This window comes from Pelecanus crispus, chromosome 1 (genome assembly GCF_030463565.1).
Source record: "Pelecanus crispus isolate bPelCri1 chromosome 1, bPelCri1.pri, whole genome shotgun sequence".
NCBI classification, from domain to species: domain Eukaryota; kingdom Metazoa; phylum Chordata; class Aves; order Pelecaniformes; family Pelecanidae; genus Pelecanus; species Pelecanus crispus.
The window spans coordinates 7,835,348-7,906,810 of record NC_134643.1 but is presented as its reverse complement, the minus strand read 5'-3'; the positions used below and the strand labels follow the sequence as shown (position 1 = coordinate 7,906,810).

Sequence of the window (71,463 nt, the reverse complement as noted above, 5' to 3'; positions counted from 1 at the left end):
AGCCAATTGACATGTTTTTCATCCGCAGAGACTTTGATTTGGGTTTTCAACTGGTAATTAAATTAAAGCACCTGTTACTTGCAAGGCCAGTTGACATTGGGCATCTAGCTCATCTCTCTTCGGTACGTGTGTGCATGGTGAATTCCCCCTGTGCGGAAATAAATTGTCTTAATTTAGGGTTCATGTATGACAACGTGGCTGTAATTCCATAATCTGGAATTCCAATCTCATTTCAGCATTTCCAATGAGATAAAAAATGGCTTTTGCAACACATAAGTTCTTTACGGCACAGCCAGGCAACACAGTAACCATCTGTTTTCTCCACAGAAGGATGTACCTGGGTATTAAAGGGAGAGACATTGGTGTATGCAGAAATCAGGTCCAGATTCCTGAGGAGGTGCAGATGATATCCAGATGTCAAACCCTTTGTTGAATCCTGTTTCTGCCTGTCAGCTCTGCTGGGGGTGATTCAGACTGGGTTTCTCAAGGGATAGCCTGTGGATGTCCCCAGTAGCAAGTGATCTCTCTCAGGTATCTCTGCTCAATATATTGTCTATCTTTGTCCTCCAGGTGCCTTAGGCGACATTGCAACTGTCAGATCCAGAGGGCTGTCTGAAGGGCATCCATTTCTGTGCAGTTCAGTATCTCACAAGTGTGACCCATGAGGACCACGGGATGCTAGAATACAAGATAGAGGCATTTCTTCCCCTCTGCCACCCTTTCTGACTCCCACCACAACTTCGGTATTCTCTTTTCAGCTAGGACTGGATCCAGGTGGGGTTAATGGCTGGAGGGTCTGTAACCAGACATCCTCAGCCACTCCATGAGAGCCAGACTGCACTTCCCGAACCAGGCAGAGTTAATGGCAAGCCAGGGAGGGGATGGGTGCTGTAGACAGCCACCACTGTAAATCCTTGCTGCTTTCAAAAGCAAGAGCCAGCTAAGGAACAGAGCAGATGAGGGAGCAGACTTTATAATCAGGTTTACAATTTGATCAATTATTATCATAGCTGCAATAAACTAGTTACAGAGATGAGAACAAGCTGATGTTACAGAAAGCCAGCTATAAAAAATGTGTTTCTAGACATGCTCAGTTCTGTGAGGACAGGGAAACATCCTATTAAAAGATCTTGTTAACCCATAGGTTGTAGCCTCAAAGCTGATGCTTGCTTTATACGTGTTTTATTTTTTCGCCCTTCTTCACTTACTTGTTCCCTTGCTTTCTTGTCTAAAGAAATATTGTTTTCTTTGGGTAGATTATTGGAGAATATGGTGTACAGGAGGTAAACACATGTGGTCACTTCTGTTTGCTAAGGTCCCCCCAAGGTGAACAGAGTTGCACAGGACTTGATGGAGTCTCAAATAGGACCCCCGGCAGCTTCTTTGCAGTCATTCCTATGACACTCCCTGTTTCACTTGCAATCATCTCTTTCAATCTCTTTCCTTTCTCCCTGGCTGCCTGATTCTTCTGGCTGGCCACTGGGTTAGAGGGTACAAAGCAGAAGGGGTACCTGGCCTCAACTGTGTGCACTGCAGAGAAAGAAAAGTCAGGCTTGTGTTTGATTGAATTATATCATAGCTTCTGTCTATTAAAAGGGGGTTATTTATGCAAGAGACACTGAAAAGGGAAGGAAATGTAATGATTTTTATGGATCTACTCTCGCTGAAGGTTTTGGATACTCATTTAAGATATTATTAGTTTGACATATTATATTTGTCTTATGCATTTATTAGCATTACGACGTCAGAGTAGGGCCCAAATGACAGAGTTCCTATTCGGGTCTCATTGCTTTGGTTTAGCCTCTTCCCCAGGAAAGGGACCTGTGACAAAATGTGAATCAAGCCCAGGGTCAAATATCACTAAGACCTGGCACCATTCCCAACAGGGTTTCCTTTTGAGGGATTGCTTCTACTTGCAGTTTTTTCTGTAGTGCGTCACTATAGGATCTGGGTTCCCCCAGATACCACAGTAAAACCCTGTTGATCTGTACATGGCCAGTTCTGACTTGTGCAAAGATTTTTCCTTGACCTGATAACTTTCCCTCTGAAACCACCCCCTCTGTATATGGGCTGTGCTCTGGGTGGGGATTTAGTACAAATCTCTTTGAAAGCCCCAGTAGTTCCTCCTTGAGGCCAAAGCTGGGCTCTAACACAGCTGCTGCTGGAGTCCCAGCTGGGCACAGTGGGTTTTGGCAGCAGTAGTGTGTCCCAGAGCAGAGAGACCATGTTGGAGGGTGCTTTAGGGTCCTGGAGGATTTTTGTGTAGGATGGGTAGGCTATGGGGTAGCTTAGGGCTGGGGCGGGGAGAGCTCATGAAGGTAAACTTAAGAGGCATTTTCTCTGCTTTATTCTTTGAAAGCAAGGGGTCATCTAAGATTTTGGGCTGCCTGAGACTGTAGCCAGTAAAGTGCATTTTGGGATTGAGGCCGGGGGAGATCATGTTGGAGAGTGAAAGCGGGGATAATATATTATTTTGGGTTTGTAACTCATTTTCCCTGTAAGTGCTTCAGTGTGATATCTACATACCAAATCTCAAAGAGCTTCCTAGATTGCAGCCAGCTCACGTGAAGGTGTCATTTGCTCAGAGCCGTTACGCCAAAACACCTCATCCTTGAACCTAGGAAATGAAGGATATGTTGAGTGAAAGTAACTAGAGGAACTTGAGAAGGAAAAAAATACCTTCTGTGGGAATGCCTTTTCACAGGTTAACGTGATTCATGGGCCACTTGGATTTCAGATGACTGAACTGCACTGGAAGCAGATGATGTTTTTTCCTAGTTCCTTTGCTTGCCACTTCCATTTTTCAGGACTTGTTTGCCACTAAGCTCAAGGAGGCAAAATCAATAGTTCTCCAACACTAATAATTGAGCAAAGCAGGCAGCCAGCTGAGTAAACCCCATCTCACTTGAAATCAGAGCAGTTACTTCCTAGCTTGAGCTAAAATGTCTGAGAATTAGGTGCAGACTGAGGTAGAAAATGGGATAAAAACACCAAAATAAAAAAAAGCACCAGACTGTTCCCCCCTGTGCTATGCTGTCATGGTTCTCACCAAAAGAGCGGCAGAAGTGAATAAGGGTTGCTCTCTTGAATCATTTGCTATCAGGATGCAATCAGGCAGAATGGTCTGAAAGCATCTTTAGTTTGTAGGAATGAACTCTCCAGGGGTCTGAGTGCTATTTCCAGGTTTCATCCTAAAGCTTAAATGATGCACTTATTGAGAGCTGATCATATAAAGTACATGAAGAAGAAAAGACCCTGACAAAGAATAGCTTTTAACTTGGGGAGCGGGAAAAAAAAAGGCAATAAACACATGTGGCAAATGATAGGCACACTGCTGGAGCGTTTCTGAAGGGTGTTTGGATACTCTTGCAATGCAGGGTGAGAACCCCACTAGAATATGATGCTCCATAGCATCCCCTTGCTGAAATGCTGTCATCTCTGGAAAATACTGCAATAAACTTCTAACACCCCTGGTAGAATTACACAATGGTTAAGGGACAGGGTCTCTTAATCCCAGTAAGTCATTGGGAAGGGGAGCAGTAGGACGGCACATCAGGTTGTCACACCACCCCAGTGACTTGTGCAGTTTATGGATGGAAGTTGCCTGCATGGTGTGTTCTCTGAAAGTACTGGGTTTGGGAATCTCTAGATCAAACCCACTTATAAATATTGAGAACAGGGGGCTTCTCTGAGGGGTAGTCTTGTTTTAATGGGGTAGACTGTCTATTGATGGACTTGTCAGTAGAGACATAAATCATATCTGAGACATCAGGATATAGCCAGCAAAGAAATCCAATGAGAATGATTGCCAAGATGTCAGCAATCCAGGAGATACATGATAGCAGCACGATGGAGCCAACAGACTCAAAATACAATGTAAAGATTTCCTTTCTTTCATGGAATCTCCAGGGATCCTTCTGCAGAGCATCCAGGAAAAGTGCTCTGAATCCTAAGTAGGGTGAGGAGGCAGACAGCTGGATTTAGAGGTGTTTAGTTATCACCGAGGGATGGGAGGATACACCATGACAATGCTCTGGGATGATTCTCACACTAACCACGTCAGGGCTTTTGGGTGCCATGTTGAGGACAAGCCATGTGATGCACCAAAGCAATTATTCCACAGAGAATTGCATGCCATTTCTATGAGGAATAAGAATCAAGAAAACCTTCTGTACTGGTGTGTGCGAGAATCCCACTGCTGTGTATCAAAGCTTCCTTTAAAGGGACAACACAAGCTGCAGTTGCGGACCCAGTTTGTAGTTCGGATGAAGCCTGTGAGTTTCCGAGAAGCTCAGCTAATGCTGCCTTTCAGCAGGGTGGTGTTTGCAGCATTTCTCCTGAACAGCAGAGCAAGATCAAAGCCTTTCATTTTCATGGCTTGCAATGTGGTTTTTTATTATTTCTTTTCAATGGCCTGCAGCACACCAAGAGCTGCAGCACGGAGAGATCGTGATGATCAGAAGCCAACAAAACTGTAGCTTTGCTAGACAGGGCCCATCTGTATTCCTCTCCCAGCCCTATCTTTCCCCGCTGGCTTTCTGTGCAGCAGCTGGCAGTATGTGTGAATCCAGGAAAAGCCTTACAGAGCCAGGGGAAACCCAGGAGGCAATTAATTCATCTTGAAACAGCACAGCCTTAAACAGTCACCAGTGACCTGGAGTTTCTATACAGAGTTTAGGTAATTGTGCTGCCAACTTGCCATCAGGGCTGGGTTTTTATGAATATTTTTTTGGAATGAGCAGCAGTTTGTCAAACGTTCCCCTTAAATATGTCAGTGAAGGAGCAATCACATGGCTCTGCGCTGCAGCAAGCACTTCTGGTCTTGTGGGCTCTGCCCACCGCCCTTTGAGACCAGTGTGGCTCTGGCAGAGGCCACTATGTTGGAAAAGAAGCTCCAACCATGAACATGAGGGCTGGAGGAAAGAAAGGAAGAGTAGAGGCTTGTTTGTCCCTGTTAATCCACTCGGATGTGTGCAGACTGGAGGTGTATGGCTGGAGGGAAAAATAAGACCATATAACATGATTCAGCTGATCCCAAAAAAAGGTTAGCGGCGAGGAATTCCTACCTGAGCAGAGGGAAGTTTCTCGGGGAATTTCCCCTGGCTGCCTTTCAAAGCTGTGGCTGCTGCATCGTGACCTGTGAGGTATTTGTTTGGTTTGGCTCTTATTTTCTTTTTCTTCCTCCCCTCCTTCCCTGCCCCCCCCTTTCAGTTCTTGTCTGTTTTATTTCTGAAAGAATGACATCCCGGCCCCTAACATTTCTGGAGGCAACACACACATTTGTTGCAGCTCTGTGTTACCAAGAAGACAGAAAATGTTCCTCATAATTACACGTGATTTGATCATTCCAGCATTTCCACCTCTTCCCAGAAGTTTTATTTTCATAATTAATTTCTCTGGCACCTACTTGCAGCTCTAGGCATCTTCCCAAACCTTAAACACACAGTTAGCAATTCTGAACATTTCACTGCGGTATTTCTTCGGTATTTCTTTTCCTCGATTTGCTAGTTATAAATTCTTTGTTAGCAGTCTTTCCTACAACATGAGCTTTGTTCATGTAGTCCCCATTACTTTAGCATCGTGATACTCCAGAATCTCTGCTTCACCACACCACTGTGATCAAAGAAAATGGTGTTATCCCTAGTTACAAATGGGAATCTGGGATACAATGGGACTAAGACTCATATTGTTAAGGATTTGGCCTTCAGTGACTTGCCCAAAGTGTCACAGAAAGCCAGTGGCAGAAAAGGGAATTACACTCTGGTGTCCTGAGTCCAAGTCCCTACCTGCTGGGCCAGCTTGGTTTTGCTGTCTTTTAGTGCATTTCTGTTGCCTTTCAGAAAACGTTCTGCAATTTCCAATCCATTCTCAAATGCCATGAAGAAAAGATGAACCAAGAGGGAAGTGATTTCAAGAACCAAGGACTCCTCTCGGGGAGTTGTCTTCTGGCACTTCTGGATACTGGATAGAAAAAGATCTTTTGCTTAAGAGAGATCTGAACTCTGATCTGAACTGTGGAGTATAATCATATCATATGTTCATTATATCTACGTGTGATAGCACTTGTCCGTAGTAAATTTCTTGGATCTCAGAGGGAGAAAGTAAGAGAGATATTCCTAAATGATGTTGGGTTTCAACGGCCAACCCAACTCACATTAAAAACACCAGTTTCAGCCTCCCATTGATCTCATTAAGGGTTTGTAGATGATTTAAATAAGAAACTCCAAGCACAATGCAGCACAACTCTTGGTATGATTGAGTGTGATCCATCAGTCGCCACGCAACGGACAGAGCTGTACATTAGCTTGAGCGTCTTCCTGTCCCCAGGCGCAGCCATGTACTGCAGTGGTGGAATTCATGCTAGCTCTGTTGTTACGAATTAATTGCACAGGCTGCAAAAATCTCACAGATTCTGACTTTTCATCTATTTAAACCCAACCCCATGTAACCTTCCTGCCACAACTCACAAGACCCATAGGTATCCTCAATCTGAAGGCAAGCCACCCATGGCTTCTTTGCTGGAATGGGAATGACAGCCCCAGTAGCAAAGCTGCTGATGGGGATGCCGAAATCTTGCTCTTTGTTAGACAGAAGCTGAGCCAAAAGTCAGGTTTCAACCTATGCAGAACTTGGCCAAACCTTATTATTAATTTGGCTTCCAACACAAGCAGTGCAGCACTGAAATGCAAAACTACCTCAGCGAGTAAACCATTTTCCATATACTCTCAGATTATAGCTGAGTAGGATTAGAGCTGTCCTGGTGTGGGCAGCTTCCACCGACGTCAGAGCGAGAGCTGGATCTCCTGGCTCAGCACCGTGAGTCCTGGGGTGGTTCAGTGCGAGAAAGCGGTGAGCAATCTGGTGGGTTCCCCAGGCCCCTCAGGTTGTGGTCCCGAGACAGTCACAGGAGAGAAACAGTCACCAAGTCCATCACACCTGGAGAGAGCAGCTTGCCAGGCTTAGACACTGTGGCTAGTGGTACCCAACACAGTCCTCAAAATTTTCACTTCATTTACTGCAAATATAGTTTCACCAGTGAACTCGGCAAGGACTTAAAACAAACAAACAAACAAACAAAACCCCAGCCCCAAAACAAGAAAGAAAAGGACTTGAAAGCATTTCACTTACATTATTTAAGCTATAGATCTGTGTCAGTCTGTGTCAGCCAACACATATTCAGCAAACCTTATCTCTGCAGCATAGAGCCTGATAAAAGTCTAATTGCCTGAGAAATATTCAGCCCTTGGGACTGCAGTGGCAGAAGCAATTTCCTTCTTTACGACGGAGCCTTAACGAAAACCCCTCCTGCTTAATGAGAGCAGGAAAGATCAAGGGACAAAGGTAGGGGTGTGGAGCTGGGCTGCAGCCAGCCGGGGTCTGCGTGGGGTGGCTGGGGGCGAGAGGAGCCCCAGGCAGGGCAAGGGGTGCCTGTGCCATCCCTGCCGGCGTGGGGGGCCCCGCCGCACGCCCCTGGTGCGGGTGGTTCGCCTGCCTTCCACCCATCTCGGGGCAGCCCCTGCCTCCAGGCTTCCTCCGCGCTGTCAGTCCTCCTGGGGTGCCACCAGGGCATCGCTGTGCTGGGCCCCAGCAAAGATGAACTTTTGGGGCCTCACGGCCGCCTCCGCTCGCCGGAGCGAAATCTGGCCACTTGTTGCTGAAGCGTTTGGGGATGGAAGTGCCCGGACTGAGGAGAGAAGAAGTGTTTGTAACAACAGTGTTTCTTTGTTTCAAGTAAAAGAGCCAAATTTAATGCAGGATACAAAGCTGACCCTGGGGTGAAAGACATCACTGAGCCTCCTCAGAGGCTGCCCTCCCACCCCTGAGCCAAACCCAGCAAATCTTTGATGCATTAGCATTTAAAAGTGAGAGAGCGAGCACACCCCCCCACCCCCACCCCTCCACATCCCCCCGAAATTGTTCCAGGGAGAGAATAAAACAACAGAAGCAGCAAAGGATGGTTAACGTGGATTTTGCAGCAGATATTGATACAGGACAATTTCCCCATTTCCTTTCTGGTTTAGAAATAAGATTCTTATCAACACAGAGATAGTCCTGGAAGAGCTGACGAAGCCTAAAGCTGAGTGAAAGAAATCATGTTCTGGGGGCTGTTCGCAGCAACTTTTTCTCCCTGTTTGGGTTTTGTTTTTTTTTTTTTTTTTACCAATTAAAAAAAGAGGAGTTAACACCTGTGCCTGCTTCACTTATGCCATTTTTCAAGCTTGCAGTTGTTCTCAGGGGAATCAAAGTGACAGATTTATGCAAAGCTGCAGTTTGGATCTTTTCTTGCCCTGGAGCAAGGCTTTTATCCGACGCTGTTCTTTCCCCCCTTCACGAGGGGATGGTGAAGAGGAGGAATGCATCACACTTGAAAAAGGCAAAGACAAAAAATCTTTCACAGCTGTTCCTAGCAGCTGGGATATGTTTAATCAGAACTGGAGATTAACATACATCTATGTGAAAGAGATATTTTCCTTCCCCTTATGGTTATCTTATCACCTGTGCAGCAGACAAGGCTCGGAGCTGAAGCTCAGCAGCGAACTCACAGCAAGAGGATGGAGGGGCTGCAAGTGACTTTGTACTCTTATTCCCAGTAACTCCTGGAATGGGATGGCCCTCCAAGTAGTGAGGACAATTTCTTTGGGCCATCTACATTTGAAAGCCCCTCCTAAGTGTTTCAGACTCCTGCAAGACCTTAGGCTGTGCCTGTGCCCGGCTCCAGCGAGCCTCTGCACGGCAGGATTTTTAGCAGGGTGTCTGCGGAAGACAGCTCTTCTCTACTGCATTGGAGATGAGAACAGCAGAGAAGGTCTTTCCTGGTGTTTCAACAAGTGCTACATGCACACGGACACAAATATGTAATGGTAAACCTTCAGTAGCACAAGAATGTCTGCTGTCTCCTAAGCCTTCATTCAGGGCGGTGAGCCCTGAGCAGCATTTTGGACTGTGGCCTTCTAGAGGGTAGTTATGTTTTATCTTCACTGTTTGGTGTGCAAACATCCTGAAATCCCCTGTCCTTGAATCAGTAAGGATTTGAGAGGTAGAACTTGAGAGGCAGAAGTATTAACACCTATTTGAGCTTGTCTGTGATGCTAGTCTCCACATTATCTGAGGGCTACAAACACTTAATGGCTGTGAATTCACAGTCCCTTTATGTAGTAAGAAGCTGGTACCTCTGTGACCGACCAGGCTTGGCTTTTTGGTCCCCAAATCTTATCCTTCCAGTTAATCTCCTTCTCCATCCCCACCTTTCAGCCAGATATGAAGATCTTGCCTCTGCTCATAGGAACACAATCTTCAACATGAGCAAAACAAGACATTGCTTTTTAGCCTTCCCTGGTGAAAAGACCACTGAAATATTTTCCACAAAAATCTAGCCAAGTTAAACATGCAAAATGTGATGTTTCAGCCCAAACAGTTAATGCAATCCAAGGAGGAGCCAGGCAGCTTTGCTGACAGGCAATATAATCCAGCAAATCATTTGCTTAGGCTGCCACTGCTGCTGGATTTTGTAGCCTTTACTGGCTCCAACACCACCTGCCTTGTACATGTGTCATCAACCCCTGAAGTGGTGGCCAGGGGACAGCTGTCCTGGCCTTGACATAGGACCTTATGCTGGCTGCTGTGTGCGTGCAAATGCACTGATCTACTGCATGGTAGCATAGCAGTCAGCCTCTCTCAATGGGTTATCGACAAGTTGCATGGATGCATTTCACTTAGCAAAGGCAGGTTCAGAGGTAGAGGTGTTTCCTCCTTGGCAATGCTGATGGCGTGTGGGGGCATCTCGTTGCCAAGGAAGTCAGGAGAAGGACTAAATGACCAACAGTTACCCATCAGCAGCATGGCCCTCATCACTGGCATCCAAGTGAATCCCTCATTAATGTCGGGGGCATTGCTAACCCAGCTCCTAGGGGAAGAAATCCCCCTGAGTCAGGAGGACAGTTTTGCTCAGCAACAGGCCAGCTGATTGCCATGAGAGGAGGGAGCAATCTCTGGTGAGGGAGCTGGATCAGAGCCCATTTCACTATGTTGCCATAAGTTTGGGTTAACTCCCTGGGTTAAGTGTAGTTTTTTTATCCTTTGCTGAGGGCAATTTCTAAAATCCAAATAAACCTCCTGTACAATGGCAGGGGAGATATGCTTTCATGTCAGCTGCTCTGTGAACCCAGTGACTGTGTCAAAGACCTGGAAAGCCCTATTCAAAAGCATACCAGAGAACAAGACCTACTCAAGACAGAAAAATACAGAACCTATATGCGAATAGAGCAGGTCCTTGAGCCATTTTGTGAGGTTTGTCTAGATGGTTTGATGACCTCTCAGTAGCAGTTAAAGAGAAACTCACTGCCTGGTGGTTGGGAATAGGTGGTTGGTCAGGAGTGGGCACATCTTATGTGAGTGTTGATGAACATTGGTAGGAAGGCTATAAGCCCTCACTGTCCGGGACACAGCTTATAAAGCCACCTCAGACAAGAAATCCTACCTCTCTCCTTCTCTTGGTACTTCATTTAAATGGCCCAGAAATGGAAGTAGATGTGGGGATGCTCATAAGACAAAAGGGGGAGTGATGACACGCTGTGGTGGGGAAGGCAGGCAGAGGAAGGAGGGCAGCTCTCCAGCTGCAGGCAGGTCAGGGGCATGGGGACCAGCAGAGAGGCACAGTGTGACACTCAATTTAAGCCCAGCTTTCTGCAGGACAAGAGGCGATGCAAACTGGCCAGTGTGAGACTGCTGGGCAAAAGCTGGTTTCACAGAAGGGCTGACAGCTCCTGTGGGGAAAAGCAGGTGGCTCTGATGGTCTTTATATTGGACACTTCCAATCAGTGACCACGTAAAAAAAAAGGCTTAGAGTTCTAGTTGCTCCTTTTTTTTCTCCTTTCTCGTCCCTATTTCAGTAGTTTTACCATATAAAATTAAGTAAATTAAATTCCAAACTTAATTCCTTCATTCATTCCTTCTTTGCCTAAAATTTTCCTTGACCAGTTACTTCCCTCAGTGCCCCTTCTCTCCTGTCCTGAGTCTTGCCTTTCCTCCCAGTTCCTCTGCCTTTCCCCCCTCTGTCTCTGGTTTTCTCTTGGGCTCTGCATCTCTGTGTCTGCCTCACCCCTCATGTTATTTCCTATTCCCTTCATCTGTGGGACTTCATGGGGTGCAGGGGCATTTCTCACCCCTATAGTAGTCTACAGTAATCTACCACTCAGTAATCTGTGCTGCCTTGCCCCCCTTTCCCACAGATCTGACCCTCCAGATGTGCACACACATCTGTACAGAAGGTACACATACTCTAATAGCCAGGAGGCTGGAGTCAAACCCAGTTCAGGGAACTGCCAGCTTCAGTGGGATTCCCCCCTCCAATTCCAGAACTCCTCAGGTGTTGGATGAGACATGGATGGCAGGCAGTTGTGTTCCTTACCACATCCCTGGAAAAAAGTCAGGTACTCCACTGATTAGTGCAGTTTAAGAGAAGAGAAATGTGCTGAAAATTAAGCATATGTTGTCTTACAATGGAAAATACTTAAGTAAAACTGCTTTAAATTGCATAAAGGTGTTTTGTAAGAGAACTGTCATATACCATGAGACAACTTTACTGGAAAGAACATCTGTAATGAGAAACAAATCACACTGACCTTTGCTATAGGGCTTGAAAGCAGGTTTCTTTGGGGTTGTGGAGACTCATCTGCCCTCCAGCAGTGGAAGAATTAAGATGCTATGTTTAACATAAACAACAGAGGTTTAATCCGAAATCCTCATGTGAGAGCACTTTGTGTTCTCTTAAAAGTTCAGTAATTCCATAAGCAAGATGGACAGTTGGGTTATTTTAGACTCCACGAAAGCAGGGGAAGGACAGAAGGGATGTCAAAGGGAATTAACACATCAGAGTAAGAACCCAGTTGTGAAAACTGAATAGAGTGTGAGTTCAATTGCATTAACTATACGTGGTGCCAAGGTCTTTCATTATAAGATGTCTTTCTCCCCTTTTTATTTTATCCAGGCAAACTGCAGGAAGAAAGGTTGGTCTGCATGGGACTATCCCAAGTCAGGGCCATGCAACCTTCTGGACATGCATGCCTATTCCTGCTCAGTCAGTAATAGCAGGAGAGTCATGATTCTCACTACCATATGGGCTCTACACAAGATTGCCTGAGGTCAGATGCTGGTTTCTGAGTGATGAAGGAAAGTTAAGGTGGTTCCTGCAGACTGGAAGGCTGCACAGGGAGAGATGTTGTCTCTGATGGCCTGCCTCTGCGGGATCTACTTGCACATCATCTCTGCATTCAGCAAAGACAGGGCGGGCTTTGGTTTGGGAACGTCTTGGCCCTTTTGAAAAGCAACCCCTTCCCCAGCTCAGGTTTGTCCTGCTGCTCTTCTGCCAGGGGCACAGAGAGAAGTCAGCCCTGGAAATCTGGTACCATTTAGCAACACTAAATTCTTTTTAGAAAAAGAAAGTGTCAAACATGTTACCTCCAGCTGTGATTCAAAAATTAAAACAGATTCAACTCTTTGAAAACATAGGAGGGACAGGATATAAATCCAGAAAACTTGAGCTATTAAAGCAAAGGCAAAACATTTTACATCTCTGTCTTTCCAGACAAGAAGCCAAAGTCCTACAATATCACTGCTGCATTAGGACTCAGACATGTACAGCATCACTTTCTTCATCACTCCCCTGTGATCCTGCAGCTGAAGAGACCCAGTGTGAGTGACGGGGTGCAGGAGGGATGACTTCTCTGACCCAAAATCAGGCCAGAATTGCCTTCATTTGACTGAGCTAGGACTGAAATGCAAACTGTACTTTGCAAACACAATTTTTCTTCAGGAGTGACCAATGGAAATTGCTCCATACTTGTGTAATGCTGGCTAGCAGAATAAAGGTCGTTCTTGGATGAAAGAGCAGAAAACTAAATAGGAGTAGTAGTGCTACCCTCTTCCTGGCTTTTTGGAGACCAGTCTCTACAGTCCAGTGTTCATCTCTGGTCTCTGCAGGAGAAAAGGATGTTGAAAATCTGGGGCAATCAAGCTACAGCAATGAGTGATAGTCTGGTCATCCTGCCACTAAGTAAAAGAAACTGTATTCAGTTTATTCGAGGGATTGCTTGATTAGTAGATTATAAATGCTAAAACTGGGTGAGGATTTCTAATAAGAGGGTTTTTTTTTCAAGTAGCAAACAAGAGCACAACATGATCCCATGTTGTGGGATGTGGCTGGAAGCGGAAGCTGGGCAAAGCTAGAATGGGAAAAAGCACAAGATTTTAGCATTGGAACAACTCACCAAGGGATGAGCTTGCTTCTCCACCATCTGAGATTTTAAAGTGAGGGTTGGATGTCTTTCTTCTGCTTTCCTCTTTTAAATTCAGTTACGATCTTGACACAGGCGTCCCTGGCTGACATCTTCTAGCTAGTGGGCTCAGATTAGACTTTCCTAATGGTCCCTCTGCCTTTAAAACATCTGATTTATAAGAAGTGTGTTTACCTGGACCAGGGGTCCCCCCAGGGACAGGGGAATTAGACATCTTTGTTCATTCCTCCACAGCTGCTGGAATGATATGTTTAGATATTTTTCCCACTGCCAGTTGTGTCAGTGGTATGTGTTATGCAGATGTGTGTCTACTGGGAGCTACGCTCAGACAGCGCATTTCATGTTGATTTATGAACTGACTTCTGAGCACGGCAACTTCTGGCCTCCACTGACTTGGGCTGGAATCAGCTTGCACGTTGTTGCTATTCTTATTCTTGGACCTGCAGTCATGGTTCACAAACCAGATGCTGCAGAAACGCAGAGGAGGAGGTCCTTGCCTCAGAACTCTTCTGTAAGAACTTGGCATGAAGCAAGGGCTGGATGCGGGTAGCCAAGGGAGCCCAGGGAAAAGATGGGTGGTGAACGTGATCAGTAGTGATGGGCTAGCAAAACAGTGTGTGTAGCAACAAGTTGGGTGGACAATGGTAGGCCAAGGCTGGGACTGCCCAGGAAAAGATGCTGCAGGACTTAAAATGTGGGAGGAAAGAACCTGCACAGCATCTTGGCTGTGTAAATGGTAGGAAAGACCATGTCCAGGAGAAACTATGAGGAAAGTGTCTACACAACCTTGAGACTAGAGAGGAAAGTCTACGGTGAGGACAACATCCAGGTTGTAAGCCCAAGTGATGGGTAAGAGGAAGTGATAGTGCCAGTGATTGAAAAAGGGAGAAAGGGTCACTTGGAATGAGAGTAACACTTCCCCTTCAGCCACGGTGGATCTGAGATGAGGGCCAGATGTCTCCAGGTGTTAGGGAGCCAGGCTGAGACAGGAGTTTGGGTAGGAGGACACAGCTAACAGGGCAGAGGTCCATATCCAAAGGAAACTCTGTTTAAATTGGTGAGATTTGTCAGAGATCGGGGCAGAGGGAGAGGAGAACAGAACCCTGTGGGCACAGTGAGGGCAGGATGGGGAAGATGGACAGTGGGAAAGGGTAAAGGCCAAAGGGGCCAAGAAAGGGCAGAAAGATACAATGAAGGTATAGGCAAAGATCTCCATCTATACCAACTCTTTGATCCTTCTACTCACTTTTCCATTCAAATTCTACGTGGTGTTACAGAAAGTCTTTTTACTGCTGTGCATAAAGTAAATGTTTGCAAACTCTTTGAGACAGCAGTGTATTCCCAGCAGATCCCCAAAGACAGATCCTGTTTCTTCATGGTCATGATTACTCTTCAAAAGAAAGAAACGTAAAGAAGTACAGGGAACTTTGGCCATGGAATATGTTTGGGTTTGGGTTTTGGGGTTTGTTTTTTTTTTTTAATAGGGATCACCCAGCCTGGACGTTGGTACAAAAATAGTTAAATATGATGGACCAAATGTCAAACTATGAGAAGAATTACTCAAATTAGAGAACCACAGGGAGAAGAAGGTAACGAAAACCTCTCTTCCTTTGGGGACACCAGCACAGCCAAATATTCATCTTTGTAAGTCACCCAGTTTAAAGAGGGGCGGGCAGGGGGAAAGAAATCTGGATTTGATGTTTTGTACCCTGGACTACAAAGGAATCACTGCAGATATATAAATAAAAGACAGCTGGGCTGAGGTTTCAGATCACCTACACCTATCAGAAAGGCAGCCAGACTCTGAGCACCGTGCTCCCTTGTTTGATACCTGGACTAACACTCAACTCTGTCAGTACTTTAAAGGCAAAGAGAGAGACAGAGCAGAGCTGTTTTATTAAAAGGCTTAAATCAGCCACATCACCACAGAAGCAGCAAAGAAAATGACACAGCCTGGAGGGAGAAACCTTTGGTTTAAATACCTGTAAAGATGTGTGGAAGAAAAAAGAAGAGCTCCTGCCTGGGAAAACACAAGCCTGTCTCAAAGTCTACAAGACTGTCTAAGCAGAGGAAGTGAATGAATAACTGTGGCACATGCATGAGTGGCTGAAAGCACAGCCTGAGTGGTAATTGGCTCTATTGATGCTCCTCTGATTAGCTGGTTTTGGCTACAGCACTCGTCAGACCCACGCTCAGTTCACAGCACAAAAGTATTCACGCTACACTGAAGAACATCTCAGATCAGCTGGTGGCTCCCTGCAGAGAAACAGCAAACACAGATCTGAAGGATGCGGTCTCCAGGGAGGGTTTCTAAATCCTTACTTCATGTCACTAATTCCTTGTTATCCAGAGCTGGAAGAGAAGGGACTCCTGGAACAGATTCAGATGCTCCTGCTAATTTTCACTACCTCAGAAATGAAGGAAGAGAGAAGAAAATTGACGATGCTTCTGTGGAGAGAAATTTAAAAGCAAAATCACATTAATCACTGTGATCTGAATGTAGACAGTTCTAATTCTTTACTAAAACACTGATCTGAAAGTTGCTAATGAACTCAAACATCAAATAGCCCAAGGGACCAGCTTGTTGGGATGGGAAGGAAAGGTTACACACTGATGAATCTCTGGAAGGCCTTCTGACAGGGAGAGGTCTCAGCTGGAGACATCTTACAGAGGGCACAGGAGAAGATGAGCCACTCTGAGCCCTTCCAACGGCACTGGGCACAGCACCAGCAAACATAAAGGGAGAAGAACAAGGAAATCAGGCACTTTCAAGTGAGAGCTATTATTATTTTTATGTGAAGACTTGCATACCTACTGTGTCTGCTCCAGAGCTATGACCAAGACCTCCTTTCAGCTCTGAAGTCAGCTCCATGGACTCCCACTGTATCCTCAAAACACCAACACGACCACTCTGCAGGATGCTAGAGAAATTCCAAACATTAATTACTTGCTTCCACACTCTGGTAATCACCATCAAAAAGAGAGTTGGAGAGTATCACCCAGAGCCAGTGTACACCAGCAAATGCTGTTATGTTTTCTGAGATGGCTCACTAATTCAAACACTCTCACCAAATATAAGCAGCTTAATTTACACTATTAATGGTAGCATTAAGGAAAAACACATCCGTATTTTGGGTGTGAGCTGCCTGTGTGCCTCCCTTTCTCACCCTGTCCTCCTTCCCAGCTGCTATACGTGGTGGCTAACTGAAATGTGAGAAATAGCAAAACAGATCACAGCTTAGAGATATTTCCAAAGTGATTTGAGGACAGTCGACCATTACTCACTTGCAACACACAGTAAACAGAGATGAAGCTTAAACATGAGGCTCTTCTACCCAGATGATATAAATCTCATATGTATACACAAAAGAAATAACAATTGCGTTTCACACAAGCTAAGAATTTGGTTTCCAGGGCAAAACCAACCAAAAACCATCTCATCAACCTCTTGGGGCTCTACCTCCTCAGCAGCAGTGCCGGAGTAATAACATATCTGTATGTTGCTGCCCACACCCAACATGAGATCCATGTTGCTGAAGCCGCCAGGCCCTGACGCCAGTCGTACCACTTGGAGAGACCATGGAGAGACCATGGAGAGACCACCTTGGATGGGCCAAACATCTCTCCCATCACTTGCAGCACTTTTCTCCTTCTTCACATGACCTTCATGTCTTTGCCTATGTCTTGAAGCACTGTTTCTCAACAGAAACCTATCTATGAAGTTCATACCAAGGCCTCCGTGTACACTGGATTGCACAAAATGCCTCCAGGACTGCCCCAGCAGTCTGAAATCAACAACAGCCTCAGTTCTTTGTTTTCCTCCTTAGTTCTTATTTATGTATCTAAAAACTACTGAATGAGGCTCTGAAACCTTCCCTACTACAGTTTAGTCCCTTCAGTTTCCAAAGCAAAAGCAGTTTTTCCTGATGATTAACATTAAAACAATATTGAGCTTCTTGGTCTGTTGGGATTTCCTGATATCCTGAGGATATTTTCTTCAAAAAATTCTTTTCAGGATTGTCCTTTAAGCTTTTTTCCTGAAAGTTGTGAAGCAAGTTGTTGATCTTCAAGAAATAGATTATTTTAAAAAGTTAGAAAAGCTTTATCTGTCATTCTGGAGCTTTTGTTAGGAAAAAAAAATCAAAGTCTGTTTCTGTTTTAGCAAGAACGAACTTTGCTGTTCTTGAGTAAAGCTATGCTGAAATACATTGTGGGACCATGCCATCATGAAATACGACTATTACCTTTGTTAAAGTCTTCAGCCCATTTTCTGCACACAGCTGAGTCTGATGAAACTATTCCAGAGGGAGGCACTTGTCACAGAAGAAGTCTTGTCTCACTGTCATGAACTTGGCTCAGCATTATTCAGCTGATGATTCATTATTTTGCACATTATTTCGGACACCAGTCATGCACGAGGACCCCCCCTATACCGGGCACAGCACGAACATGGAACAAAAAGGCACCTCCTGCTCCCAAGAGCTCCTAGTCCTTGTAGAGGATGGGAGAGGCAGATGGAGACAGACAGACATACAGACAGACGGAGGATGAGATTGAAAGAGCCAGCCAGGACATGCTGTCAAACTTCTAAGAACCATCGCAGCTAGGGAGACATTTAAGTGGGACCATGTCTCCATGATGTTCATATTCTAACAAAAGTTTTTAAGGGTCCCATGCCCATTCCTGACTCTATTATCCCCACTGAGATCAGATGTGGGAAAAAGAGAATACTGGAATAGAAAGAGGCTATTTTGGGCTGTGAGTGGTGCGGGGCCCCCGGGGATCCTCGGGAGAAGCTCCACAGCAGTTTGCATGCAGGGAGAGGGTCAATCTCTGAGCCATCTGCCAAAAAGCTGGAGAAGCCCGAAGCTGCCTCAGCCAGTTCTAGGAGGAAACGATGGGAAGCGAAAATATATTGAGAGCTGGCTTTTTATTTTTACCTTGCTCACCAGATGCATTTTGAAAAATGATTGCAGGCTGCTAGGAAGAGCTGCTCTCCTCCACTTGCAAGTTTTTCTCCATCTTCATCTGAAGTGGGAGAAGTGAGTGACCAGGGTGACAAGCTTCCCCCCCCACAAATCTTCGGTTCCCCAAGCTCTTCTTTCCCAGCAGGAGCTGTGCACAGCCCCCTGCTCCACGGGGACCCTCACACTTCCAGCGCCCTACGAGCCACCCTGCTGCCTCCCAAAGCCCGGGGTGCTGCCAGTGCCCACCCCGGGGCCAGGGGACGCCTGGCAGCAGCTGCCCCCGCCCCGGGGTGTGCTTGCCCTTCGCATCTCTGCTCTGTTACATCTCGCCTCTCTGCAGTGTCTGTCCTGTCCACCTCTTCCCTTTGCATTCCTCCTCTTTGCAACTCTGCCTTCGCATCCCTCCCCTTCGTATCCCTCCCTTTTCACCTCCCCCTTTGCACCTCTCTCATTTACATCCCTCCCCTTTGCCTCTCTGCCCCCTTCGCATCTCTGCCTTTTCCCATCCCTCCCCTTTGCCTCTCTGCTCCTCGCATCTCTGCCCCTCTGCACCCCCTGCCCCTCGACCCTTTGCATCTTTGCCCCTTTGCACCCCCGCCTGCTCGGCTCGCAGCCCTTCGGGTGTCTGTCTCCCGGCACCCTCCCCCCCCACCCCACCCCCCCGCCCCTTTGCACCCCCGCCCTCTCGCTTCCCTGCCCCTTCGCATCTCCGCCTCGCTGCCTCCCTGCCTTCTCCACCCCGGCCCTCTTGCACCTCTCCCCCAGCCCCCCCCGCCCCGTCCCCCGCAGCCTCCGGGGCAGCCCGCAGCGGCTCCGGGCCGGTGTCCCGTGTGTTCCCCCCCCTCCCCCCGCCTCCAACCCCCCGAGCCCCCCCCCCACCCCCGCCCGCCCCGCGCCCCCGGCCCGGCCGCGGAGCCTCCCGCGATGCCGCCCCCGCCGCGGCTGCTGCCGCTGCTGGTGCTGGGGCTGGGGCTGGGGCTGGGGGCGCAGGCGGGCGGCGGGGGGGGCTGCCAGCTGCCGGCCGAGTGGCGGCCGCTCAGCGAGGGCTGCCGCGCCGAGCTGGCCGCGATCATCGTCTACGCGCGGGTGCTGGCGCTGCACCCCGACCCCTACGGCGCCTACAACTACCTGCCCTGGCAGAGGGGTCCCCCCGCCGGCCCCCAGCAGGGAGCGGGGGGGCTCTTTTATTCGGCCGAGATCGAGCTGCTGTGCGACCAGGCGTGGGGCAGCATGCTGGAGGTGCCCGCCGGCTCCCGCCTCAACCTCACCGGCCTCGGCTACTTCTCCTGCCACTCGCACACCGTCATGCAGGGCTACGCTTACTTCTTCTTCCTCCGGTGAGTCCCGGGGGGCGGGCCGGGGAAGGGGGGGGGTGTCCGGGGCACCTCCGCGGGCGGGGGGATGCGCTCCGCTCCTGCCCGGGGCGTTCGCTCCGTCCCGCTGCCGCTCTCCCCGCAGCGCCTTCTCCTTCCCCGTCCACCCGCAGAGTCATCGGGAAGAAAAAGGAAAAAAAAAAAACAAACCACCCAAACCCATAATATTGCGGCATTGCCGGGCAGCAGATGCACGGGGAGCTGCTGTTGAGTAGCTCCTGGGTGCTGCTGCTTTTGTTTTTACGGCGGGACGGTCGCGGTGCTGGAGAGGGGCCAGCGCCCGTCCGACGAAGTTTGGCATGGGAGTTTAAAACCCATCCCCAAATACTCACCCGATAGCTCGGCTCTCCCGAGTCCCAGCCAAATCCTGACTTTGGGCTCATTGAAAGAATGAAAAAATAAAACCACAATGTGGGAACAGAGCCATCGCCATGACCTTTCAATCCAAGAGCGTTTGCAAAATACTACTCAGTGGCTTGTTTTGAAATAGTTGGTATATTCTTACACTGGGCATGTAACGAAAGACAGTTTTATGCTGTCTAGTGCTTAGTCTGTAGCCATCTCTTTAAACGTGTTTTACACAAGTTATTTATTGACTGTTTGAAGGAGTACTTAAACTCTGGGATCAAGGGCAAAGTGATGCAAATTCAGTAGGAACCATGGGCCAAAATATAGATTTAGCTCATTCATGGGGGTTCATTGATGTCTGCAGGGTGGTAGGAGCCTGTTAGGTCCTTACTGCTGTTGCCTGGTCCAGTCCTCCATGGTGGAAATTGCCCTCTTGGCAACTAAGTGCCAGGAGCACTGAGCGCCAGGTGCCGGATAAAAGTCCGTGCAACTTTGGTGGCACTTGTTGAGCCAGGCTGAAGTACGACGGGTGAATTCTGCAGGAGAGAAAGCGCCCTTCAGCCTCACAGCGGGCTGCCCGTGCAATTTGTGTTTCAGAATGGATGAGAACTACATCCTCCTGCCACACGGAGTCAACTTCCAGGAGGCAATTTTCCCAGACACCCAGGAGAACAGAAGGATGTTTGCCAGCCTTTTCCAGTTTTCTAACTGCTCACAGGCGCAGCATGTGTTGAGCTTCTCCAGCGACTGGGAGATTCAAGAGGACAACCGGGTAAGGGATTTATTTGCTCTCCAGTGCTTGTTTTCTAAGTGGGCACAGGCATTCCCATGTCGTTTGCAGATGTATATGTGTGAATGCAGAGCAGCAGGTCCCTGTTTTTCCTGGTTCTTCGGTGGTATCACTGGCAAAGTAACACACTGGTGGGGAGAGGTTAAAGTCTGTTTTCAAAGCTGACCTCTGTATTAGCTCTTCAGCTTCCCGTGGACCTGAGCAAAGCTTGGTATCAACCTGTTCACAAGCAACAGGTTGGAAACCAGTATTGCTTGCGATCCTGTCCTACTCCACCCAGGTCGTTCTGGGGTTTGCTCTCTCTAGACCCCATACTTTAACTTCAGCTGAAATATTCAGGAGCAGAGCTTTGCTTTTTTACTTCTGTGTTCATCTCATGTAGTGAGAGCAGTGCCTGGACCATGGCAGACTGTAAGGATTTATTCTTGCCTAATTCCACACAACAGCAAAAAACATCTGCTTCTGAACTAATCACCCTAAGCTGTCTTTGTAGCAGCCAGGGAAAAATAGACTCTTGAGGGCACGGTTTGTCTGAGCAATGAGGGCATGGTTCATCTGAGCGACGCCAGCACCTACTTCTGAACAAGCTGAATGAAATGCCTCTTTCTCCTCTCAAGGGAGGCCACAGCAAGTAGTTCACCTGCTAGGCAATTGTCCCTTAAGAAAGTACATTTTTAGTATGGAAAGTCCAACGATGCCGGTTGTTAGTGGCTTCTGAGCCCCTTTACAGGGCTGTAATAGGTGTAATAAATGCAGGATTTTAATAAATACTTCCTTGGCAGCGAGGAGCAACCTGCAGTTGTGTGCATGTTCTGGATGTGCATATACATTTGCAAAGGTGGAACTTGAAGAGCTGTGTTAGTGCCAAACCTTGTTTTGTGAGGCTAGTGGTTTCCACTGGTAGCTGAGAACATTTTAAGCGTCTCTTTAGGTCAGGATGGACAGGACTCGTGTCATCACTTGCGTCTTCTGTGGATTCATCCAAGGCACAATGTTTATGTACGGCAGCAGATGCACTAGTGGCTTGTTTGGAGATGGAGGGAGGGAGCTCGGTAGCTGGCTGAGCCCTTTCCCTTCACCAGCTGGCCGACCACCGGCATACAACGTTTGAGTTGCTGCGTGGCCATCTGACACAACACCACTCCTTGGGATGCCCTGTGAGCGAGCGTTTTCCCATTGCTGATATTTTGGGGAGGGATTGGGGAACGGTGACATTCAAATATGTATTTAGTGATAGCAACAGAAATTGATATTTAAGAAAAAATTAATTATCTTACAACTAGATCGCAGAGCTGTAACCCTGGCTGGGCAAGAAGGGGGAGGTGTAGAGCCCCAGTCCCAGCCCTGCCTCCTCCCTGCCAGCCCGCAGGCTCCCCAGTGCTCCAAGCAATGTATTTGGCAAGTAAAGGCACTGCTACTGCCAAATCCACAGATTTTGCTCTGGGGGAGCAAAGTGGCATTGGGGGACCACCAGATTCAACTCCCAGTGTCTGCTTGTGATGCTTCTGCACTGTTTATTTATCTGTGCTGAGCTAAATGTAGGGGATCTTGATGGGTTGGTGGTCGTTTATGCCAGCAGTGGATCTCACCGGTTAGCTCTAATGGAAATCGCAAGGCAGAAACAGGCAGGGTAAGTTGGGGCAACCGAAGGCGTATGTATCAAAAGTGCATTTCAGCTGTTGTGCTCTTTGACCCCATGCAGCTGTGAGCAGATTAGGGGCGGATTAGAGCTGCTGGTTGCACAGACTGGGGCTGGGGGCTTTACATACTTCAACACCCACCCATCGAGTGAATAAATTCAGCGCAACTGATGGACACTTTGTCTCCCCTTTGTAATGAAAAGTAAAAGCTTCCTCTGCACCAGTTAAAAATAGTTCAGGCTGACTGTGCTCCTATTCAGATCCTGCATCTGTGTTTGCCCAGCCGAGTGCCGGCTCCTGGCGCCTGTGTGCCTCAGCCTGGGAAGGGGATGGTGTTTCTGGCTGCCACGGTGTTAGGAATTTGTTTCCCAGCTCTTCCCAATGCAAGTGCCCATGTCCAGGGTGCGGCTCTCTTTAGTGTTTTGCTCCTTTCTTTGCCTTGTCACATCTGATGGTGACTTTCCCAGTTGCCACCATGTCTGCTCGCATCCCATCACAGTGCAAACAATTTTCATTTCCAACTGCACTCGTTTGAGCTGTCCCATGCTGGCTCCTGAGCTGAAACCCGTGGTATGTGCTGGCTTTGTGGCACAGAAAGTGAGCATTACTTGGTGCATTATTCTGGAAGCTTTTTGGAAAAAAGGCTCTTAGGGAGCCTGGGGACAACTGCAATGATGTCAAGCTGTAAAGAACCTAGACAAAGAGTAAAGGGTCTTCTGATGAGGCTCACACTGCAGTGAGGAGTCAGGGGGTCTCACTAGCTGCTGCATACTGACAGAAATTGCTAGTTAAAATCCATCATGGAAGTTTTGTGCAGTCAGAGGGAAGAGATGGAGACGCTGAGATCCTCAGAGCAGAAGGCATCTGGGGCAAAGGTCTGGTGCTAGGAGGTAGTAGCTAAGGTTCTGCCTCTGATTCTTGGGACAGCTGTGTGCAGGGACATCTTAAAAAGCGGCTCTTTCAAAAACCAGCATGCTCAAGTGGGTTTGGAATAAAGGAGTGATGGACTCTCCTGTTTACAGCTGGATCCTGTACTCCGAAAGACTTTTTGAATCCCTGTATTTGCTTATGGCCCTTTGCCCTACTCTTGATGGGGTGGACATTTTAAGGGAGAATTAGGTGCTGGAAGCATGTGCAGTTGCAATGAATAATTCGTCTTTGTAGCTCTGGGGTGCTCGGCCAGAAGGTGAGAGAGCCCTGCGATGGGTGAAAGTCTTTTGCCTCATGTAATGCTGCTCCCAGTGAGAGGTCCCTTCTGTGGGGTGTGCCTGAGCTGGCTGCGGAGCAGGGGTCCCAAAGGTGACCACTGACATGCCGTCCTCCTGCTCACCCTCTTCTCTCTGCAGTGCTCCTTGCATGCAGGCAGCCTTGTCTGGGCTGTCCCAGTGGGTGAAACAAGGAAAACCCTGACAGCTCCTTCTCCTCCTCCCAGCAAATGTGTCTGATGATGCAAAAGAGAGCAGAGAGGTGTGCAGGAACTTCTCGATGCACTGGGATGCCACAGCCTATCTTTTCTGTCGCAGGAAAACCCTTTTAATTTTCGGAAAGCCCCGTGGTGCATGGTGAAAGGAGGCCAGACCCAAGGCACATCTCATTGGGGATAATGCATTCCTCATCCTGGGCCTGCTGCTGTCGCTGGAAGGTAATTCCAGCTGTGTTTTTAAGCCCCTTGCCATCCGGGCTGAGGGCCAGACACTGCTTTCCATAGTTTTCCAATAGCCCCACAGTCTCATAAATTCACTCAGGTGCTTGTTCTGGCCACTCTGGAGAGCAACGGTAGCTCTGGCTGGTGTTTCTTTAGGCATTTGCATTTGGGCTTCCAGGTTTGCAGAGGCAGTAATTAATCGGGCTTCATCCTGACTTTTCTCACAGCCCCTTAGTGATATTTGCAGACCTCCTGCTTCACTCTGGCTCGCTGTCACAGCGTTTTCTGCAAGGTTGTTGCTAAAACCCCGAGTTCCCACCAGGCTTGGGGTTGGAGCTGGGTTTGTAATGAGTGGCTGCAACTTCTTGCAGAGCAAGGGGCCCCTTCTTGCAGCATGTTGCAGGTACCTGGGTCCCAGGCTTGGCCCAGCCCCAGAGCTGATGTTGATGGAGATAATAACACAGGAATGCTCCTTTTTCCGCTTTGGAGTTACAGTTTTAGTCGATTCTTCCCACCCTCCACCCCTGGGAGAAATGCAGTATTCGCCTATCCAAGGAATCTTGCAGTCACAGCAGTTTCTTTTAATAAGGTGCTTTTATTAAAGAAAGGAACAATTAAGAAGTAATAAAAACCTAATTAAAATTCTTAAAAGCTCCATGTTTTTACCCAAGTCTCATGCTGACCCCCCAAGGGAAGACCCGCAGACATATCAGAGTTTGCAAAGTCTGACAGCCTCCTACGTGGGCATGCCAGGCTGTCCTGCAGCCTCTGGGTCACCCCTGCCTCGGGAAACCACCCCAGACACCTCTTTTCCTTTAGCCCTGCTTCCCTCAGTGCCCCTAAAATTGCTCACAACCCCCTGCATGCCACCCAGTTATTCTCCAGTGCAGCTGGTGTTTCATTACTGATGCTTTTAGGGAGCAGCCTTGCCACCTTTTCTTGCTTAAAAGGAGTCTGAGGGGTAAGACTTTTTTTTTGGCAGATGGGGATGAGCATTCAGCGGTGCAGCCAGCATCCTCCTCCAGGGATGGAGAGGGGGAACAGGAAAATCCTGAAGGCCTGGAGAGCATCTGTATGTGCCAGTGCCTCTTTCTCAAGACAAATTTTTCTTATGGCTAAGTGCTAAATGGCACTTTTCTACACTCAGGGGGTTGATTTCTGCTGGCTGAAGCTGGGAGGTGGGAATCGTCACTGCGGTTTCCTCCCTTTCGCAGTGCCTGCTGCTAAGCCTGGGGGTGATGCAGTGGGTTGGGATTAAAATCTTGCTCCCCTGCAGAGTTTTACCATTTTAGTGCAAATCTAGAGGCTGTAATTTCTTCTCCCAACTTGGCCTTCTGCAGGGTGGTGCAATCTTGTAAATAAGACCTTGTTGCCTTGTCTGCACATGAGAGATTACACTGAAGTTACTCGAAGTCTGGTGCTAATAAGGTCTGTAGAAGTATCTAACAGTGCTTGTTGTTATTTATTATTCAGACAGGTTTTAATTCCTGGTTTTCTCAACTGGTTGATAGGGAAATGTGGTCTTTTGGCCTCCGTTCCAGCTTGCTGTGAGCTGCGGAGGTGCTCATGACCTGGTGCCATGTTGGTGCTTCTTTTACAGGGCTTCCCCTTTTTTTCACATGGGATGGTTGCAAGATGGTCCCGTGTGCATCATGAGGGAGTTAACAGCAGCATTTCAAAACAATCGTGAGCAACTGTGAGAGCACTAGCACTGTGATAAAACCCATGGAAATTAAGGAGCCCAATAACTTCGAGATTGCAGGGGGAGATGGTATCTTTTAGTCAGCCTCTCCCCCTGCATTGCCTCTCCTCCTCTCAAGCATCAGAGCCACAACCACACTGTTACTTCAATTGATTTAGATGAACTGACTTGCCTTCTGAGAGACCTCCAGAGATTTGTCTGGGTACTAATAAAGCTTTTATGAGAGTAGTCAGTGTCCCAAATAAAAAGCAAGGTAATTAGTGGGTTAGCAGGTCAATCTACAAATGTCTTCTTAGCATCTTTGGGCCTGGGTCCTCTTCTCCAGTGGCACTTTGGCTGCTGTAGCAACCTGATGACCTGATTAGGTCACCTGCAAGGCTTTGGAGCAGCTGGAAAGGGAACCGGATAAGAAAAGCAATGTAATTGCATAAATGGCCTTCCCATTAATATGGAAAGCAAAAATTAAATTAAATGGCATTCTTCCTCTGCAGAAGTAGAGGAAATAGTTTCAGAGCTATTTGAATTTTAGCAACGGCTATGTGCACGAACTGGGAGCCACTGGGTCAGATCATTCCCTGAACCCATCTGTGGGCAGCAGCACATTTGCTCAGCAGTGGCCCCAGCCTGTCTCTTCCCTGATGCTCTCACCTGGGCGGATGGTAGCGGGTCTCATTCAGCAACACTTCACAGGACCACGAGGGCTTAAATCATGGAGCAATAGCTGCTTACACAAAAGCTCTTTGGGCTACCAGACAAGGGCTTGCTCATGTGATGTTTGCCATGGGGACCTGTTCTGATCCATCTCCCCAGGCAACCTGCCCCTGGAGAGGGGAAAAGAAGAAGGAAAGTTGGGGAAGTCCCCATAATTTTTCTGACCACCCTGATTTTGAGTCTGGACAGTGAATAAATAGTATCATGGCTAGATACCTGCTGAAGAGATGCTTCTGGCATCTCTGGAGAGAGCCCAAGCTGCCTTGGATGCAGGGACCAGACGGCTTCCTGCTGTGGCTGAGATGGACATCGGTGATGCTGAAGGTGACTCCACTCATGAATCATACAAAGCCTGGCCACTAGAAAAAATAGCTGATAACTGGAATGGATTTCAGCTGAAATTTCATCCATGGTATCCACCGAGATAAAATGAAAAAGCAGTTTGGTTTTTATCTTTCAAAAGTTAAGCGCTTCTCTTGAGGAGTTCCCTCTCTGCTCTGAGTCCTGGGAGAGGAATCACAGGACTGGAAAACGCCGGTCGTGGAGTCCAGAGCCAGTAGTTTTAGGGGAAGGACTGGTCTGGAAAAGAGCAGGCAGCAGCCTAGCTTGGTTAAGACAGTTTTCTTTAATTCCCATCTACTGGCCTTTTGTGTTTGCTTGTGGCATGAGCCACATAAAGGATCCTCCCTTCTCTGGTCCTAAGGCACAAGGGAAATAGAAAATATTCTCAGTTCAGAACACTGCTATGTGGCAAGGGCAGGCCGAAAAGACCCTGAAATAGATGAAAGTAAGGTCCAATATCTAGAGGTTTGAAAATCTTGTTTTACATTCGGTTTCTTGCTCTGCCATTTGTTAGAAAAGCTGTTGCTCCATTAGCCTAATAGCATGATAGAAAGTGTAGATCGCTTCTGGGTTGTTTTAATAGTGATTTACAGTGCTTTTGTTTTTCTCCCAGAAACCCACCCAGGGCGTACCCCCTCCCTACGATCTGTGTTTAATTTGAATACATGTAAGCAATATTAGATGAAATGGAGAACTGCTGACAAGTGTCTGGGATGAGGGGAGACCACGAGACAGTCAATATGTTTGGGTAACATCCCCAAGAGTCTTTTGGCATAGAAATAACATTGATTCATTTCCAAATCTTCCCACCCAGGCTGTGGTAGGGGACTCTTAGAGGTCTGATTGGCATCTCCCTATCAGTTTTCTGTCTTCCCACATGCACACAAGCTGCTAAAATACAGAATAAAAGATCATGGAGAAGTCCAAAATAGTCTTATCCATGGGATGTTTCCATTGCATATGGTCTTATATTTATAGCACCCAGAAGGAGTTCTGATCACTTCCCAGCAGGGAAATGGGGAAATTTCTCTATTTTTAGGGTGTATCTTAGAGGCACCTTATTTCTGTATCAGGAGGCAGGTTGGCTAACTGCCATATACAATGCAGGATAGTTGACCTGAGGTAGCATGGAAGCCTTGAATTTGATGTCAGTTGTGAACAGTCTGAATTTGGGGTTGAATAAGGAGTTTTTCCCCACCCACCTGAACTCTTCTCCCCACTGGCAACTGTGACCAGTAGGGAGCTGCCAAAATGAGGCCCCCAGTTTGTGCCCTCCTGGTACCAGTGCGGGTGCAGGATGAGGTGAGGAGAGGCCCAAACTGGTGTCCCAGCTCCTGGTGAATGAGTCTGGACGAACTTGCTCCCTATCAAGCGATGCAGATTACTCCAGAGCACAGCTCTCTCTGACTGTATCTAAGGCACATCCATGTACATGATATCCTTAAAAATATCCAGTTTCCAGCCTGCCGAGCAAGAAAATGCCTAGACAGCCATGGGTATGTGTGTGTACGTACATGTCTGCCTCTTCCGAAGGGCGAAATGGCAGGCCTTCCAGGAATTGGCAACAAATGAAGACCCACATGGCTCCAGGCTGCTTTTAATTATCCAGAGCCACACTTTAAAGAAGTTCTGCCAAATGCACTAAATCATTCTGGATTTCATGGCATGAGGCTACCTGCTGCTGTACATGAACTCGGTGGCGAGCAGGCATGTGACCCTGGCCCCAGGACACCTTTTTGGCTCTCCATCTGGCTGCTTCTACCACCACAGGGGTGGGAAGCTGCTGGTGGCCACAGAGGCAGTTGGTGGTTGTGGGCTGAGCTCTGCACATTGAGAGACACAAAGATGTGGCTGAAGGGACCCCGTTGTCCCTCCTGTGTTTCAGATCCAAGGCTGCCTGGAGGGGTGCTGTACCCTTGGGGTTTCCAGCCCAGAGGTGGTTGAAAGACCTGCAGTGGTGCTGCTGAGCACAAATCCTGCCACAGTGCTTGCTTAGCTGGACAAAAATTTTTTGCAAGCCCCCAGCTGCTGACTCTTAGCCAAGGGCTGAAGCAATGTGTTTCCCAGTCATATTAGAAAGATTCAGCTACTTGGCCAGGGCTAACTCCATAGTGTGCAGCACAGGTAGCATGTTGCTGTTGTTGTCTCAGGGTAGATAGGAGAGACGGGACTTTCATTGAGCCGGTCACATTCCCTCTGTGTTAGCACAGAAGTGGCCGAGGTGGGAGATACCTCCCTCTGGGGAGGGCAATGGAAAGTTTGAAGCTACCCCCGTGAACATCTGCACGTAAAGGTGGGCCGGAAATTGCAGCACTGTAACAAGAGGTGGACCTCTTGTTCATACCCTCTGGAGATGACACTGTCATGGGAAAAGCAGCAATCAGAGGACATGAGGAGGCCATGGCTTGCTTTGGTCCCTTGTCTCCTTCCCTGTGTGTGAGCATTTCAGTGATTCCTCTGCTTTTCTGCCCTGCTCGCCCATTCATGGCCTTCCCAGCATGGGAAAGTGAGGGAGGATGTCCCACTGCACGTAGACTGGGGAGGGTGAAAGCACTGGTCAGTGAGGGAGGCAGCTGGTGGGGACCTGGGTGGTTACTGAGCTGGGAACTGAAGTGGTACAGAGGAACATGTGCTTGAAAGTGCTTGTGTCCATGGCCAAATCACCTTCCTTGACACAGGTTCCTGTACTCAGGGTGCTCCCCCAGGTATCTGGGACCTGGCCTCCAATGAGGAGGGTTGAGGCTGGTGTTCCTGTAAGACATATCGTACTAACCCAAGGCAAAACAAAATATGCAGTCCAAAGAAGCAGATCATGGGTGGTTTTTTATCCAGTCATGCTTATTATTCATACTTGTCCCATGATTTTTCCAACTTAGAAAGTGGAGGTACTGACTTAGCCTGAGAGCTACTGGAAGATGCTCAGATATGTCTCCTGGCACCCTGTTCACAGTAACCCACTGGGACTATTTCAGTGCTTTTGTTTGGGTTGGGAACAGGAGGGAGAAGCAAACGTCTGAGCTACGTGTACCCGGCTCTTCATCTGCTTGAATTCTCCTAGACCTTGGTCTGGGCTGGTCATTTTGGGGAATACATTCCGAGTAAGTCTCAGGCAAGTCTGCTGGGCCAGGACCAGCCAAAATGAATGAGGGAGGTCCCCAAATTCTGTATTGTTCAGACCAATTATAGAAGCCATCCAACCCCCTCTCTAAATCTGCAAGTCTGCAGATGTGTTAGGTGTTTTTGTGTGTGTAAATCCATGCTTCGTGTTGTTCAGCAGTTGGGAAGAGTGATTCATGTGGATGAAGAGTCCTGGGCCAGGGTCTGTCCTTAATGCACAAGCTGCTCCTACAGGACTGCGGGCAGAGCTGGTCTTTGGTTTAGCTGCTGGCCTCAGTCAACCTTGAATCCAGGGAAAAGTTTTTTCTTTCCACTTCCTTCTCTCTCTTGACCCACCTGTGAGATAGATACAGAAAAATATGGAGCAAAACATGTATTAAAATCAACAGCCACTAAAATCCAGCTGGCAGTTGGCAGACAGGACACCTGTAATGCTGCCCGTAACCAGATCAGCCATTGCGGCTTGAAGGGAGATGAGATCTTTCAATTTGGGACATATTTTCTCCCAGCCCATGCATTTTGATGTTTATTTTTGCAAACGGCAAGCCAAATTGGCTCTGAGGTAGCAGTAGTTCGAATGCCTAATGGAAGCTGCAGACGGAGCCTTTTAAAGCCTGTCCTGCCTCCGCCAGCCAAGTGCCTTTCCAAAATCCCCCGGAGAAGTGTCCTTGCCCCATTGCGCTCAGCCAGAAGCGGCCATGCGGTGCCAGGCTTGGCTTCGCCGCTGGCCCTGGAAGCACACAGCCCCTTGCAGCAGCTAATGCGAAGTGACAAACCAGAGCGGCTGGTTTCGAGGGACTGGGCGTATGAGGTTTCAGTGTGACCAGTTACAGCTGGTTGCTGCTCAGATCATTGCAGGTGTTTCTGGCAGCTGACACAGTGACTACCTCCTTTTGCTGCCCCAGTTTGCGGGTTTTTTTTTTTGGAAGAACGCTGCTACAACTGTTAGTCTAGTTATCTGTAAAGTGAATGACAGTAGGGAAAAATATACTGAGGGGGAAGCAAGTTTCCATGACATTGTAAAATGCAAAGGGGAAATAATACAGCTAGAAAGCCAGCTCTGAATTTCTGCCCAAAAAACTTAAGAGCAAGCAAGCAAAAAAATATTTCCTGAGATCTGAAAACACTTAATGGACTTGTTCTGCAGTATTTTTGCATTTCCTAGATCAGTGGGGAACCAGCAGAAGTAGCTACTGCAAAGGGGGATGTCAGTGCAGTGTTTTGTATTGAGACAAGATGTGGGACTAAAATGCAAGCTAGTACTTATGTACTGTCATCCTCAAACCGACTCATCTTCATCACCATGCAGGGTTACAGGAGAACTATTCCTATTCTGTGCATGGTAAAAGCAAGGCTCTGTATCCTAGTCTAGTGGAGACAATTCTCTTTGACCCAGGATTTATCTAAATGGGATTAGAAACAACTGTCTGAACACTTTTTCTGTCTGTAAACTTATTTCTATAAATCCTGTACCCTTCCCCCTCTGTGTTTTCCAGCCTTGTTGCACAGGCAATGCTGTACGTTGAGTAAGGAGATATGTTCAGATGGGTGACACATGAGCAGCTGGGGTTTGGTTGTTTGTTCAAACCAAAGCATGTTGGTGGCACAAAGCCTGGCTTCCTTCTTCAGATAGGCAGTGACATGTGTCCTCTTCATTGCCTCAAAACACACTGACTTTATCACCTCCATTTGTCTTCACTGTAAACCCGTTTCAGAGCACGTTCAGTTGTTTGGCTTGCTTTTTGTCATTCCAGCGCCTTTAGACAGGGTCTGAACACAATGATGTTATTCTGAATGTTTTTGATTATATTTTTTATTGTGGAAAAAAATCAGTTAGTTGCATAACTGGATGGTAGTCGAGGAGAGAAAGGAAGGTCAAAATGGAGGAACAACTTGTACTGATGTTGGCTGAGGATAGGAATAGAAATTCAGATGCTGTAAGTCCCCATTTCCATTACATGGGTAAAGAAGTCCTGTCTCAGATCCTTTGAAGAGTGAACATAGCAGCCACGTCCACTCGAAATCCTCCATTTTGTTGCAGAGCAGGAAAGCTCTTTTCCACCTTAAAAGCATCATCTTGGGCTGTGGAAGAGGAAGGATAATGGGGAAGGGGCTTAGCCAGAGTGGCCATGGGGGAACTCTGCCAGATGCCAGCCCATGCTTTCAAAGAGCTCTGAGGTCTCAGATGGGTGGGTGAGAGTTTATTCATGGTCTGTAAAAGATGCCTTAAAGTGAGAATCTCTGTGTATGTGGCTTACCTGTGGGAAGGAAAGAGGCAGCTTATTCTTGGTCTATAAGTACCTCTGTTGGGGAGGTATCTGTAAGTATAGACAAATTAAAAATAACAGATGTAAATGAGAGAAAACTAAAATAACATGGAAATAGGAAATGAGGAAATAATCCACCAAAATATGTAGCCAACTGATGAGGTGAAATCTCCATCATTTACATGGCTTGGCTCAAGCTGGGACATCACAGTGGGTCTCTTAGCAGACGACACTCTCCTTTTGCTGTCTGCCTCTGGAGGAAGATCCATTGCACGGGTCATGACATGGGTCTGGGAGGGACTATAGACAGACAATAGAGGGTTGCAGAGTGCTCTGTCCCTGTCCACTTTTTATTCCTCAAACTGGATGCCTGTGGCAACAGTAGTGCCTTGCTCCCTCTGGAGAGGGTGTGGCTGTGGCTGAGTGGCTCCAGGAGGTACCAGATGGCATCCACAGCCCATCTCCATCAGCTGGATTTGAAAAGACAACCTGGAGGTAAATTTTTCTAAAAATCACTTGTAAGTTCCCTGGGCCCTTCAGACAGCTACAGCCATGAATGCTGATGTTGGAAAGAGCCCGTGGATTGGAAACAAACAGTTTTAAGAAGACCCCAGGGAAAGGTTGTTACTACTATCGGTGATTTGGTTTCTGCCCTTTTACATGGTTTAGGCTCAGGCATGTTTTGTCTGAGTTCAATGAACACTTCATGATCTGTCCCTTGAAATCCTAATTGAGCCTGTGTTTTCTTAAGTCTTGATTTCAATGGGCAGGGGAACAAATGTGATTCTTGGTTCTTTTCCCAAAGGTGTGAAACTCTAGATTAAATGTATCCTGGAAATAATATTTTACGCTCAAATCTTTCCCACTGCAATAAAAATGGCTCAAAACCACATCCAGTGACAAAATCCTCCTATATTTAACCCCTGTCTAGAAGCAGCTGAAATACTGATGGGAAAAGTCCTGGTGCTTCCAAGTCAGTGGCACTCTGGAGCTGCTGGAACACATCCCGCTCCTTATGGACGGTCGTTGCTCCAGAAACACATTACAGATGTTGAGGATGTGAAGGAGCATGCTCCTTCCATCACAGCATTAGGACAGAGAAGCTAAAAACAAAATCCCAGACTGGAGGCATCCCTGAGGCATTTGCCTGCCTGTTCTGTGTCCGGACTTCAGGATTGACCTCTGGTTCCCGCTCATTGTCAGAAATGTCTGAAATGGGAGAAGCCTCCTGTGGTCCCTGCTAACAAAGTGGTGTTTATCATGCTCTGGTAATTGCATTTGCTATGGTATTAATAGCATTTCCCATGTTTTGAAATAGAGAGATCTCAGGCTTGCCCAGGGCTAATTGTGTACTCTAACCTGCTCCTAAGCCCACATGTATCTTTAAACATTAACATACACGTTGGCAGTGTCCAGGGTTGATCTCAACCCCACAATTACCAAGTTGGGAATGTGACTACTGCAGTGTTAATGTTTGCTCTCAGTATTTATCAGGGTCAGTATCTTGTCCCTTCCTCTACAGATCCTAGGGAATTCTCTTTTCTTTTTTTATATCTTGGAAATATGCAGGTCAGTCCTTGCAGGCAGTGGTGCAGGCAGACAACGGACAGAAGGATGGAAGGCAGATTCTCAATCTAACTAATTGAGGATTCAGAGCAATTTGGGACTCCAAGAGCAGAATAGAGGTTGTTGCAGACTTGTCCTGTGCCTTCAGCAGGAGGTCACCAGTACCAAGCAGATGTGGTATTCTCTTGTTCAGCATCTTCAAAATGTGCTTTCAGTTAGTGTAATATGCCCTTCTCTAATAAGGGAAACCACTAAAAGAAAAAAAAAACCACTAAGTTTTTTCTTTTTTCTACCCTCAAGCCCAGAAAGTTAAGAGATGAAGCTGGCTGGGTGTCACTTGCAGTTCCACCCCTGGGTGGGAATCAGCAGTCAGACTGGGATACCTGCCTTATGGGAGCAATTCAGTTGCCTGAAGTAGGTGCCTGTTACCATTTGAGATGCCGAAGGGGATCTGAGAGATAGGGCACAAGACCAGGAACAGCAGGAAACCTGCTGTTCATCATCACCTTCTCCAACGGCAGCTGGAGACCATGCAGGCATTTCAGGTGGCAGTAGGTGTCACAGGGCAGGCAGCTGAATCACACATCTAGGCAGTGCAAACAAAAGAGGATAGAGAGTGATTCAGCTGACCAAACAAAGGTGTTTGCTTTAGGACAAGGTGAGCAGTCATCCATGGTCCTCTGCAGACATCTTAGACACACTAAGGTGTCTAAGAAGGAGCTAGACACCTTTTTTGGGCTCTAGATCTCCACTGACTTATGAAAACTCAAGACACTGATCTTTATAGACAACTACTTGTTGACATCTGAATTAAAGTGTCTTAGTCTGTGAGCTGAAATCTATCCCATGTTTTACTTAGCTTTTTACTTGTGAGAATTGCCAACAGAAATACTACTTATAGAAATGCTTGGGAAAAGAGAGCTACGTGATACCAGCGTTGTGTCCTCTGCTTTGCAGCACTAATGCTTTCTCTGTGCATAAATTGATACTGAAGTGACAGGTTAATGAATGTGCATCTTGTGGCACATAAAACATGGTATGGGCTCCTATGAGTCTTAAGTGAAAAGGCTCCACTGGAAACCCACATAAGAAGCAATTGGTGGTTTTCTCCTAGAGGTAAAGGCTATTTCTGGTGCTGAGCTCCAGGTCTTCAGTGCCATAGTTGGAAGGCCTTCCTGTGTAGTCAGGGGAGTATCCTCTGTCATATCGGAGTATGGTGAGAAGGCAGATGTTTGAGTGCTAAAGTCTTTAGCTCTTTTGAGCTCACGTTGTGGTCTGGCCTTGGCCCCATATGGACTTACTGGGGACTAAAAGGCACTGAAGTGGTCCTGGAGCATTTATGCTACAACACCCTGACAATGACCGTGGCTCTGTCTCACTGTCTGCTTTTCCTGGATATAGCAGTTCTGGGCTTAGATTCAGTGGATTCTGGACAAGTTGAGAATTTGAAACAAGCACTGCAGCCTGCCTGGGGTCTTCCTTCCGTATCTATTGTTGTGTGGAGCAGGTGGCTTGAATCTGGCTAGCGCTTATGATGCATTTTGGAGCCTTTATCTCCTAGCTTATAAAGCCTTTCAGATAAGATTTGTTGAATTCATGTAAGATGCTGAGTTTTATTTTGTGGATTTAAATCCAATCTTCTAAATTACTTTAAAGTAATCCCTTGTGTTTTGAAATTCCAAAGCCCCTGTCCCCCTTTTTTTAAATGCTTGTGGTCAATTACAGACTGATTTAGGAAATGGTGCAAAATGTGTAAATAAAACTAAAAGCATTTTTCAAAATGGTCTTAGGAAAAGAAAAAAAAGAGGACACATTATCAATACTTTATCAAAAGGGAACAATGTCTCTGACCATAGAAAACCTTAGACTCCAAAGCTTGCAGTAACAACCAGAATAAGTTTTCTAATCCAGGCAACATTGTTGGAACCATGATGTAAGATGACCTTTTTACATGGGGGTCTCTGAATTACTTCAACATTGATTTTAGGGCTTTTTCTATTTGGTCTCCAAGTATATACTCTAGATGGGACTCTGAGCTTATTTTTTCCATGCATTTTATGTATAAATATTCTGTTTTGGAATTAGTTTCTTGGTTTAAGTAGTAGTTGAAAGGAGTTAGGGAGCTTGTCTTCTTCAGTGTTGCTCCCAAAATGTGAGTAAAGACTGAATTTCATTGCATACAGGGCTCTAAAGCTCTGCAGCCAACAGCAGAGTGGAGTATAGGAGTCCTTTTGACAGGTGGTCCAGTATTGGAAGCACTGAATTGATGCAAAATAGTGTCTTCTGAGGAAAAAGTGGAGAATACAAGTTGGGGCTACAAAAGAAGCACAAGATATGTACTGGTTTGATTTTAAAAGTTTGAAATGGAAATCAAATTATATTCAAGTGAAGCAATCCACTGAGTAGCCAAATATACTGTGCTTTGTACTGTCTACTTGGTGGAATCAGTTTGGGACCTTGTCCCATATCCACTGAAACTCACGCTGACTTTAAAGGAAGAGGAATCATGTGTTAAGAAATATAGTCCACTTTCTCCTCCTAGTGAGCCTGCACCTGTAACTTGAGTGTGTAATCCGTGGTTGTGATGGATGAAGTTGGTGTGAGGCACTTTGGGCACTTGTGGGCTGGAGGAAACTAAAGATGCTGTGCAGAAGAACCAGCCAAGCCAGCCACAATGTTGCTTCTGTTCGTGGGGTTTGAATAGAGAATTGCCCCATGCCAGACAGAGGAGACATGTTTTTGTTTAAAACTCGCCATTTCTGGAAAAGGAAAAGGGCAGGACACAGGGTTGTCTCTTGCCACAACCATGCAAGCAGTAGCATGGTGCCTGAAAGATACCAATGATCCTGGGAAGATTTGATCTTGTCAGGAACTAAAACACCTTATCAGTTTATATTGCCTTAAAGCATTATTTAGAATTTGTCGTTCCTTACATGGCCCCATTTCTGGGGAGAGCTGGACTTGGAAGTAGAAGATCCAACCAGATCTAGGAAGCTTGATTATCATATTTCTAAATTAAAGGATCAATTAGCCTAATAGCTGCAGTAGTTTCAAGGCATGGTCGACCTCTTGAAGGGAACAGTGAGTCAGAGAATCATAGAATCGTTTAGGTTGGAAAAAACCTTTAAGATCATCCAGTCCAACCATTAAGTTGGAGTCATGCCGTATTTAACACGAATGCCTAGCAATACAGTAAACTTAAACTTTTCAAGGACATGCAGTTAAGAAAAACTCATGTGATTTGTTCTAGGCATGGGTTTGCTTAGCTGGGCTGACCTCAGGCTTTCAGCTGCAGGCTCCTCAGGTGTTGGGTTGCTGGGATGGTGGACGCTGCAGGGGTCAGGTCTTGTTAGATAAAGGATTTCTTAGACAACCTTGCTCATACATTAATACCTACAATGTAGACACCTAGAGCAGGATTTGGTTACCTAACCATAGGATCCTTATGCCATCTGAAGTGCCCTAGGCTGGCCAAGACTTTTGTGCAGGGCTGGCAGATACATCACAGGACTTGTGGAAAACTCTAAACCATCTGCAGTGGCAGATGGCAGGTAGGAACCCGCCTGCAAATGCACACTACCCAAAATAACACACCACCTGAAATGAGGGTAGACACCTCCACCTGGGCAACTAGATCATCTCCTTAGAGTCAGGTGTCTAACATAGAGATGGATCCAGACATGGAGGACATGAAGTGGAACAAAGGTCTGTAAAAAGTATTTTTTTTCTGCTCATCTCAAAAAGGTTCTGAATGGACTTGACTTGAAGAATCAAAGTATCCATGCAAAAAAAATCACAATACTCCTGAAGAGTTTTGGTTTTGTATGGGTTTAAGTGCTGTTCTGGTGAAGAGGAACTTGGGCCTGGAGTGCCAGTGAGGTGGAGAAAGCACATTTTTACCTGGCGTGGCATCATGCATATTAAGTGATGACCTCAACTTTCAGAAACTTCACAAAGTGAAATCCAAAGTGAACTGGAGGCACTGCATAAGGGAACTTTCTGAGACACCACCAAGACAGTGCCCAGAATTACCAGGTGCTTCAGCATCACTTTTCCTCTGCCGAGGGCTACAAAGGAAAGCTGTGATACCAAATCCAGGGGCTGGAGTCCTGTGTAGGCACTTGCTTGTGGACCTCCGTGTGCAGCAGTGGAGCAGGTTCCCCCATGCCCTCAACCAGGCATCTCTTCTCAGTACTTTTCTGGAGGGGCTTCTCTGCTTGCCAACAATAATGCGATCCAGAGGACACCAGCTGCATCCACCAAAAGTCAGCTTTTATCATTACCCCTCCCCAGCACAGTACTGGCCTTCAGAAATTCCCAGGACTTCAGGTAAATCTTTAACCACTGTTAACCTGGACAGAGTGACATGGAGAGGTGAAGTGTCTTTCCCCAAGAGATGCCAGAAAAAACTGATGAGCAGTTTAATGGTTAAGAGCTCAGGGCTGGGAAATCAGCAGAGGTTCATCAGCACAGAGGTCTCACCCCACCTCTGGTCCTGGAGTTTCTCCTCTCTTGTTTTGGAAACCAAATCACCTGCTTGGGAGGCCATCCTCTCGTTTGACATGGGAACAGTGATACAGTTTACTGATAAAAAAAATACTGCAAATTGTGGCAATAAGAGAAAAATACTAGAGCAATGCAGTTTGGAGCTGTAGGTGTGTTGGGGGTGCTTTTGATAACTGTTTCTTCATGACCACTCCTCCTTCATCTGCCTAATTTCCAGGGGCAACCAAGCAGGACCTTCTGGAGATGACAGTCTCTGTTTGGGACCTCATTTATGGCTGTTTCAATTTTCTGGGATGACACGTCCAGAAATAGTTGCAAGCAGCAAACTGGTGTGCCATTAATAAATCAAGATTACTTGTGTTTCCTGGTGTCTCATACACAAATGTTTAGAAGTGGAAATACAACAGAAGATAAGAGTAGGAAACCAATTTTCTTAAAATCATTTTCAAAAGCTTCCATCAAGGTGAAACGTGCACGAGTTTAGTTAGTATCCTTGAGCCAAGCAAAGCCAGCTTCCAAGCAGTGCACAGGATTAGTTTGTTAGGAAAGCAGAGGGATGAGTTTTGCTCTGGTGCTAATGACAGGTGACTTTAGTGACCTGTAAGGGATTTTCACAGGCCCTCTCAGGTCATGCAAGTAGTTGCCCCCACCGCATCTCCCAGGAGGTGGGAGCTCCATTCCAGCACCTATTCCCAGCCCTGCCTTCTAAAATTGGCAATAAACTATTTCCCATTGATGGCAAAGAAGAAGGAAGCAAGGAGGAAGGACACAAAGTCCATGGATGAAGAAGAACAAGCATGATGTGAAAATCAGGTTGCCTACATCTGGCGCCCGTACCTGGTCAGCGGTGACCCAGGGGAGTACCAGGCAAAGGTGAGCTTCAGCACTGAAATGGTCCTTGCCACCTGCTTGGCTGTGGAAGAGCTGAAATGAACCGGCTGCACTGTATTTTCTTCACATACGGTAAAAGACTGCCAGCATTGCCCCCTCCCTCCCCAAGACCCACAGCATACCAACAGATATCTAAATCAGGAATCCAGGGAAGAGTGTAAGAAGAGGGTAGTGATATACAGTGGTTCCTGCTGCTGCTCTCCCAGCCTCCAGTGTTTTCAGGTGAAGGACTCGCTGTGGTAGTTTCCATATATTTAGTTATTTCTGTATATTCTATATATTCATATTATCTTCCATGAAGCTGTCTAGCCTCCCCTTGAGAATCACCACTTTTTGATTGCCTTGAACCTGATTCCTGCTATATCATCTGATATCCCCAGTTCTTCTGCTGGAAGACGCTGTCAGTCTCTATTTACTCCCTCCACGGCACTCATGATTGTGTAGACCTCTATCCTATATCCTCTCATAGAACAAGAATCAAGGTTACAGCCTGCACTTGATGTCTGAGCCTCAAAGGAGGTTGTTTCTGTCCTATCCTGGATGGGAATCAACTACCACAAATGCTCTGCGATGCAAGTCCATGAGAAAAGAGGGAGTAAAGCCTCTTCCCTGACTGTCTGGGACCTCCCACTGCTACTGCCACAGGGAAATTTCAAAGTTTTGCCTAGACTGCTGGAAGTGCCAACAGGGAAAGCAAATATTTGTGTGTAAGACTTAACCCCAAAAAGATTAAGTGCAGATGGATGTCAATGGTGCCAGCAACCTGTGAGAGAAAGTGAAAACTGAGAAGGATGTAAAAACAGAACGTGGTGTGGGAAAAAATAAAGAAAGAATAAAATGCGAAACAGATTAGAAGCAAATCAGGGAGAAGGAAAATTTCAATGGAGCTTTTTACTTTCCCAAAGAAGGGCAGCATGAAGACCAGCAAGAGGAGCACTGCAGCAGGGGCTCATCAGCTTGAGAAGCTCTGAGAGTGAGCACGAAGTAGGGAGGGGGTAGGAATATCAGCATGAGGGATGCAGCTTGGTGGGATGCTGCATGGACAGTAGATGCCTTTTGAAATTGGGAAGGGTCCTGGAGGTGTTGAATATCTTACATGGCCTTCAGTTCCCACTTCTTCAGCTCTGGAAGTCAATTGCTAGCTGGGGAAATGGTGATCCGTGGGAAGAGGTTTGGTTTTGTGAAGCTTGGTCCATTTTCTGTGGGACGAGAGCCGTGCAGTTAAGAAAGCATCTGTCTTGGGAAAATTATAAGTGGTAGGGCTGCCTAGACTAGTCAGGAAGGCATGAACAAATAACCAGGGGAAAACAGAAGAAGAAGAAAAGAAAGCGTGATTCCTCACCTAGAATTAAATTAAGATATCAGGAAAAAAATTAATCAAAGCTTCAAAGGATGCAAACAGAAGACGTTCTTAACTGACTTTATTCTAATGCTGTGAACCAGGTTAACAAGGAGGGGAAATCAGACATGCCCATCATTGGACTTACATGCCATTGTTAGAAGTGGGTGGGGAGGAGATGTGTGATTGGAATGTTACAATTAATTATTATAAATCTCTTCATAACGACCGTGTGGGCAGCATGCAGGTGTGTCTGAGGACCTTGGCAGCCTGACAAAAATGTAATTACCGGTTACGGAGTTAGCGGCGAAACAGAAGCAAATACTCTTCGGTGCTTTGTCGATCAGCAAAGTGCTAATTAACAATTGCTAGAGGCCACTGTGTTTCTCTGGAGAGGAAAGTAGCACCTCCTTAAACACCTGGATGTGGCATGGGTGGGAGTGCAGGCGGAAGCGTGACTGCAGTTACAGCGAGGATTTCCTGACTCGGAAATCAAACCAGAACAGTTCTGCCTTAAATCTTTTTTTTTTTTTTTTTTTCCTTTTCCCCTGACCTGCAACTCGTAATTGGTAGCGATATACATCCATATAACCCAATTTAAATATGAAATTTTTTTAAACTGAAGTAGATCATTAATCTTTCCTTTTGTTTGCCAGGGGTCATGATGAACTCCCCATCACTGAAAAAGGGGTTGGATCTTTTTTCCTAGGAAAAAGATGCACCTGCTGAGGTAATTTGGTGAACGTAAGATAGGTTTTTCAACAATTTTGTACAGGAAGTCAGATCTAGTCTGGTTTAAGCAGAACCAATTCTTGTTGCCCTCATTGCCCCACACTGGACCCGAGCTTTCAGCATATTATTTTCCAGTTTGGCTGACAGAAAGTGTGGATTCTGGGGCCATGTGCCATGTAGCGGAGAATTCAAAGTCCTTGCCCCAAAGCCCATCCTTAGGGATTTTTCTCCCTGTGGGCCATGGGAAACTTTGTACAGCCATGATCACAAGGAAATCCCAACCACAGCAGTGAACAAGAATTAGCCCTGAAAGCAAGGTCAGAAGTTGTCCAAGGCACTGTTTTACCAAGCTCGACTATAGCTGGAAAGTCAGAATGAGAAAAAGCATTGCCGTATGGAGGCTGTCTTCTAAAATCACTTCAGAACAGGATCCTTTTAGAGTTCCCCATCAAATGCAATAAAACACCCTGTAGAGCAGCTTTAAAAACAGGGGGAAAGCAAGGGTTGATACATCTCCATCGCAGCAGTGGCAGCCCAGTAGTGTTTGTCAGGCCTGGGTTCCTTTAAAAATGTGCGCTGAGCCCTTTCACACTCTTAGTGCTGTTTGCTGAAGTATTAAGGAAATGGGAAGGCGTCCAGAAAACTGGTTCAACTCAGCTGACACCGTGAAGTTTAAAAGAAGAAGCAGGAAGGAGATTGAGGTCTGCAGCATGCTGCTGACCTGCCGCTGGCCAGGGATGTGGCGATGCATCACGCTGGTCCTGCCGGCGCAGCCCTGCGCTCGGGGGTGTCCGGCAACTGTTGAAAGGGAGGCTGGAATAACATCTGCTCACAGCTGCTACGGGGTTTTTTTTGGGTCCTGATGGAAATAGGGAGAGGTATTTTTGAGGTAGCCTTCAGGAAGCTTTTGATTCTGCTGACTACAAGGAGCAAAAGTGCCCTGTAACACCACATTGCCCTTGAAGACATGGAATATCCATAACAGTGAATTGATTGTAATTTGTCAGAGCGGAGCAGAGCTGTGTCCTCTTCCTCTGAACTTCTGCAAGCCTTGTAGATGCTGTGTGTGAATTATTTGTGTGTTGTAGTGTTTAATGCATAACACATATGCAGGATGAAGATTGAGGAGCGTCCATCTGCAGTTCCTACAGACATGCTTTGTCATGGCCATTACTGTAACTTCATTGTTTCTTAACCACGATTTTTAAAGTCCAGGCAACCCACATCTTCATCCACTGTGTCACTGTCCAAGATTCAAAACTCAGCTCCGAACTGATTAGGTATAATTGCATATAACCCCCTCTTTCAATTTAACATTGAGGGGAGTTGATACTAGAAGATACTTAACTATCTTTTCAGGTGATGTGCAGTTTATTACAGGATCTGTCCCTTTTCCTCTTCCCCGTATATGATTTTGTATAGACCTCATGAACTATGAGTCATAGGTACAAAAATAAAGTAATAAATTAGTTTGAAAGCTGAAGCCACTTTCAAAATTTTTTAGATAAAAGTGGCTTTGTTAGTTTAGGATATTGGCCTACTTTGATAAGTGGTAGAGGTGGAACATTGCTTTGTGAGCTCTTCTTTCACGACTGTCTGGGGTAGACTTGGGTCTGGGGTTGGCCAAACGAAGAGGCAAAAGGCTGTCTGCAGACCCAAGGAGGAGTCTGAACTTTGGGGTTAAGCCCAGTATTTGAATCAACTGTTGTTTATATTGGATTATCCCTATAATTTTCTTCTTTCTTGATTATTGTTACATATGCATCAGTTTTATTCTAATTATCTGAAAAGGCCTTTGAAATGCCTGGGAAATATTCCCTCAGCAATCAAAGGCATACACAAGGATGTGGCATGCATTCTCAGCAGTCTTCACTAAATTTAAGTGTTAAAATTAGTGACCTGAGACATGAGTTTACACCTGCCAGCAATGATACCACTGACTTCAAAAGGCACGTGTAAGCTGACACGTGGCTGCTGGACAAATGGCAGTTTCTTTAGCTGCTATCGCATTACTTTTGATGTCCTTTCTGTTGCCTTATCCAAATTGCTACCTGGTCATGTAAGCAAGTCTTAGACTCATTGTTTTGAGTCTATAGCAGACCATCTTCCTCCTCCATCACTCTCCAGCCCCTCACACAAAGCAAATGGTTGGGGCAGATACCATTTCTTGGCATTTTTGAGTAGATCTGAACATCTGTGGCTTTTACTGAACTCAGTCCAGCTCCAACCTCATGGTGTACTTGAAAATCATGTTCTGGTTGTATCTAAGGGACTCGCTTCAGAACTGGAGTATCAAAACAATTTTTAGCTGGCTTTAAGGTGTAGATAGTCATTAGCAGAGCTGGGAGGCAATATGGGGATCCTCGTATCTACTGACTTCTTGCTGCTAGACATCTGCCTTCCTTCACATGTAACTGTGAAACCAATATCCCTGTCTCTTTGCCTGTATTTCATGTGTGGTATTTTGGGGAGAGCTCATTACAGCCAAGCTCAAGTGTAGCCAGTGCTTAGTTACAAGTGCAAACATATCATGAACGTCTGTCTTGCATTAGGATCTTTCCAGAAGGCATTAAAACACAGCCAAGGTGGCTTCACTGGCTCTGTGTTCTCCCAGTGCTTGTTGGTTCAACTGTTCTTAAAAAATGTGGGAGTTCGGGAGAGCATGGATGTCAGCACCAGTAAGGATTTGTAGTGTGTCAAGTAGAGGAAAATAGACGGGTTATTTTAGAGCCAAGCCAGCCCTCCTCTTTGCTCATGCTTTCAAGTGAAACTTCAGGGAGAGAAATGTAGCGAGCTCCAGTGGTAGATGTCTCTTTGGGGAGCCGCCAGCTGCTGCTATTTCTGAGTTACAATTGGATTACACAATCCCGGAGCCGCATTGCACATTCATCACCACCTCCTGTCTGCAGCCAAGCTGCGAGGGGCCCCCGCCAGCCCAGTGCCGAGACCTCCAGAGGCTGGAACAGGCCCATCGGTAAGTATGGGAGGCAAGTGCAAAACCAGTTGCATTGCAGGCTGTGCAATGGTTGTGAGGACTGCTGTTTGAAGTTTTCCCAAGCCACAGAGCTCAGGTAAAACACCTACGGGAATAGCAGCCATCCTAGGTTTGTCAACAAGAAGACGTGTCAAATCAGTGCAATCTCCTTCATGACAAGGAACAAGCCTGGTGAGTAGGAGGCATGTAGGTTTGCTTGGCAAATGGTTCAGTTCACAGAGAGGTTTTGGTGCACACCTCCTGGGGGAAAACACAGCCAGGCTGCTCCAAGTGCCCATCTGGTGTGCACCAACTCCTAATGGGAATGCAAGGGATCCACGGTTGGTTCTTCATATACCTTCTCATCCCCTTCCCCCATATATTTGCTCACCCCAAACACATCTAGAGCCTCAGTGTGTGGATATGTTCCTCTTGCTCCAATTGACTTGCTAATGTGGATGTAGCAAACAGCCCCAGCCTTTTTGCAGTGTCTCACCAGAGACCTTGAGTTTCAGGCACCCAAATCTCACTGTGTGTTTCTGGCACATGCAGTCACTCATCTCTGCTGCCTCTTTGCTCTTCCCTTTGAACCAGTCCACGAGCAACTGCTCCGGCCACCTTACTGCTCAGGCATGGGTCAGGCCATCACCATTGCACTGGTCTGGCATGGCAAATGTGACAGAAGGGATGGAGAAGTACAACGTTGCCCATGGCTTGGTGAAGGATTTCTGTGTCGTTTTGCTGGAAGACATGACCGTAACACCTTCCAGCTGGCCAGCATCAAACTGAATAGTCTCAGCAGATCAGGAGAAGCTTTAAGGTATCATATCAAGGCATTTGCTCTTAAGTTTCCAAAAAGCCTGATGTCTCAAGCAAAACTAGCTTCATTTTATCCAGTCAAGTGCAACTTCTGACTTGCTCTCAGTTTGCATCCAAAGCATTTAAGATGCAGTTCATCAATGTGTTCACCAGTTTTTACCAATCTGGGGCTGAGTTTCTGCTTTCTGATAGCTCTGCCTAGACTGACATATGATCCTGTCCTTTCCTTCTGTGCAGGGATGGGTTTTCCATTTAAAACCTCCATGGTGTGGAGTCTCCTTTTATTTCGGCACATATCAGGAATTACTTCATAGAAGTCACTGAGGACAAGAGTTGGAATTATCTTCAGATTTTATAACTTGGCTAAAAAAATCTGTCTGCAAGCTAAAACTTGACACATAAATCTCAGCCAGGAAATAATTTACTTTCTCTCCTTCCATCAAAACAGCAAACAGCTCCTCCCCCTCCCAAACACTTGCAAATTTCTCAATGGAAAAAGGTTATTTTAGGAAGGGATTAAATAAAGAAACATTAGTAAGTGGCAGGTTCTCTAGGGTGGGGAGTATATGGAAGGAAAAACACTTGAAATGATGCAATTTTTTATGGGTTTTTTTTGTGTTTTTCACTTGAAATGTCTCACAAATATCCTGAGGGAGCAGTGTAGATCACTAGTTTGATTGCCTTTCAGTAACACTGGCTGCCACGAGAAGTGTAGGTGCTGTATGCCACTACAGTGATGTACTTATTAACAGGATTAAACAGACCAAGGCAGAACTGAAAGATCAGTCTGGATGGGAATCAGATTAAAAAAATTGGTCATCTAATCTTTCCAGCTGAGCTTGTGTTGCAGTTTACATATATTAACCCTAAATCACATCTGGTTGATGGAGAGAGGCCTCCAATATCTGCAGGAAAGGGTCTTTACCAATCCCTCCACAGGGTTAGTGCCATGTTCTTGCTGTGTTCTTCCACACTTGATCAAACTCATGTTAATTTCTGTCCTAGCTGAAGAGTGAGAATAATTTTTTCCTTCCCTTCCTATAAAAGCCCCTTATGTGTTCTTCTTGCTGGCTTTTCTGCTGTTTATTGACCCATAGGTCCAGAAGAATAAGAGGTGTGACCATTGGCATCTTGTTGCCCAACTGCCCGCACCCGTTTTTATCCCTGTCGGTGAACGGTGCCTAAAGAACAGTTGGTTTTGTAATCAGTGTCCCAATGAGGGCAGTTGCTGGAAGTTGTCCCTTTGGTCATGCTTGAAACCTTTGGTCTTAGGGCAGTAACACCTACATGTCTGCATTCTCCACTGGGTAAGTCCAGAGCTGAGCAGAGGTGTCCATGCTCTCCCCAATGCCCATTGCCAAGTTAGCGATCATGTGCCAAGGAGAGGGGACAGTTGTCCCATCTTGATGACAAATAATGACCTGTTTGTGTTTAACCAACTAATAAATGGCCCAGGTTTTAGCTGGTGAGACACCCTGCAGCTCCCAAAATATTTTTTTTTGCAGGTGGTGAAATGACAGTCTACTGTTTCTTAGTCCTTCCCAATCTGCCAGGCACCTGTGCAACACCACTCCAATTTCATTCAGATGAGCAGGTCTGTCCTTGTCCTGCAGGCACACAGGATTTACAAATAAGCATTAAAAATATAGAGAAAATAATCATTATTTAATGCCACAGAGATACCTCTTTTCCCAGTGTTATAAACTTCTGAGATTGAAGCTTTGTGTACATCACCTACAGCTCCTTCTCCTCTCTTCAATATCTGAGGGACTGCAGGGCATTTCACCATGTTACCTTTGTCTTCAAAAAAACCCTATAAACTCTTAGTAAATAGTTTAGACATGTGGGGGCATTTCCAAAAGTGTCCAATGATTTTGAGTGGGATCTGTGATCCTCCCAGCTTTGAAAATTCCTCCTGTCTGTCATGAATGCGATGCAGCACACACCCAGATCCCATGGATTTGGCCCACATATCTAAGCCAAGCATTCACATAGCCAGTATTTTCCCCTTCTTGGATAATGTAGACTTAAATGCCTTGATCTATGACACTCAGAGATGCAACTTTTGTATTACAAATTTTTATTGACTAAACCCCTAATTATTGAAAGCTCAACCAGTCATGTGCTCCAGTGTTGGGCGATTTATCCAGGATCCTTACTGGAAAATGGGTTTCCAGATCGCTGGAGACAAGGCTGCAGTGGTAGGCAATGCCTAGCAGTACCATTCTTGGAAAAATGTGGTTTCTGGGCTCACACTCTGAATTTGCACAGGCAAGCACTGAGACCATTCTGCATGCAAATGAAGTATCTCAACTTGGGTCCTGGCTCCCCTATTGTTCCTGTCCCCACACAATCCAGGCTTTGAATATAGACCTTTCTGGTTTGGACTATAATGGCTCAGAAATCTCTGTAAATCACAGATGTCCTGTAATCCTCATTTTTTGAGATGGGGAATTCAAGTGCAGAGAAACTAGTTCTCACTGGCACTGCTTTTCCCCTAACTGATTGTTGCTGTCTCTATAGTGGAGACATCCAGTTCCTTTCCTCTGATTAGGACATTCATTTTATCTGCCCTCTTTGATTAGGTGTGAAGTGTGTGTGTGCTTAATGAGAACAAGCTGTTCAGATAACCCAGCTCAAAATAATTGTGATTTTGCTCTTCCAAAATTACCATTGCCAAAAGCCAAGGAAAGTGTCCTAGTTAAGAGACTAAGCTAGCCCAGGTCCTGGCTTCCTCAGAATGGGTTTTTTGGGTTTTGGGGGTTTTTTCAATTGCTGTGATGTTAGGCAATTCTTGTGGGGTTGTGTGGATGGTGCCTCGTGTGGATACTGTGATTGCTACTACAGGAGGGGTGGGGGGCAATTCAGATCATCTGCTCTTTGGGGCTGTCCAGATTCTGGCTCTTGCTATTGCTCAAGGGACAAAATACAAAGCTGGTGAAAGCACAGGTAACTTCTGTGTCAGAGAAATGAGAGGAAAGAAAAAGGAATATCCACAGAAGAATTTTTGACTGTTAGAAAAAATTACTTTCATAATCAGATTTAAAGCCCTCATGTGCAGATGCATACACAAATAGTAACACAGACTTACAGGAATACATTTGCTACCTGGCCCTAATTATTTGGCCAGAAACAATAGCAAATTTTACAGGTAAGTGCACATGACAGCAGGATTTTACAAGATTTTGCAGAATAACTGCAGGGCAGTTATTCACAAAAGAGCCAAAAAATGAAGTAGTGAGTGATTGAACTGTAGCTCAGAAATATCACCATGTGTTGGCGTGCGGTGGTGTGGCACTTGCTATGTAATTGTCTCACTCCAACACAATTATTAACTTAGGATTAAACAGTCGAAAGCCACCATCATAACAATAACCAGCAGTGAAGCGCGTGCTCTGTAATTTAGATGCTCGCAGGGAAGAGTTCACCGCAGGGCATCCGTCAGCCCCGCAGGCATTTTGTCTGATGTAGCTGTGGCTGCTATCCTCCTTCTCCTGAAATCAGGCTGGAAAGAGAGTGCCAGGCTTGTGTGTATGGGGAGACCTGACTCACACTTACCTTAAGACCTCATTTTCCTCAGGCATTGTAACCAGTCCTGCGTGAAAAGCTTTTTCTTGTATAAGGCAATAAGTTGGGCAGCATTGATGGGAGTTTCTGATGCTTCTGTGTGTATCTGAAGCACAGCAAAGCAGCAGAGAGAGACTTGGGCCATTAAATATGATGTTGGATTTCTAATATGACCCTATATTTCCCTGACCTGAAATTTCTACTGAGAACTGAAATACTGTCTCAGGAACAGGACCCTATCTGACAGATGGTACTAGAGTCAAGCAGCAGTTTTTGACTCCTATGGAAACTGCCATTAATGCCCCAAATGCTTAAAGCCATTTGAGCACAGGCAAGCAGGAGGGTGGTCCCCTAAATACTACGTCTCTGCACCTTGAAGACTGGTTATTTGCCAAACACTGCCATGCTTAGAGTAGCCTGTTGCCCATTTATCGCATCCAGGGTGGTCTGGGGCCTTTTCAGGATTTACAGCCCACGCAGCGGCCGGGGTTGTGGACAGGCTGCTCTGAGTTGCCCAGTGGGACGGGAATATCTGTGGGTAGCAGTGAGCTCCCGTCAGCCAGATGTTAGTGCTTGGAGCTTGTTATTCAGAGCTGCTGATTAGTCTCTCAGGCATTTTGCCTCCGCAGTTCCTTTCTCGGCATGCTGACGTTAGCCAGAGAGCGCCTGCAGATCACAGATGTTTGTTTTTCCATCCCTTTGTCTTTGCTTCTTCAACCTCACCGAAGCTTTTCCACTTCACTGCTGCGGCAACCTGTGGCACTTCCGTGCTTGGATGAGGGCTGAGCCTGGTCCTCTGCTGTGCATGTGCCTGTTCATCACTGCTGGCTCGGTCACCTCTCCAGAGGCTGCTTGCATGGGGTACAGCAAAAAGCTTCTTGCTGAGGTCTCCTCTTTGCTCTGGGCTCACAGAGCAGCTCAGGAGCAGATGCAGTTGCCCCTCGCCAAGCCCCTGTGCTTCATCCAGTCTGATTTCAATGCCACTGCCATCACGTGCCTCAGGGTTTCACACATCCCTTATTGCTTGCAGGGAAAGGCTTCATTAGAGCCTCTTGTCCTGCTCCTGCCGTGGCAGGGGGGTCTCCAGCTGCGTGCAAAAGCATGGTGTAGGAGTTGTTTCCATACTATTCAGCTCTGTTTTAGTGCCTGCTTCCCTGCTCTAAATTAATTTCTCTGACTCATCCTCCAGAGGAATTTCTATCTCTCCATTGACTGTAGAAAGAGCCCAGAAAACCAATGCTTCCTACCCAGCATCTAGGTTAGACACATTAAGTAGGGTGGTGCAAAGACTACCCCAAAGGACCCACCGAGCCCAGTTCAATATGGGTCTATATATGCCCTTTTCACTCCCCCACTTTCCTGCACCCAAGTGGACTTGGCATATGAAGTAAAACAACTCCAGCAATTCCTACAGATGCTCAGGAGCTATGCGGACACCTCTGCTTCCCAGCGGCACTGGCAGGTTGCCCCAGGGCACCTGCATTTGCTCTTTGAAATCCAGAAGCTGTGCACAGCAGCAGTGCACACTCAGGGCTTCCAGCCGAGCCTGCAGCCAAGGAAATCCTATCTGTTTGTAAAGGCAGCTGGGCTGCACAGCTTATGTAAAGTATGAAGCCAAGGCATCCAGAGTGGAGGGATTTATAGGGGAACATGACTTTTATAGAAGTTGCGCTAACTTTAAACATTTGCCTTTCTCAGCACGGGTTCTCCTTCTGTACATAAAACTTCCCCTAGGTATGATATATTTGCTGGGGAGGAGAAATGGACTCCGTGTACAGTAAATGTCCCTGTTTCTGTGCTTTCTTGAGTGGCAGCATTTAATGCATTACAGCCATTTGCAAATACCCATCCACAGCCTGCTGGGATTTGCTCTGCTTCTCTCTTTCCCCACTTTGACTTAGAGGTGACAGAGAAGCAAAGGTTTTTTCATATTATATGTAAAATATATTTTATTATATAATTGCTGATCCCAGTCCTTCTTTTCTTGGCAGAGAGGATGTGGGCACTGAGCATTTGCGCTCTGAACCTGCCGGGGGGTACACAGAGGTCTGGCATTGCCTTACCCACAGGAGCCTTTGAATTCATCAAGCTCTTAATCAACCTTGTTTCACTGTTTCCATGTGCCCCCCATCCTCCTGCAGCCCACATCTCTCACCTGTTATTTTGTACTCCTAACAGCTATGTTTAATCTAAATCTCAGCTTGCAGACATCCATACAGCACCTGCCACACCGGAGCATCAATCACCTCTGTTAGGACCCCAGGGAACTCCTACGAGTTGTAATACATTAGGCTGAAATAAACCATACTTAAAATAAACACCCTGAATCAGGCATAACTCTGGTTTAAACTAATATTGTTCTCATGCAAATTGATATTGGTAAAGATAAATACATTTCCTCACCAGCTGATGCTGGTTCTTGGCTTCAGCTGCATCTGGGGATGGTGTATTTGAATATATTGTCCTTCCTTCACTGCTACCCTGCTATAGGGTGCATGTTGTCTATTTAACAGGACCATTATGTTAAATGAAGTTTCTAGGAGCTGTTGTAACACAAGGTAGAAGTCAGTGCATTAAAAAATCAACACCAACCTTTCAATACATAGGAGCAAAGTGTAAGATGCTGTGCTGCTCTGATCAGCAGTTTCTCATTTCCCTGCGTTCCCATCAGTGAGAGGGAAGGATACAATACACTGTTTCTGAGTCTTGCTGGTTTTATCCCTTCCTTGGTATTTAATTAATTCGCTGTATGTTTGTGGGGGGGGAATGGTGACCTAATCCTATTGAAATACAAGCCAAGTAAAACAAGTTTAGATGGAGACGTGGTCGCACAGCAACTTTCAGCTGGAAAAAAATACACTTGAGGTAAGGTATATTGGCAAAGTAGTTTTCGGCATATCAGATCTAATTAGTTTTACTGTGATAATAATAATACTAGGTGGGAAAAAGCTGAGTTGGAAAATAAAGTGGATAGCAAGTTTTGGAAAGTTTGGTAGCTGTGGAAATGGAAAGTTTCTGTACAAGTTATAGAGAAAAAAGCCTCTTACAGAGGCTTTTGAAGCCCAGCTGAAACTGCAATCCTAGCTCTGAGACAGAAATGAAAAAAAAAAAAAGAAAAAGCAGTAACTAACTCAGTCGTTTTCAGAATTCAGGCAGAGTAAAATGCAGAAATCTATGAAGCAGCCTGTCTTGTGAGATAGACTTAAAAACCTGTTTGTTCTCAGCACCTAAATTGCTTCTAGCAACAGAGAAAAGATTTTGTTTTTCCCCTCTTACTCAAAACATTTACCTTTAAGCTCAGCATAGTTGAGCTGGGTAGTGCACTTGAACATTCAGTGTCTACCTATAAGTAAGCATCTTAATCCATGCCTGGACTGCGTTCTCTCTGGGAACAGAACAGAGGTGTATGAGGAATATCTATGACCCATGCATGGTACCTAAAAGGAACCAGAGCAGACACTGCATTGCCTTGGGTTGTATTTGCAATTTATATCTTGCAAATAGCTGTGTTACAAAGTCTACAAGCTATCTGCCCTTGTGATGAGCTCTGGACATCCCCTGTAATAGGGATGGAGAGTCAGGAGTGGTGTCCTGGCTGCTGCCTCTGCTTTTGCGAGCTATGGAGTGGCGGTGCCCCATGGTTCGTTATTTCACTGGCCACCCTGTGTATTTTTGATGGAGGGATTCAGAGAGGGGTGACATGGCTTTCAGCAAAGAGGCTGGCAGGGTGGCACCACCTGTCCCTGGGGGCTAAACCCAAGAGGCCTCTAAGAGTCTCTGCTTCCCTGCAACCCTGACCCATCTCAGCAGGTGTGCATTGGCCAACCTCGAGCCAGGAGTGGTGCCAAAGGCTGGGAAGCTCCTGGAAATGCGGAAAGCACAAGGTATGGGGCTTGTGGGGCTGAGCACTGAGCCCAACGCTTGGCAGCTGCAGCCAGGCGAGGAGGAGGACGGCTGCTCCTGCTAAACCACTTAGACGCAAGACTTTGCTGCTGCTCCCCTCCCAGATCCACCACCACATTCCTGTGGCATCTTGGGCGAATCGCTTGGCGGAACGTTTTCAAAGGAAACAAGGCGGGAGCGGAGCCCCTCCACCTCAGAGCAACTGGGAAAAGCAGCCGGCTGGCTCCTGATGTGCCTCCCTCACCCATGCTGTGCTGCCTGCGTTGTCAGTGAGGAGAGGAAAGGGACTTGGAGATGCCTCAGAGTGAGGTCCTGCCCTCTTGATTTATTCTTCTCTTCCTGGAGACCTTCTGTCTCCCACTGCCTGGGCAGGGAATTTAGGGATTTACTGTTGGGACTGACTTATCTGCTCACTTGGCACAAGTGAGGTGCCTGTGGTAGGCAGCCTGGCTCATACCCTACACCTTTTTTTCCCCTTTCCTGTCTTCTTGATTAATGTGGTTTCTATTCTTGTTAAGCCATCGCCTTTTTTCCCTTGCAAGTATAGGGAATAAGGTGTTGATCCTTTCCTGGGTGCTGACAGTGACCAATCCAAGTACCATGGAGACACATTTCCACCTCCATCCCCAATCTTGGCAGAGGGGACTGGGTGCGAGTGTCACCTGGTATCTGTGCATTGTCCCCCTCAGTAGCATCTCAGGCTTCAATGTCAAAGTGTCTGGGGAAAGCAATGCCCCATGACATGCTTTACACATGGTTTTGGGACCAGGGACCTCTCTCCAGGTATGTCCAGGGTTGAGAGACTTTTCGCTAGCCCTGAAGTGCCTCCTAACACCCCTGTATCCTCTAAAACCACCCCCAGCCTGTGAGCAGGGGTGCAAGGGCTGTGAGCTTGAAGGCAAAGGGCAGAGTTTTGAAATGGATGCCTGCAACACCCACTGCAGATGAGAGCCACTAGCTATTCAGACACCTTGCCAGAGAGGAAGGTCTGTTTTTTCAAAGTACTTAATCACAGGGAAGTATCTTTCTTAAAAAATCTATTCTTCAGCTCAAGATCATTATTTTTTAAAAATCAGAAGAAAAAGAGTAAGTTGCAAATATTTGTCCTTGTGAAAAACAGTCTTCCCTGAGAGTAAACCATCCTCTGTGCTGAGTCGGTGTCTTGGTGGAGCTGCTGGCACTCAGGCCTTACGTCACAGCTTGTAAACACCACTCACATTTTCCAGGCACGTGGGCCCTTCTCAGCCACTCAGGGGTACTTCAGGGCCAAGTATCACCCAAGAGACCTGCCAAGACACTGTCCAAGAGCTGCCCCTGGCAGGCCCTCCAACGGTTCTTCGGGTGCTTTTCCACCAAGCAGCAGTTTGATGCAGATCAGAACAAACAAGGCTGTTTTTAAAGACTCCCAATTGCCCATGGACATGGATTTGGGTCTGTTTCCAGGGCAGGGCTCTCCAAACTCCCAGAAAACTATCCATATGCTGCCCTTGCAGCTTGCGCCAGGTAGTCAGTGATGCCAGCTGCCACTTTGTGGGACTCAGGGTGGGATCCACCTCAGTCTGAGCTAATTATGTAGGCAATGGAGGCAGGTCCCCAGAAGTGGTCCACCTGAGGTAGGTGTCTAAGGCAGGCAAGAAGTCTCACCTTGGAGGAACTGTCATTCCTCTCCAATGATGGTTGGGAAAGGTGAGACGATTTGCCTTGACTGGCTGTGTCTTAGGAGTTTAAAGTGGAAATCTGCTTTTAGTGAGCAGTGAAATGGAGAAGAAAAGCACCATTCACAGTGCCGAGACGCCTTGGGGTGAGTGTAGCCTGGCAGAGGCTCCCTGCAGGCAGTGCTTCCATACCACAATGAAGTGCCCATCTCTAATATTTTGAATGAACTGGAGACTTGTGCCACAAGCCTTACACCTCCCACAGCAAATGGTGACCCAGCATTCAGTAAAAGAACAGCTGCCCTCATTTCTTTCTCCATCCAGGTCTTATGTATCTTGACAATTCATATGAAGTCCTAATTTGAAATCCCAGCTTGTCCCCATTAATGCCAGTGATGCTGGATCTGCCCTCAGGACCCCGATTTGGTACCTCTGAAAGGTGTGGTCTTGCAGCAAGCAGAGGTGGTTTAAGCCAGCACTGCCATGCCCCCACCACTTCACCCAAAATGATGGTTTAACAGTGCTGACAGGGGCTTTTCCACACTTCAGCAGGAGTGTTAGTCTTGGCTGAAAAGTCCCAGTAACTGGAGGTTAAGTCACTCCATCCCAAACCCAATACCCTTCGCTGCCAGACCCCTCTTGCTATGCTTTGCCGCACCATCCGTCTTTCCATCCAACATGCTCGCTCCCACGTAGCCTGCCCAAAGGGGCTGAACAAAAGGAGAAAGTGATGCTTGGAGTCTGAAATGTGGCCATGGCAAGGCAGAGCTCAAAGGGGGCCTCCCTGGCCAGGAGAGCTGAAGATTTTCTGAGTGAGCTGTATCATGTCCTTATCAGCTTCCCCAGGGCACAGAGTTCTTCCTCTTGCTAAGAGCACAGAAAGAGTTGGGGGAAATAAATCCTGGTGGAGTTAAAGAAGTATAGCAAGCTATGTTTGGCTCCTGAGCCCCTTGAGAGAGAGTGCATGAATTATTGCTGTGCTGAGACAAATAGAGCTGGAGGTACGCACTTTGTGCCGCATAAGGTTTCAGTTTAAGATGTTTTATATAACTCGAACAGCGGTAAAGCACAGAGCAGCAAGTCACTGTGCAGTGGATGGACAGTTTTTACCTTTTCTGTGGAGCAGATTTATAGCAGGGAACGGCGAGAGGAGAGCGGTGCGGGGATGTGGTGAGCTCACTGGGATGCAGTGCAGAGGAGGCTCCACAGCAGAGCAGGAGCTGTGCTTCCCAACCCGCAGTGCTTGGGATGCATTTCCAGAGAGAGACACTCTCATTTCTTCCACTGGAGACTCCCAAGAGGTTGTGGTGGAGCAATGCTGTGTCTGGGATGCTGAGGCAGTATCCCAACTAGACACTGCTCCAGTTAGCAGTGCAGATTTGAGGGCAAGAAACCAAAGTGACCCATGCCCAGTTCTAAAAACACGTCATGTCCATGTAGAGATCAGGTCTTAACTGTCACACATTTAAATACATTCCTACAATCATCTTGCCTGATGAGACTCTATATCTACATGTCCAAAAATACTGTCTGATGTGAAAGATATTTTTAGGAGACCTGAAATGAAAGACTTTTAGGTTATGGGGCTCCAGTGCTTTTTAGCTGTGCTGCATGAGGAGCTAGCTAGAACTCAACTTCTTTCCCTTTGGTAAATGAAGGGCAAGACTTGGGTGCCAGTGCTGGATTTTGAGTGACTTGAGCTCAGTAATGCTAACTTCAGCCATTTATGGACAATTTGTGGTGGATGAACACTACCATTGCACCTTCATCCATGGGGTGTTTCCTAGCCACTGTCCCATTCTAATGAAGCTTATAGAAGGCAGATGTGTGTGCCTGTCAATCAGACAAATGTATACATATGTCAGTTCAGGGTGTTTGGTAAAGGGCTTGTGTGCCTGTAATGTGATGCTCAGAAAATCAGTTTGATTTGTTACAGTGCTGATTTGTTTGGCAGATGGACAGATTTTGTAAATCATCTAGATGTGGTGAAACTTAAAACTGGGTATATTTGTGACAGGATGTTTCAGACAAATACTCAAATATGTTTAATTTGGAGTTTCACAGCTGTAGGCTGTCTGGGATGAATCCTAAGGAGCTGTATGATTCTTGTTGTGCTACCTTTCTTGTTACATCTCCTGGTACCACTCTGGACTGAAGTTTAACCACTGCTGAGGATGCCTTGCTAAAAAACTGTGGAACAAGCAGACATGGAGACAGAGATCTCCAGAACAAACAACTCTTCTGAACTGTGGGTCACTAGAGAATGTAACTTTTGAAGGAAACCTAAAAAAGGAACCCATAAGTTTTTCTGAGGAGCCATTTCCTGGTCCTTCTCTCCATTTCCCAGGTCTGTGGACATGTATGCCATGCTAAGTGCAGCATTTCAGAGCTGTTGCTTAATTGTCTGCTGTTGATACCTTGTGGGAATAGGACTTGTCACCTATCTGTCCTTTCCCCTCCTTTCCTTCAGTGTCACCAAGTGGAACTGGGTCCTCAGTGACTTACCTTGCAGAATGGAGATTTCATTATCCCTTAATTGCATTAAAAAACCCGCTCCTACCTTCTCTAGTGTACCTGACATGGCAAGCTGTGTTGGAGAATGGGAGCACAGGCCATTCCCAGAAACAAAATTCAGTTCTCTGTAGCTTTTAGCAATGCTTTTAGACTAAGGTCTGATCTTGATGGTCATCAAGTGCAAAGTGCGCACATTTATGGGTGCATGAGATCAGACAAAATGGTGTGTGAAATTCCTGTCTGTAGATATGCTTCGTAGGAATGACTGAGCAATGCAGGGATATCTCATCTGGCTGTAAACAAGAAGTATTCAAGTAGCAACGCGGACAGAGGGCTGGTTAACTTCTCACCCATTTGTTCAGCAGCTGGATTAGTTATACAGGCTGTGCTGAGCTCCTAGCTGTCGCAGTTACACAGTTCTCAGTACCAGTTTAAAAATAACTTGGTTGCACCCATGTGAACCACAGCCCTAGCAGTAACAGCAAGGGTAGGACAGCACTCACATTTAAACATCATCCTCACTGCAGAGCTCTGTCAAAAATGCTGTTTGTAACCAGCTGGTGAGAATGTGAGGACTCCACCTTGTTATTTTTCCCCATGCAGAAGGAGCAAAGAGTTTATTTTTCGGCTGGTAGTCCTGCGATTGCAGGCAGGCATCCAGTTATCAAGCTGGGCTCTTCCTATCGCCTGCCCTGTTGGTAAGCAAAGCTGTGCATGTCTGACAGTACCTCAGTTTTTTATAACTGTGTTGTTCCAGTGATTGCTCTGGAAATTTCCAGGGAATTTAAGCACTCAACTGTGGGTTTTAGACTGGAGACTGAGGGCCTGGAAGAAGAACAGCAAAAGAGATGGCTAGCTTTCTGAGTGGTTCTGTAGAGCTGGACTACCTCTGCTGACAGAAGACCAACCTCAAAAGGTTTGGGAGTGCCTCTGGGATGAGGCTAATGCCATCCCTCATGTCTGCCATCAGACATTACCATGCCCCCACCAGCCAGCCCAGACAAATGAGACACAGTTGGGTTCACACAACCTCACAATTCAGTTGCTTGAATTGTTTGTTCCTCTACTTTGGACTCTGTCATACTCCATGCCTATCACTGCAATGGAAATGCAAAATATCCCTCATGAAGTAGAGTTTCCACCTCCTGTCTTCCCAACAAACGCCTTTTCCTAACTCAGTGCTCTCCTTTGCAGGGATTTAAATTCAAGAAGTGTTCTGCTTGAAGTTTTGCAAGGGTTTGGCAAACACAAAAGCCAAGAGGTGCCGGCTGTTTTCAAATAGCACTTGGAATGAGCTGTGATCAAAACCAAATTCCCTCCTCTTCAGTCCAATTTCTGGCCCTCTATCTGTGAGCTCCCAGTCTCCCTAGCATGCATTTATAAAAGAGCCCTAGTGAGAGAACGGTCAGGACAAGCATTTGCCTTTTCACAAAGCCCTGCAGTGCTTTTGCACGAGAAAAAGAGCTTATGGCAACTGGAAGCAGTTTCTGTGTTTGTGTTGACTGGCCATGGTTTTCAGCTGCCGGGGGTTTCCAAAGCAAATGAAATGTTAATCATCAAAGTGGGCTCCCTCCCCTACTTTCAGTTGCTGAAAATACTACAAAGTAAGATGGAAAGAAACATGTAATCCTTCATCATCACAGTCAGGATTTACTTGTTTATTTAGATTCCTTGTCTGTTCCAAATGTTCTGCCAGAGAAAGCCCATCCAGGCTCCAGGAGTGCTTGACACACATTAAAAAAATCTAGATGTATATAGGACATAAATCCAGCAGAAGGCACTTCCTTTCCTCACAGCACACCAGTGCAGCAATCGGCCAAAAGTCCCACTTGCACGATATCTCAGGATGCTTTTTGTAGGGAAAAAAAGGAAGGAGAGACATCACCCTGGGCAGAAATAGGTTTCCATGGTGGCTCCTCTAGACCAGAAACTTTATGGTGGGGCTGTCCCTGAGCCCCAGGAACCTCCCCTTTTTCTGCTTGGAAAATGTTGCCCAGGTAGAAAAATGTGGAACTTGATGCCTTTGTAGCCAGTGAAATGAGAGAGTTGTGTTCAGAGAGTGATTCCTCCCACTGCCCTAGGAGGTGGTGGTCACCTTCTTGAAGGGTGTCTCTCCCTGCAGACATTACAGGGGAAACCAAAAGAAAGGATCCCAGATGTGTGGCTCACTTTTAGCTGCTTAAGAGAAGATAGCAGAATCCCGTCCCACGTTAACACTGTGCATCAGGAGCACAACTCCTTTGCACTGAAACTAGTCAGCAGCCTATGTAGCTGGTGTTTCTCATCCCATTCCTATTGCTGTGCCTACAAACAGGAAGCAAGTCAGAAATAGGAGACAGTAGACATGGCAATCACAGATAGCTGAGATGAGATGAGATAGGCCTCTGGGCCATCCTAGGATGAGGTAGTAAAGGAATAACAATTGTCCAACAGATGTTTTGCATTTGGACCATCATCCAACCCAGGGGATTTGACAATGCCCTGTGAGCTGCTCTTCCAATAATGCTTTGGGTGCAGCACCTTTGAAACTGGCTCCTTTTTTTTTTTGCCTAAGAGCCACAGGCATGGGAGGACATCAAGACCTTGATGTCCCTACTGGGGACAATATTGTAATACATTGGTAGTGGGTAGAATGGGAGGGGAAATTTTCAGCTAATGACCCCCCAAGAAAATGACTTCTGTTAAAGTTATGGGATCTTGAATGCTCCTAGAAACTGCTGGGATTTTACCCTTTAGGGTTTCATCTGAAAGAAATCCATATAATGAAATATTTAAGACAACTCAGTTCTTGAAAAGGCAAAACCAACCAGTTCTGTGTTTTGTAGGTGTTGTCCTTATTTCACTTGTTGACATAAAGAGTAAAGGGCAGGCTCACATCAAAATCTTGAGTTTCTGAAGGGCTGCTAAGCTGAATCAAATCTAGAGTTTTCCAATAAGAAATGATAGGACAGGAGGAAATGTAATGAAGCTGCATCAGGGGAAGTTCAGATTGGACATTAGGAAAAGGTTCTTCACTGAGAGGGTGGTTGGTTACTGGAACAGGCTCCCCAGGGAAGTGGTCACAGCACCAAGCCTGTTGGAGTTCAAGGAGTGCCTGGATGATGCTCTTAGTCATATAGTTTAGTTTTAGGTAGTCCTACGAGGAGCAGGGAGTTGGACTCGATGATTCTTATGGGTCCCTTCCAACTTGAGACATTCTATGAATAGTGACACCCCTTGGCCTGAACTCCAGTTTCATACCAGAAATAGGGCAGCCTTCCTCCATAAATTCAATGTAGCCTCAATGGGCTGGACAGGTTTGTCAAAACAGCTTATAAAAGTAATTGTGAATCAACAGTATCATTAAGATCTACAGTTTCATTTTTTGTCTCAATAGAGAAGTGAAAGAGAGGATTTTAGTAGAAAAGGTGTAAAACAAAAAGTAGAACTTCAAAAAAAGCATTCTTCTTTTGAAGAGCTGTGAGGTGTTTCAAGGAACACCTGAATTAACCCTCGCTTTAATAAGTTTTTGTGTAAAGTTCACCTGTTCCTACTTTGTTTCTGCTGTCCCCTCAGCTCATGTGCTCCTCAGTCCAGAAAGCCCTGTTTGAGGAGGAGGACAGAGTGAAGAAGCTGCAGCAAAAGGTGGCAACGCTGGAGAAGCGCAACAAGCAGCTGCGAGATCGGGTGAAGAAAGTCAAGAGGTCCCTCCGGCAAGCCAGGAAAAACACGAGGCACATGGAGCAGATGAACCGAAAGCTCAGTGAGAAACTCTCCTCTGCAGGTGGTCAAATCCCCTATATTAACTCTCTGAAGCAGGAGAACTCCCATGCTACCTACCTTAAAGTATAAAGCAAGGATAAGTGCTCAGGCCAATGATAATGGCGAATTTTGCCTGCATGAGATCAGGATCTGGCCCTCACACCTTGTCTACACTGTGCTTCAAACCTTGCATGGAAAATGAATCTGAACTTGCTTTAGACACAGTGCTAGATTAAACAGGATGCAAACCGGATTTGGCTGTGTGTTGGAGGCACAGCCCAAAGCCATGTCCTCACTGTCCTCAGTGGACACAGGGCCAGGCAGTAATCTGTGCTTCTCTGCCCTCGTGCCCCTCCGCCTCTGTCACCAGTTTTAGGTTGTCTTTGATGAAAGTGCCAGTTCAGCCCCATGGGCCATTGCGGGCACTTGACATAGGAGCTCTTCTTGCCAACTTACCTCTTCCACATGGGCTGGGCAAGCAAGACCAGGGAGATATATGGAGATGGATGCTGTGGGAAGGATGCAAGCATTGCTCCATCATCACCCCCAAGCCCTCATCCTCCCTTTAGCTTTACTAAAGTCTACATCCAGTGTCTGAGCACAGGCTATGTCTGGGGGACAGAGTCAGTTTCTATGATTCTGTGATTCAAAATGAAGTATAGATGTGCCCAAATTGCCTTAAGATTGTTTCTAATATCCCTAAATATTCTAAATAAAATATCTAATATTTTTTATTTTACCAGGAAGTGCCTCAAGGATCTCAGTAACTCCCTCAGGTGCCTTTATCATTGCCCAGCCAACAGGGTCGGAAACCATGTCATTTTGAGACTGTGTCTAGGACCTAATCCACCTCCTGCAGTCAGGAATGGACTTAGCCTGACTATTAGTGGGTGCTGGATCAGGCCCAGCAGACAATTTCAGATCCCATTTTCAAGCAGGTTTAATTTACAGTGTGGACAAGGCTTCAAGTTTTGTAATCACTGTTTGAGGTATAATGGAGGTTGCTGGGCAGCCTCACTTAGTTACACTTAGATACTGTAGAGACCACATCAATATCAACAGGGCATTAAAAATTAAGGTAGTTTATATATGTATATATTTTAAATTCCTATAGAAAATATTTTTATTACACATTTGATATAGTCTAATTTCTTAAAATATGAAGTAAATCCCGTTTCTTGGTTATCTCAACAAAAAAAGTCCATCATGTCCTTTATTAGACATTTACAAACTGACTTATGCTCAAGCAGCATAGGTTAAAGCATCAGTATCCGTGGCTGATGTTTTCAGTTCTGTTTATGTACCAGAGCATATCTTGGGTCTTGGTACTCAACCAACCTTCCTTCATAACAGGGCACCATAAGGAGAGAAAGGTAGAAGAGTGTTTTTGTGGTTTTCTTCCCTTCTCAAAATAGTTTTTCTTACTACAAGCATGAAACCTGAGTGCAGATATGCTTCTTGCTTTTCGACAGGGGCAGCTGGCCCTTGCCCAGCTCCAGGCAACACCGACAATCTGCCAGGGCTAAACCCGATTTGTACAAGGTGGACTGATCCAGATGATCTTTAACGTAGAGGTGAGGCCCTTAGAAATAACTGTGCAAACCACCACTGTGCTCCTATCTCTCCACACTTTACCAGATCACTGTATGGTCTCCATGCTGTATCTCAGCACTCAAAATTAGAGTATATCCAGGCTACAGCCCTGCTGGACCACGCTTTAACTATCCCTGTGCTAGGAAAAGCCCGTATCAGCTTTCAACCATGAGCTTCAGTCCAAGCTGAACTCAGAAGTTAAACCTTTTGTTGGCTTCTAGGATGCTGCTGAGTTTAATTACTTTCCAGTTTTGCTCCTTTTGGAAATAGAGCTTTTTTCTTTTCTTTGTCCCCCCACCTCTTGAAATAATATTGGCATTTCTTAAGATTCTGACTCCTCCACAAGCTCCACTGGTTTCAAAGGTTTTGCCTACCGAATCAGCACAATTTGAGTTGTTTTGTGCTGTAGTCAGCAATGCTGTTTCCTGAGAAATACTACAGACCTAAGACTTCCCTAGAAGCCATCAAGATATTTTAACTGCAAAATTTAAGTCCATAGGAAAGTAACTAAATTTTTTGTTTGTTTGTTTCTGGTTTCTAAACTGCTGTTTAAATAGAGGAACTGTTTTTCCTGGTATAGGTATTAAAAGCTTGTGTTTTAATTTTTTGTTAATAAAAATATTCCCTCTGGTATTCATTCATGCTTTATAAATGTTTGTATAAAGCTGAGAAAGTATAATTAATATAGCTACACCTTTGCTATTCTTACAAATTTTCCAAACACAATGTTGAAAACCTTTTTCTCTTGGCTGATATTTTTGTCTCTTGATGAAAAGATTTAAATTTTCTTCCTATTTCCCCCTTTTGCTAGCTTAAAAAAAAGTAAACCATTTTGTTCTCCTTGTCAGTTTCGTGAAAATTTTGTTACTTTGCAAAGAAAACAAAACCACCCCCTCCCTAAATGCAAAATCCAAATGCAACCCAAAATGTCCCCTCTGGGTACAAAATCAAAAAAGATTGTTTCCTTGTGAGTTTTTTTCCTTTCATTCCTGCTTGGTTTTGGATCATTTCCAGAGATAAGGACTAGCAGTCAGATCAGATCACAAGTTAACCCTCTCAACAAGTAACAGGGGATGCCAAGCCCAAATAAAAATGCTATTAAAGTGTCACCATTGATTGCCTGTCCCTGCTGGTGGCAGTATCCAGAGAGTGACCAGGGAGGCTGTACAGGCAGGAAACACGAGTGGGAAGAGAAATTTGAGTAACGTCCATCCAGGTTGGTACACATCACATAGGGCCTGACACATATTCTAATTTTATTTAGACCCACTCCATAGCAACTTCAGGGACAAGCTAATCTGGAAACCCACAAAAAGGGCAAAATTTCATGCCATTTTCCAAATTAATGTGAAAGGCATGATTGAGCTCCTTTTGAAGAGCTACACGGGAGAGACTGGGGTGCAGAAATGCAGAAGAGGTTGGCATAGCTAGGTGGGTTGGCAAGGGATGGTATAGAAACCCAAAAGAACATCTTGGGGAAAAAAAAAGAAAAAAAAAAAAGGCAAGCAGAAGTGTTCGAATGAGGAAAGCAATTGGTTAGAAACAGCACCAAATGTGGCAGTCCCCTATGAGAAGTTCAAAGATGCTTTACAAATAAATAACATCTGCTTTTGCAAAGACATCAGGAGCTTAAAGGCTGCCAGAATATCTACAGGACCAGTGCTAGGGGTTCTCAGAGCAGATGAAGCCAGAACTGGAGGCAAGGAGGGGCTTTTCAGTGTCTGTGTTCACTGCGGAGGAATTTAGGGATGCTCTAGTGGTCAAATCAATTATTCCTGATGGATCCAGAGAATGACAAGAAGAAGTGAAGGAGCAAACTGAATAGCAGCAAATTGCAAGGACAGTGAACAAATGGGTATGAACAGTAACAAAGACTAGACTTAGCTGAGTGATGCTGAGTGAGTGACTGACAACAAAAAGAAATGAAAAGCAATGTAGATAATGTAAAAAGATGATAATGGGAGAGAAGAAAAACAGTCCTATCTTTTCACATGAAATGAGATGCTCTGATCTGGCATCAGCCAGCTAATATCATTGTATACAATTAGTGGTCAATTAGTCAATCAATTGGTAAATCTAGTATCATGATGATAGAAATGTTACACTGTTATCATTCTATGATAACATTGGCTCAACACTTAGCTGGAACCAAAAAGGTAGGTGAAGTGCTAGAAATTGTTAGGAAAGGGCTAGAGACCATCATTAGACTGCTAAGCATGAGGTATGCCCACTTCTGGGATGCAGTGTGCAGTTATTCCCCATCTCTAAAAAAGTGTCTAATAGGAAATGTATAGTGAGAGGCAACAAGGAAAGTCTGAAAACTGGAGTAGCTTCATATAACAAAAAAACGTATTTTCCAGGACTTCAGGCTGGAGAAAAGAAGAGAGAGGAGAATGACAGAGGGAAACAGGAGAGGGGAAATCTTGGGATTGTCCTCTTTTTACTACCACCACCACCACCGCATGTCTCTGTTGTGCTGTTTCAGTCACTGGTTAAACTTCTGCAAGGTTTGTGTCTCTCACCAGAACTGAATTGGATACTTCAGATGCTGATCTGCACCCAAAAAGCACCTTCTGTCCTTAGAGTTTACAATAGGATTTTCTGGGTTTTTTGGAAGTGCATCAAATAAGCTGTATTATTTTCTCTTAAATCCCAAGTGCTGTCCTGATGTAACAACCCTACCTGGGTAGCTCGGGAAGAACCATGTAGTAAAGGAGGATTTATGGAGAGCAGACAATGTTAACAGCTTGCTTTGCTCCTTAACACCAAAACCATTGAGAAGAGAATGACTTCCATATGTTTGAACAATAATTTAGGGAAGTGGCCATGTTATTCTGTTTGGGTTTTAGCAGAAGGGGTTTTTGGAACAGAAGAGCACATCAGTGTTACAGAGCTGTATCAGTAAAGCCCATTTCTAATACACAAAACTTCTCGCCAAGCTAGGTAATCTCTCATTAATGAGGCAAAGAAGCCCAAATTCATTTGTAAAAGTAGGAGAAAAAACATAAAGGGAAAACTGGGGAGAGCAGATAAAACTGACAACGTATGTCATTGTTTCTTATAATAAATCCAAGTAATTGCAAGGAAATTTCATTTTCCTCCCCTCTTAACCCCAATTATTTTCATTTAATCACAGAAACGTTGCTATTTCCCTACAAACCAGACTGCTTTGCGTGTGAAACATCGTTTCCAACATGCACTTGGGTTTAGGCATGTTCTTAATCCCCTAAAACAAACACAGTGAGGAGGACAGCATGTCCCAGCATACGTGGCACTGCTGGGAGGGCTCATTGGCTCCGGTTGCATTGGCTGTGCGGGAAACCAGGCCAAGTCACCCCAAAAGGGATTTTCCAGGTGGCATAGGAACTAATGTCTGGGGAGGCAGGCACAACACAGATGTAGCGGGTCAGGAGTGATGTTGTCTTTCTGAGGAATCATCTTGTGGTGGGTCAAGATTTGGTGCAGAGGACACCAAGTGGGCGGGGGTGTTGATCTGCTTGAGGGTAGACAGGGTCTACAGAGGGATCTGGATGGGCTGAGGCCAACTGTATGAGATTCAAGGCTAAGTGTCGGGTCCTGCACTTTGGTCACAACAAGCCCATGCAAGGCTACAGGTTTGGGGAAGAGTGGCTGCAAAGCTGCCTGGCCGAAAAGGACCTGGGGGTGTTGGTCAACAGCTGGCTGAACATGAGCCAGCAGTGTGCCCAGGTGGCCAAGAAGGCCAACAGCATCCTGGCTTGTATCAGGAATAGTGTGGCCAGCAGGAGCAGGGAGGTGATTGTCTCCCTGTACTCGGCACTGGTTAAGGTCACACCTGGAATACTGTGTCCAGTTTTGGGCCCCTCAGTACAAGAAAGACATTGAGGTGCTGGAGCGTGTTCAGAGAAGGGCAACAAAGGTGGTGAAGAGTCTAGAGCACAAGTCTTATGAGGAGCGGCTGAAGGAACTGGCGTTGTTTAGCCTGGAGAAAAAGAGGCGGAGGTGAGGCCTTATTGCTCTGTACAACTACCTGAAAGGAGGCTGTAGCAAGGTGGGTATCGGTGTCTTTTCCCAAGTAACAAGTGATGGGACAAGAGGAAACAGTCTCAAGTTGCACCAGGGCAGGTTTAGGTTGGATATTAGGAAAAAATTATTCACTGAAAGGGTTGTCAAGCACTGGAACAGGCTGCCCAGGGAAGTGGTTGAGTCCCCATCCCTGGAGGTATTTAAAAGATGTGTAGATGTGGTGCTTAGGGACATGGTTTAGTGGTGGACTTGACAGTACCAGGTTAATAGTTGGACTTGATGATCTTAAGGGTCTTTTCCAACCTAAATGATTCTATGATTCTATGACTTGGTTGGTTTCCTATTAGATGGGCTTGGTGGCATCACACCACTCGAGACGCCTGATGGTTTCTTCTGATGAGAGTGTCTTAGCAATTTCTTGCTGCTTTGGTTAATGTTCACTGTGCGCAATGGCATCTCCCCCTCTGTTTGTCTGCCTCATGAATAGTTTTTTTTCTTTTTACTGAAGTTTTCCACAAACAAGAAGCCATTTATCAGAACAAGGTGGGGCGGGGTGGGGGGCAGGAATGATTGTTTTGCGACATTAAAATAGGATCAGTGAAGTGACATTTTCTTTGGCAGACTCCCACTTTGGAATTGTGACAAAGCTTGGCAGAAGTCCTTTCACATCCTTATACTCCCCCACCCCAAAAAAATCAGCAGGAAGCCTTTGAAATGTTTTGGTTTTGCAATGCACACACTCTCAACAAAGCCTTCACAGTGCTTCACGGCTAAAACCACAGCAAATGCCCTTAATGAACCTTCCTCAGCTTGTCTTGGGTCTTTATCCTGACCAGACAGTTGGGCTGCCAAAGATGGCAGTGCAAACAGCCCATGCCAGAGCAGATAAAAGCAGATTTTTATTGTATCTCCAGCTTCAGGATGCCTCTGCAGTTCCCTGGGGCTGGGGCATTTGCTAGGGGAGGTCATGGTCTGTGCATGCAGGGAGGTGCCATGAGGATGAGGGCACTCCGATAAGCTCAGGAAGGAGACGAGAAGTAGCTACAGGAGCAACACTGGAGCTAGAGCACTCCTGGGGCCAGAATTGGTCTTATGGAGGTGGCTGCCAAGACCTGAATGGGACTCCTGGAAAAGGGAGAGCCATTTGTCATGCACTGTCCATCAGGGGTCTGCATAAGGGAGCCCAAAGGCCACCACTGGTGAGGACTCGGTTGTGCCAGTGACATTTCAGTGGGGTAAGAGGAGGAACTGGTTTGCTTAAAAACCAGACCTGCAGAGGACTGGTGGGTGGTTAGTGCCCGGGGAAGGTGCAGGGAGGTGTGGGATATTGCAGGAAGTGCAACACAGTGACTGAGCAAAAGCCAAAGCATTCAACCCACTCCTTCCAAGCTCTTTGAAACCTCTTGCTTCTCAGGAAAAGTGTCCAAACACCAGGTATGGCTAAGGTTTCAAAGCTTAACTTTGAATTACTGAGAAAAATCTGTAGCTTTAATGATAATAGACCCAAAATGCTGTGTTAGCAGCACAAGTCTACTGGAGATCGAGGAAAGTCCTCTAACCATGAGCTGGGCAGAGCTCTGGGCTCAGCTGGTGCTGTGCCCACAAACCAGGCCAGAAATGCTACCAGAAAACCACATATTAGCCTAGGCATGTGGTTATGTGGCATCCAACCCACTTGATTTACCTGGCCAGCAAGGAAGGCAGTCGGATCTATCAGGTTGGTCTGCAGCTATCCATGTTGACATGCCACTTGAATCTCCCAAAACTCTTGGTACCAGGGTCCAAAGTGGGTTTTGTTTTGCCACATTTTGTTGGGAAATAAAATGTGTAGGAGTTCTAGTTTTGCTTGCAATTACATAGATCTAAGATTAGGTGGGAACTGAGTGGGACATTTCCTACAAATATGAATCTTTCTGAGTGTCAGACAGCTGATTGCTGACTGTAGCCTCTGAAAGTCAGATTTATCAGCATCCTGTCCTCCTACAGGAAAGCAAGTCACCCAGAAACTGGCCACCTCAGTGAACACAATGAAGTCAAAACCACCCCATCACACACACTAGGGTAGACAAGCCCTGCAAGCAGGAGAAAGAACGTGGCCAGGGCCAGTGTTGGGACAAGGGGTTCTGCTTCAAATGAACTCCCTCCTCCTTTCCACCAAAGAAGTTCTCCAAGGGTTTTGCAACTAGAAGTTGCATTGCAGAGGCTCACAGGTTCAGTCATTTCTCAGCTGCTGCCATGTCCCTCTGTGGCGCCCTGCTACCACCTTTCCCCTGGATGGGATCTGCTCTGCTAATGTCAGCCCACCCTGTGCACTCTGGCTTGTGAAGGTAGGGACACATCACCATGTACAGGCACCATGTCCCCTCACACAGCTCTTCAAAAGCTGGGCTGACTTCAAGAGGACCCTGTCAGTGTGTTGTTTGTTGCCCTTTCTTGCCAGGCCATGGGCTGCAGCTTCACACAGGGACAGTGTCACCAATTAAAGAGCTTTAAAGAATCTCATTTCAGTTGTGAAGCCACAGAGGAGAGGGATTATTAGTGTGTCCTTCTCTTCTTGATCACTAGGTCAGACTATTCATCAGAAATGTTATGAGGTATTTTGTACTTTAGTATGTTTGGCCCCGTTCCCACCAACTTTGGCTCTGCCTGGCATCTCAGGAGATCTGGAGCTGGCTGGTAGGGCTCACAAGAGGCCAAGCTGAGTCCTTCATATCTGTGCATGTGTTCATTTTCACCAGGAGCTCCTCCATCCATACACAATGGATTGACAGCTCAAGTCTCTGCAAGGAGTGGGCAGGCACTGCAGTGAGACTTGTCGGTCTTCAGCACCCAGCTCTCTCCTTCATATACAGATTATGGACCCAATTCTCCTCTCACATTAGGCAGGACCAGAAATGACATTCAAGCCACTGGTGATACTGCTGACAAGCTGATTTCCCTAAGGTTGTGGCAGATTACAACTGCACACTTGCTGTGGCAGATGGATCTACCCTGAATTAGTGTGAAATAAGGCTCAGCAATCAGAGCTGACTGTTTCTCAGCCCAGTTCCTTCAAAAATGCCCAGCTCAGCTGCAGCCCTTGGCAAAGACCCCTGTGGGAGAGACAGCTTCTATCATACATGTGTTTTGTATCAGCAGATGGGCAGGAGATGCTTAGCTCCAGCTCTAGCTCCAGGTAAAGCACCATCATGGACAGCAATGAACAAGTGATCACTTCTGTGGGAGAGACCAAGGCAAGCTTCCTGCTGACCTGGAGGCATTGCTTTTGGGTGGCAACTTGGCAGCATGGTGAAGAGTAGAGGTGAGCTCAATGCAGTGCTGTCAGCATCCAGAGCACACAAAGTGGCCTGGCTCCTTTTCTCCATTTCTAATTGCTCCTACAGACTCTTGGGGTCTTTTCTGCAAGGAAGGCAGTCAAAAGGAAACCCAAAACCACATGGTTTTGGAGGGCCACCAACTGCCAAAGTGCAGCCCATAGATCACAGTCTGGGAACAACTGCAACAAAATACTTCACCTTTCCACTGACTATAGCGAGTCCTTAAAACGCTTAAAATGCTTTAAGCAACGCTTTGCATGATCCTCTTCTGCTCAAAGTCAGGCAAACGCACCAAGACACAGGTAAATCACTTACATTCATACAGCAGTTGAGTGGCAGGTCTGGGTAAGAAAATTCAGGGATCCTTGACTTTAGACTCCTGCTCCAGTTTCTAAAATTACCAACTGCCCAAATGGGGCAGAGAGGGAAGACGCCAGCACATCAGTGAGGGATGTAGCTCCTTGCAGAGGATGAATCGGTGTTGTCTGCATTAGGGGCCAAAATTTGTATCACTTATTCATACAGGAACACACCTAGCTGAAGAAAAAGGATGGGACAAATGCACTCTTGGCTGGAGCAAAGCCCAGGGACATCTCTTCTGCTCCTCAGCATGAACGGCTCTTTCAATAGCCTCAAACTATTGAAAGTCTTTACACAGTCCCTACACAGAACCCAGGTCCTTCCCAGGGACTGCCATGATCTGGCACTTCTGATACATCCAGGCTGCCTGGCAGGAGGCAAGCTGGGGAATCCTTCATGATAGCAACCATGGGGACATCATCCCTTTGCTGTGGCCATGCGCAGAGCATGACGAGTGCTTGGGCAGGTAAGCCACTACCTTCAGCATCTCCCCCAGCAGCTCTCCCAGTGCCCTCCATACAAGCAGGGGCTGGAAACTCTTGGGTTTTCTCAGTGTTTCCTTGCAGAGTAGACATGCTCTTTGGAGAGCAGAGAGGATTTTTGACACTTATATTTTCCTTTTCTGTTCTGTTTACTCTAGCAGATAGGCCATAATCCAAACTGTAATTTTTACAGGACTCAGTCAAATCCTTTCTCTGAAGTTTATAGGTATCTGCCCTGTCATCTGCTGTGTTTCCCCTGCCCCTGCACACATCGCTCAGGCTCCAAAGGAAATGTTTGCTTCTGCCAGGACTTTGCTCAGCTGAGTAAGTGCTGGAGCCCACACACTCAGGATTTTCCTCTCTGCCCGCAGCCCTGGACCCACAGTTGGAAGCAGGTCTTTAAACTGCTGGTTGCTCAGTAAAGCAAATCTGCTCCATGGGTATGAGACCTTGGGCAGAAAAATTGCATCAGAGGCATTTCATTAGCTTCCCAGAGAGCAACGAGGGAGCTTGTGGGCTGTCTCATGAATTTGTAGAGTAGGAGGGGAGCAGCAGCCTGATTGAAAAGTATTTCAGGTTATTCATAGAATCATAGTATCATAGAATGGTTTGGGTTGGAAGGGACCTTAAAGATCATCTGGTTCCAACCCCCCTGCCACGGGCAGGGACACCTTCCACCAGACCAGGTTGCTCAAAGCCCCATCCAACCTGGCCTTGAACGCTTCCAGCGATGGGGCATCCACAGCTTCTCTGGGCAACCTGTTCCAGTGTCTCACCACCCTCACAGTAAAGAATTTCTTCATAATATCTAATCTAAATCTACCCTTTTTCAGTTTAAAACTGTTACCCCTCATCCTATCGCTACAATCCCTGATAAACAGTCCCTCCCCATCTTTCCTGTAGGCACCCTTTAAGTACTGAAAGGCTGCAATAAGTTACCCCCAAGGCCTTCTCTTCTCCAGGCTAAACAACCCCAAATCTCTCAGCCTGTCCTCATAGGGGAGGTGCTCCAGCCCCTGGATCATTTCCATGGCCCTCCTCTGGACCCACTCCAGCAGGTCCATGTCCTTCTTGTGCTGGGGCCCCAGAGCTGCACGCAGTACTGCAGTTGGGGTGTCAGGGGAGTGGAGTAGAGGGGCAGAATCACCTCCCTTGACCTGCTGGCCACAGCTCTCTTAACCTTCACAGCCCAATGTTTTCATGTCTTTCTCACTCTTTCTCAGGGTAAGAGTGGGTCCAATGGGCAGAGATGCTCCCGCGGGGTCACTGGTGGCTTGGGAAGAGGACAGAGGGACCCTTGCACCA

At 46.3% G+C, this 71,463-nt stretch overlaps 1 protein-coding gene across 1 annotated transcript; it reads left to right on the top strand.

Moving 5' to 3' along the window:
- Positions 1-19,183: 19,183 nt before the first annotated feature.
- On the top strand, positions 19,184-60,491 carry CCDC3 (coiled-coil domain containing 3). The gene is made up of 3 exons (XM_075727735.1): positions 19,184-19,596; positions 20,578-20,752; positions 60,216-60,491. Exons 1-3 carry the CDS (start codon positions 19,184-19,186, stop codon positions 60,489-60,491), a joined length of 864 nt encoding a protein of 287 aa, XP_075583850.1.
- The last annotated feature ends 10,972 nt before the right edge of the window (positions 60,492-71,463 follow it).

Excerpts from the sequence above, each read along its gene's own strand:
- CCDC3 (XM_075727735.1), top strand. The coding sequence starts at position 19,184 with ATGCCGCCCCCGCCGCGGCTGCTGCCGCTGCTGGTGCTGGGGCTGGGG. Across the intron at positions 19,597-20,577 it reads GCTTACTTCTTCTTCCTCCG|AATGGATGAGAACTACATCC; the intron begins GTGAGTCCCGGG and ends TTTGTGTTTCAG. Across the intron at positions 20,753-60,215 it reads AGATTCAAGAGGACAACCGG|CTCATGTGCTCCTCAGTCCA; the intron begins GTAAGGGATTTA and ends CTGTCCCCTCAG.